This window comes from Anser cygnoides, chromosome 2, assembly GCF_040182565.1.
Source record: "Anser cygnoides isolate HZ-2024a breed goose chromosome 2, Taihu_goose_T2T_genome, whole genome shotgun sequence".
Taxonomy (NCBI): domain Eukaryota; kingdom Metazoa; phylum Chordata; class Aves; order Anseriformes; family Anatidae; genus Anser; species Anser cygnoides.
In genome coordinates, this window is record NC_089874.1 from 85,994,424 (window position 1) to 86,055,371 (window position 60,948).

Consider the following 60,948-nt stretch of genomic DNA (forward strand, 5'->3'; position numbering starts at 1 on the left):
TTGATAGCCTTCAGGCTTCTCTCATCAATATCATCACTGCCAGCCTGGACTATCAAAAGAGGGTAGTAGTCAGAGGGACGGACCAGGTTGGGAAGCTTCCTGGCAACATCCCTGACCCTGGCCCCAGGGAGGCACCAGACTTCCCTACGGGTAGGGTCAGGTCGACAAATAGGGCCCTCTGTTCCCCTGAGAAGGGAGTCTCCTACTACGATCACCCTTCTGTCTTTCTTGGTGGAGGCAGTCTTGAGGTGTGGAGTCGGCTTCCTCGTCCTAGGCACCCTCCTGGGTAGACTTTCTACCTCGTCCTCACCCACCGGTCTCTCAAGCTCCAGGGCCTCAAATCTGTTACGTAAGGGCACCTGGGAAGGTGGGGCCGGTAGGGGGGGGCGTTGCCTGAAAGGTCGAGCAGGGACCTGTCTCCATCCCTCCTCAACTTCTAGGTCGCCTCCCTCTGCCCGACAGCAACAGGGCAGGGGGTCCATCCCCATTAGGGGTGTCTCACCCCGGTACCTCTCCTATGTATAAAAATATGTACTCATATTTTTTACAAACCTCTATTTTTTTGCAGTTCATGCTTGAAAACTTTGGTCAACAACAACAAAAACAACAAAGATGGAAAAAAAAACATAAACAAACAAAACATAACAGATTTTGCTGATATGTTGCCCCTTATGTCATGATCAATCTGTTTTCTCTGTGGATATCTAAGAAGTTCCATGTCAGTATTGTATGTGTTAACTTAAACATTTTCAAGGCAGACCTTGAAAGAAGAGAAAACATTTGCTTTACAATAAGGTAATTAAGTGTTAATCTCATGAGTTTTAATGGATTGTCTGAATCCATAAACCATTCATTACTTCTACTATCATGCCACTAGTAACATTATGAACCCAAACCTTCTTATTTTGCTTTGTTTGCTAAATTGCTCAATAATGGCTGCTGATTCTTTTAATAATAATACAGCTTAACTATTAGGCCAAAGGAAATCAACAATGGCAGTGTATTTATACACATTTATACACATTTAATACCATCTATGTCAATGGGGATAATAGAGATCAAAGAACAGAATGGTACAGATATTCTCTCATTCTACGTGATCTTTCAGGACCAATTTGAAATTAGGATTGTGAATTGAAATAAATCTGCATAGCCCAAAATCAGATAAAGATCTCATAAGGGCAAGCAACAAAGCAATAAGAATTAAATATGACCTACAGAGACCTCATGATATCAGTGAAAATAAAATAACATAATCAGAGCAGGAATTATATCCTTGTGATCTATCCTAGCATTTATGTACTTCTAGTTGTTTACTGCCACAATCTTTGAACCAATAGAAACAGATAAAGGGGATCTTTGAAGACAAAACTAAAGAAAAAAATGAGTGACAAGTCCCAGACTCAACCATCTCTACCAGATCTTTGATTGTCTGAAAGCTATTAATGGGGGAGCATTCCATGCAAGTGGACAAATGTCTGGTTTTTTGAGTGTGTGTGTGTTTATTTCTGAACCTTATATGGTTACCCATAATTTAAGTCCCTGTATAATTCATTCAATCTGTGTTATTCTTATATAGCGTTATTAATAAGATTCTAACACCATTAAGTTTATTAAAAAACTATCTGTATGTCATTTGAACTGTTTACCCTCTATAATGAAAAACTACAACAACAACAACAACAAAAACATTTGAAATTATTTGGAGGGTGGGTTTCTTTTTGTTGTTGTTGTTGTTGCTTTCCTCTTTGAAAGTGTTGCACCATGCTAAGAATAATTAACTATGTATTAAGAAATGATTTGAAAAAATGCCTGCCATAACATTAGCAATGGATAATACCATGAAATGCTAGAACTAAATGTGTGTCTAGAGAAGCCCTTGGTGTCAATAAAATAGAGAACTAAGAAATACACTGATGGAATTATTGTTCATATATCGCTTTTTGTGTGAATCCAAAAAGTTGCAAAATGTATATATAAAGAAAAGCAATATCCTGTGAGGAATTTGTTGTTCTTACATCATTCACACAGGGGCAACAGTGCTAGGTACAGAATAAAGGAAAAAGAGACTTTATACCCTTTTTTAGCATCGGATTAACATTTGCATTTATTGCTTTGCACCAGAAAGTGCTGGTTCCTTTTGGTTTCCAACATGAAAGCCAGACATTAATATTCTAGCAAAGTTGACAGCAAGTTATATAATATTACATCCCTGATGATGGAAATCTGGGATGATGCAACATCACACAGATCTCTGGTCAGAACATGACAGTGCGCAAATTCATGATGAAGTTCACTACTATTGTGGTCTTTTCTTCAAGAGAATCTATTTATAGAAATATGTTCCTTCATATCAAGACATGCCAGTGATGTTTTCAGTTACGCCAGCTGGGAACTAGCTGTAGTCTCTTCTGGATCAATTTATCCTATACCAAAACATATGTATAGCACAACACAGTACACAAGGTCCTGATTTTGGCTGGGATAGAGTTAAGTTTCTTCTTAGTAGTTGGGATGGTGCTGTGTTTTGAATTTAGGATGAGAATAATGCTGATAGTTCACTGATGTTTTAGTTGTTGCAGAGCTAAGGACTTTTCAACATCTCGTGCTGTCCTTCCAACGAGGAGGCTGGGAATGCATCAGAAGCTGGGAGGGGACAGAACCAGGACAGCTGACCCAGACTGGCCAAATGGTTATTCCATACCATATGGCGTCATGCTGAACAATACAACTGGGTAGAGTTGGCTGGGGTGGGGCAGGCACCCTCTGCTTGAGGATGGGATGGACATCGGTCAACAGGTGATGAGTTATTACATTGTGCATCAGTTGTTTTGTGTATTTTTTTATGATGATGATGATGGTAAATATTTTCACTTTCTTCTCTGTCCTATTAATCTGTCTTTATATAAATCCATGAGTTTTGCTTTTTCTCTGATTCTCTCCCTCACCCCACTGGAGGGGAATGAGTCTGTGTGGTACTTCGCTGCCTGAGGGGTTAAACCACAACACAAGGCCAAGTAATATGAGCACAGCACAGGTTTGCACCTACTCAGGTCAATTGTTAGGTGTACCACTAACTTTCTGATGTGCAATAGTCATCTGATTAAGACTGCCACATTCATTACAAATGCTTAGGGAACACTTGGTAGCTGTTTTGCCTTTCCCTTACCTAACCTCAGGATAGGCAGTCATCTAACAGGCTGGGGACTCCAAAAGTACCACTGAAACTGTCAATTTCCTTTTGGAACTGAAATTTCCTTTTGGAAGATTTTTAAAGAAAATGTGTGTCAAAATTAGAATAATGAAACAGTTTATTCCTAAGTGTTGCAAGAAAGAGCTCTTAAGACATTCACTTGGATTAGCACTTTTTTATGAATTGAAATTTTAAGAAGATTGGCAGTTTCCAAAGCATTTTAATTTTGGTCTTGCTGTTTCAATGGAAAATTAGTTTCTTATGTTTTTGATATCCAAGCCCAACTTCCATCTTTGCTACATGCAACTAGCTTTTCACCTCTATAATTTCAATTCAGCCCTTAAAAACTCACTTAGGTTTAGTGACCTTTTCATTGTATTTTAGTACCTATGTCAACTATGTCAGGTCAAAGCTTTTTGTATGAATGAATTTTTTGATCCATTCACTAATATAACTGAGAAAAAAATATTCTTAAAATAAGGAAGGCAAGAGAAATGCAGAGATCAGGACTTTTTATTACTGTAAATTGTTACCAAAGTAGAAATTTCATTGCTTTAACTAATGAAAGTTAAAATATTTTCATTTGATTTACTGCTAGTGGTTTTGTTTCTTTGTTTTGTTCTGTTTTGTTTTATTTATAGCTTTAGTATATTAGCTCATTAAAAACATTCATCCACAGTAGCTAGTAGTAGTACGTTCATTAAAATGGGATACAGACAACACTTTTTACCTTTTCTTCTTTGCTTAAGTAGGATTTTGAAATGTTGATGGTGTTTACCTTCCTTTGAGGACTGTGGTGACCATTGGGTCTCCAAACTCTGAGAACTTTACAAAGCAGTAGTATTTTTAATTTCATTGAACTTCTGTCACAACCTGTTGAAGATTAAATGTAATTACTGTATTTCAGGGGAATTACACAAATGAGAATCTACTTCATTCATTCTACTATTTTCTTGCATCTGAGTGCTGAATTGAATCCAGCTGTATCAAAGCTAGAGTGAAGAAATTGGATTTCTGGAAGACAGAGCTGCGGAGACATAAATAAGTGGCAACTTTTTACTTTAAGAACATGAAACAAATGCGAAATATTTGATTGGGAACTTTAACAGTTCCAGATTACCAAAGGATATTTCCAATAAACATGAATAATTCAGTGACTGAAGTCAGGGCAAGAAGAAAAATACTGAATTGCTTCTGTAGTATTTATTTTAAGATTTTTTTTACATAGCCTTGCAACAGCTTCTTCCTTGTTTCATTGTGAGAATAACCGTGAAAAATACGTTTGAATCAACTGGAGCTGTACTGTCTTTAAACTTTAGACTCGATTACTCTGGTAATGTGACTCTACAGTGGAATGGCATGATAGGGAAGTTAGTGAAGTAAAACTCAGTTTATTTATTTATGTATTTATTTACGATGTCTTTAAGGAAGTGGATTTTATGTATTTATAAACATGCTCCCATTTCTATAAAACTTTGGCTAATTTTATGTCTATTGTATGTTTTTCCTCACTTTGTGGATTTATGATTGAATTATATTTCCATAGTCTGTTTTTCTGATAAGCAAACAGAAAAAAAAAAAATCCCATCTCTATTGTGTGAGTGTAGAGGTTTTCATCTGGGAAGATATCTGTGCCTAAGGAAAGTGTAGACCTTTTCATCTTGCTATAAGCAATACATTCCTCAGTGCTACCTTTAAGAACAGTTGAACAGTTCCTGGGGAAGGCTGCCCTTTCCTTCTCAGTACAGGCCACCTTTTTAAACCTTTTTCTGCTGTTCTTTCTGATTGCTTACACATGTACCTTTCATTCATTGTACATACATACAAACATCACTATTTCCGTTATAAATCTATGCAGCATGAATGTTCAAGTATTTACAGTATCTGAGAATTTGGTACTACAACATTTCAGAAGAAAATAGAAGTTTATGTCTGCAGTTTCCAACATTGTTACTGGATGGTATCTATTAGTCCATTAAGAGCTCATCAAAGTTTGAATAATGGCAAACAGGAAGAGCACTGCTATAAATCACCAATTTTGTGAACAAAAGGTTTCTTCAGCTTGAGGCTGCGTGGTAGAACTTTGAGTTTTTGCTATGAATTCGGCTGCTCTGTTCCAATGAATTGGATTATTACTACTCTAAGGAAAGGTTACCATGAGATTCCTAGTACGAAAAGTATAGTATCAAGTATAATGCTTGACAAAAACTAAGACCACAACACTCTGCATGGTGCCAAAGGTCAATCTGTATATGACTTTTGTCTAGACGTTTAGCTATAATTTTTTAGTTTGAAGGAACATAATACAGGTTCTGGATACTATTATGTAATATAAGCATTCTGATTATTCATTCTGATTGTCTTATTAATGTCTTATATGTATTTCACACTGATAAAATCATAATTATAATCTTTAGGACCTGGAAAATATGATCCTTCCCTTTAATCTGTCAAAACGTTCAATTTTTTTGATCATACACATTTTATTTCTTTCAGCAGCTCACAGGAGACTGGTCATAGCAAGCCACAGGGCATCTTAAAAGGAAGGTTTATTTTTAATTTCTTCTATATATTTACATATATGAATGTATTACAAATCTTGGCAATTCAACACCATTCAGCAAAGACAGCAACAGTTACCTTACAGAAAAATAATGTGATCTCTGTAATGCAATGTATTGCAACTTCATATATATATGAATGTGTGTATATATACATATACACATACATTGGATTAATTATAAGTATCACAGTAGAGATCAGTATTGCTGTACCAATCTTCTAATTGACAGCTAAAGTTAACTATTCAAATAGTACTGAAATCTAAGAGTCATAGTTATTGGCAGCCTATTGAAAAAATGTGTGGGATGGTCTATTAATGTTGTTTTTAGCTGTTTTTTACAGGGAAGATTCAACTACATAGTGGCTGCTAAGTATCTTTCTCACTGTCAATGAAACTATATAATCAGATTATCTGCATAGTCAAATAACACATCTGAAATGTGAAAAGAGGAAGAAAATTGTTACATGAAGATAAAGGCTTAGGGTTCCTTTAAGCCCATGTTTGGGCCGTGGATTAAGCTCTTTCACTGAATTTAACCAATTTAACTATTATATTTGGAGAATATCTGGGAATTGATAGGTATTAAAACTTCACTTTTCCCCCAAAGCAATATATCAAGCCCTCAGAAAACATCTTCAGGCAGCAACTTATGTGTGAATATCAGTATTGAAACCTGAATGTCACTTGGCTGCGGGGAAATTAAATGAAACAAAATGAAGTGTTTTACCAGGTACCACAGCAAAAAAACTTTTCTTTGTATTCTAGATTTAATAGAGTGTAGTAGAATGCATGACAAAAACAAAATTCATGGCTAACAAATTGTTCATGGTGTTCGAACTGACTCAGACAACCTAGAGTATTTACTTGAGATTTTACATAAAATGAAACAAGGCAGAGCTCCTTGTGTCTGTAAATTTTGAACAAAACCGTACTCTCTTCAATAAACCATGTTTACATAGGCCTCAAGAAGCCTTTCAAAACTCTGTGTTTGTGTGATCTAACACCTGGATGTGGCGATTCACTGCTTTATTCTATTGATGGAAATTTAGCATTTAAACTTTGCTGGCAGTATATTGCTACTATTATTGGTGTTTCTCTGCAGAGCAGGAAACTGATGTGCTGTTGGCTTCCAGATAGATTCTCAGTGATAACCAAGTCTCTGGCTTTGATATAGAAAACATTCTGTAATTTGGGTCTGATATATGTTAGAAATTGAACATGTTTGGCTGAGATCAGAAGAAATGTTTGAGACCATAATTAAAAGCACTGCAGTATGGAGAAAGGCTCTTGTAAGTAAAGAGACACTGTTCTGCAGCTAGCAATTAAGCACAGAGCTAGAATGATTTTAGTTAGACTCAGGACAGTAGCAAAGACTTTGGGCAGACTGTCAATGGGTATAACTTAGCAGGAAGTGTCTTGGCAAGGAGTTAGGAGCTAACAACACTGAATGTCAAACCCAGTATTGCAGGACAAATTTTTCAGGGGACCTAGCTTCAAGGAGGACATGAGAAGTATTAGAGTAAGCTGCCTTCTGAAAACTGAATTACCTGACAGTAAAATCATTAAGCTATGCTGGTCCAGGGAAGAATCAGCAGTAAATCAAGAGCTTACTAGACTTGTAATTAACACATCAGAGAGAAATAAGGTGAAGAACTTGGTACACGCATGCAATTTCTTTTTGCTATTACTTACCAGAAGGTTTAAATTAGGTGCCTTCAGTGTGGGAACTTGCTGAGGGAGGGTGAGATTGACAGATTTGTGATAGTGCCTGCATGACATACGGTTTCCCATCCCATCTTCTTCCAGCATTGTCATTCTTTGTACTCACATGCAATACTGCTCTATAGGGGTGGGATCTGAGTACCTTCCCTTCAATTGGCTCTCCCTTTCAAAGAGCAGATGAATAAACAGTAGCATCATTCTATCATTCTGGTAGAGTAGATGGAACAACAGATCTGACTGGATCATTTTGGAAAAATCTGCCTACAATACTACTACTAATAAACAGAGCATTTTTTTTTCTCTATCTTTTCATGGTGAATTTTTTGGTACTGTTATACATATGAAGTAAACATCAGTAAGTGGATTTCAACCCAACATTTTGATAAGCTAAATGGCAGCATTATCCAATTTGAAATGTGATTAAATCTGGAAATCTCTTTTTAAAATATCAACCAGGATGTTATGAGTGTGTGCTGAGCTACAAATAAATAGGATATAAATTTACCCTGAGGTGATTAATATTGTTCTCTCTAATAAAGCTACTACAGAACTACTCTAAGATTTGGAATGTGCAGCCTTTCATCAACCATCTTTCTGAAGCTTCTTTTTTTTTTTTTTTTTTTCTTCACCATGGGCACAATTCATTATTGACATAATCTTAAAATAAATAAATAAATACAGGCTGTATTTGCTTAGCCAGTTAAATCTGACTTGAAATTTGTCTTATCTAACGTATTTGGGTCATAAATACAAGAAAAAAATATTGAGTATTTACACCATTCAATCATTCATTTAAAAGATTTCAAATAATTTATACCAAAGACGTACCGTTGAATTCTACTACTCAGGAGTTCCTAAACTGGATACCCTTAAAGTCAAATGAGATGTGATTTGCTTATTTTCATGGTCTAATGCTAAAAGGCTTTTATTTTTTACCTTCATTGTCGTTTACAGTAGCTCCAAATCTTCCTTAAAACTGCTAAGCAGCACTTTACAAATACAACTCTTAACATTTTAAAATATTTAATCCTTTGTTACCATTACATAGAGTAGATTTCTGTGATCTGGAACTAACCTTGTTAGATATTATTTTCTATGCTTTGTAATCATACACTCATGTAGAATGATCATTCAAAACATTATCTTTTAAATTGCTAGACTGGAATGACTTGAACATGTTGTAGCATTTCTTTATGAATAGGTCCCTGTCAACTAGGTCATCTGTGTATAACTGAAGTCTGCCTCACTGACATAAAATGCATGATCTTTTTCCACTTTCATTAAATTTCATCATGATTTCATAACTTCCTGAGAAGGGTATGCTAATATAACAGACATGGACATTTACCAAGAGTACATCATGGGTGACATCCTCTACTTTGTAGCACTACCTTTTATTGAAATGTGAATAGCTGAAATTTGTGGCTGCTCAAAGTACATTTCTTTGGCTTCATCAGAAATAAGGGTAATGTAAATTATTTCTCAGTTGAGGCCAATTCAAAAATATTGAATCATAGAACGGTTTGGGTTGGAAGGGACCTTAAAGATCATCTAGTTCCAACCCCTTTCTATGGGCAGAGACAAATTCCACTAGACCAGGTTTCTCAAAACCCCACCAAACCTGGCCTTGAACAAGGATGAGTTATGCACAGCTCCTCTGGACAACCTGTTCCAGTGCTTCATCAGCCATATCCTAGCTTTGATTTCAAATGAGAACTTATTAAAAAAATATATATATATATAATTTTTCAGTAATATTAATACAGTTTTTTGTTACTTTGTTTGTTTGTTTGTTTGTTTTTGTAGGAAAGATCAAATTTGATGAAACAGGAAGACCAACTGGCACATTTTGAAAGATTAACAAAGACATGAATAATCATAAGTTCCTTAATGGCTAAAAAAATGAAAAGTCCATTATTAGCAGCCTGTATCTTTATGGATTTACTGAAAATTCAAATCCAAGATGATTTTGCATTATTTAAACACCTTATTTATATAAATGTATTTATACAAATTGTATATATTTAAAATTTATTTCATTTTTATATATTTTATATACAGTATATATAGTATGTATATGTTCACAAATTTGTGGTATGCTGACACTATTTCATTCCAATTTTGAGTGAGCAACTTCTAATATTTTCTCTATTTGGCAAATGACTGTTCTACTTTTGGTGGAGATAGAGTTAATTTTCTTCACAGCAGCTCATGTGGTGCTGTGTTTTGAATTTTTTGCCTAAACAATGTTGCTAACACATGGATGTTTAAACTATTATTCAACAAAGCTTACACAGAGTCAAGGACTTTTCTTCTCGTACTGCCCTGCCAGGGAGTAGGCTGAGTGCACAAGAAGCTAAGAGGGAACAGAACTAGTACAGATAACCCCAACTGACCAAAGGGATTTCCATACCATATGATGTCATGCTGAGCAATAAAAGTTGGGCTAAAGAAGGATGAAGGGGGACGTTTGGAGTTACAGTGTTTGTCATACATTCTTGTGTGTACTTCTCAAATAACCATTACACATACTGACTGAGGCACTGCTTTCTAGGAAATGGCTGAATATCTGCCTGCCCAATGAGAAAGAGTGAATGAATTCCTTATTTTGCTTTGCTTTCATGTGCAACTTTGCTTTACTTATTATACTGTCTTTTTCTCAACATACTTCTTTTTCTCATTTTTGCATTTCTGATCCTTTCCCCTAACCCATCACAGGAGAGTGAGTGAGTACCTATCTGGGGCTTAGCTGCATATTGAGGTTAAGCCACAACAGTAGCCCAGTTTTATTCCATAAAATAAAAGAAATGTATAGTACTTCAATTTGTTACAAAAGATTTTGGCAGACATAGTCACACTACAGTTCTAACTATTCCTGATTCTTGCAGAGTTGACCATCTCTCACTTTATTATCAGATATCCTTGAAATTGGAGATACATGGATTTGATGGATGGACTATTCAGTGGATGAGGAATTGGCAGCATCTAGAAAGTTGCTGTCAATGGCTCAAAGTCTAAATGGAGATCAGTGATGAGCAGTGTTCTGGGGGATCCGTATTGAGACTGTCCAACAAGTTTTCAGACCACACCAGACTCAGTGGTGCAGTTGATATGATAGATAGAAGGGATGGCATCCAGAGGGATCTGGACAGGCTTTAGAAGTGGCTGCACATGAACCTCATGAAGTTCAACAAAGACAAGTGCAAGGTGCTGCACAGGAGTAGGGACAATCACTCGTACCAGTACAGACTTTGGTAAGAATGGACAGAGAACAGCCATGAGAAGGACCTAGGTGAATGAAAATTTGGACAGCCTAGAAAGCCAATAATATCCTGGTCTGCTTAAAAAGAAGTGTGGCCAGCAGGTTAAAGGAAGTGATTTGCCACCTCTACTCTACTCTTGTGATACCCCACCTAGAACACTGCATTCAGGTCTGGGGTCCTCAACACAAGAAAGACATAAAGCTGTTGGAGCAGGTCCAGAAGAGGGCCACAAAAATGATCAGAGTCCTGGAACACCTCATCTGTAAAGAAAGGCTGAAGGACATGGGTTTGTTCAGCCTAGAGAAGGATCTGGGGAGACATTACTACAGCCTTTCAGTACTGAAACTGGACTTATAAGAAAAATGGGAAGAGACTTTTTACTAGGACCTGTAGTGATAGGACAAGGGGCAATGGATGTAAACAGTAAGAAGGTAGATTTAGACTGGATATAAGAAAAAAAATTTTCGTGATGAGGGTGATGAGACACTGGAACAGGTTACCCACAGAAGCTGTGGATGCCCCATCCCTGGAAGTGCTCAAGGATGGATGGGACTTTGAGCAACCCAATCTAGTGGAAAGTGTCCCTGCCCATGGCAGGGAGTTGGAACTGGATGCTCTATAAGGTCCCTTCAAAAGCAAACATTCTATAATTCTGTGATTCTACGATTCCTTTTTTTTTTTTTCATAACCTTCAGTGCTCAGAATGTAGCTAAAAAGTACTTGCTCTATGTGCATTATTTACTTCTTTCAGAAGTAATTCCAAATGGCTTTGTGATTTTTTTTGTAAATAAATAAATAAATAAATTGAAACACTGGTATAGCTATTGAAATTTCAAATAAGATTAAAAAAAAAAAAGAATAAAAGAATAGAGCATGACCTTATTAACTATCCCATGGCCATTTGCAAATCTAGAAGTTGAAAAAAAAAAATAATGCAGTGATTCAAATGTGTATATGGTTGCTCTAACTACTCAAGCTTAAACCAACCTTCATATTCTCATGAGTTGGTCTTCTCTGGGATTTATTCTAATTGCTTTTTATCAATACATTTTTCTTTCATCTCATTATTCCTGTTATAATTCACAAAGGATATCATACTCATTAATGAGAATTAGCAAGGCCTTATTAAGATCAAATGCCCTTTTCCCTTTTTGCCCTTTTGCTCAAGGGCAACTACTGTAGATCTTTCTGATATCCTGGGTAGAAGTTAAAGTAATTTATTTCATGGTAAATTATACTTCAGTGCCAGAATCCCAGTGTCACATGAGGCACTCAGTGACAATCCTATTCACAATATTACCAAGAGCATTTAACAATGCTGTTTTACTTTTTTTTTTCCTCTCCTGAAGGTTGAAACATGTCATTGCTAGAACAAGCACCACAGCTGGTGTATGAGATGCGAAAGATATCCCTACTCTCTGTCCTAAGGGCAATTAAATGCAGTCCTGAAGGACATAAGTAACTGAAAGAGGATTTTGATTTTTTATGTACAATTTCTGTCAAAACCAACAGGTATTAGTTCTGCATTACCAAGAGCAATATTTCAAAGGTAGCTTAGTGTGTTAATCTACTACTCTTTTCAAAGTACAAAAAAAAATGATTCTGCTGTTTTCACCCTTGCTAGAATTTACTGTTTTCACTTGTTCATACTATTAAAAAGTATTTACAAATAAAGTGTATAAAGAGATATTGACATAGATGTCAATTCAAATTAAAATAAATTCATTGGATTCACAAAATCAAGGATGATAGTTTATAGAACATCCAAAAAATTGTTTCAGTTGATACTAAGTATCAATACTGCTCAATCCAGTATGTTTTGTCATAGCAGCTTCCCAAAAAGCAGGAGGCTATGCAGCCTCCCTGCTTTAGGGTTTGTTTCTTTATATATATGTGTGTGTGATATATGTATAGTTAATAAAAATATATATTAGAATTATGTGCAATTTTATATATTAAATATATATATTAACATACATATATATCAATATAATATCTTTTATTATATATATCTTATATCTTATATAATAAGATATTTATTTTATTACTTATTAATTATTTATAAGCTTTTATTATATAATGTATATTATTTAATAAGCTATACTAAATTATATGCGATTAAATATTATATTCCATTATATATTGTACATCTTGTCATATTTTATTTATATATATATATGTATATACATATATATTTGGTCCTTCTATTCAAACTCTTAATAATTACATGGTACCAGTCTACAGTAGCCTTCCAAAGGTTTGAATTCTGCTTTGTGCATGAACATATGCGATATACATATAAGACCAGTAGATTTGTTTCAGACAAAATTAAATGTCACACTTTCAAGCATTTTGTCACTTTCAGTTCACTTTTTCTGTACATTGACCATGACAGTATCATACCGATTTGACACAATGAGAGACATTGTCCAAGCATCCAGGGATCATGTTAGGAAAACCAAAGTCCTTTTAGAATTGTGTTTGGCCAGGGACATCAAGGGCAATAAGAAATGGTTCTATAGGTACATCAGTAATAAAAGGATAACTAGAAAATTATGGGCCCTATCCAGAAGGAAATGGGAGGCCTGGTCACCCAGGATATGAAGAAGGCTGGCCGACTAAATGACTATTTTTCCTCAGTTTTCATTGACAAGATCTCCAGGCACATGTTTCAGGCCCCAGAAGGCAACAGCAGGGATTGGAAGAATGATGAATTTTCTAGTGTAGAAGATGAGGTTCAAGATCATCTAAGGATCCTGAAGGTGCACAAGTCCATGGGACCTGATGAGTTACATCTGCAGGTCCTGAGGGAACTGATGGAGGTAGTTGCTAAGCCACTATCCATCATATTTGAGAAGTCATAAGACTGGTGAAGTTTGCACTGACTTGAAGAGGGGAAACATTACCCTCATTTTTAAAAACGGGAAAAATAAAGACCTGGGAACTATAGGCCAGTCAGTCTCACCTCTGTGCCTGGCAAGATAATGGAGCAGATCCTCCTGGAAACTATGCTAAGGCACATGGAAAACAGAGAGGTGATTGATGACAGCCGACATGGCTTCACTAAGGGCAGATCATACCTGACAAATCTGGTGGCCTTCTACAATGGGGTTACAGCATCGGTGGATAGGGGAAGAGAAACTAACATCTTCTACCTGGACTTGTGCAAAGTGTTTGACACCATCCCACATGATATCTTTGTCTCTAAATTGGAGAAACATGGATTTGACAGATGGACCACTCAGTTGGTAAGGAATTGGCTGCATGGTCACACTCAAAGAGTTTCAGTCAACGGCTCAATGTCCAAGTGGAGATCAGTGGTGAGTGATGTTCCTCAGGGGTCAGTATTAGGACCACTGCTGTTTAATATCTTTGTCAGTGACATGGACAATGAAACTGAGTGCATCCTCAGCAAGTTGGCCAATGACACCAAGCTGTATAATGCGATCAACATGCTGGAAGGAAGGGATGCCATCCAGAGGAACCCAGACAGGCTTGAGAGGTGGGCCTTTACAAACCTCATGAGGTTCAATAAGGCTAAGTGCAAGGTCCTGCATCTGGGCCAGGGCAATCCCAAGCACGAATACAGGTTGGGCAGAAAATGGATTGAGAGCAGCCCTAGGACAAGTACCTAAAGGTGCTGGTTGATGAGAAGTTTGACATAAGCAGGCAATGTGCACTTGCAGCTCAGAAAGCCTGGGCTACATCAAAAGAAGCATGGCCAGCAGGTCGAGGGAAGTGATTCTCCCACTCTACTCTGTTCTTGTGAGACCCTACCTGGAGTACTGTGTTCAGCTCTGGGGCCACCAGCACAAGAAGAACAAAGAAGTATTAGAACAAGTCCAGGGAAGGATCACAAAGATGATCAAGGGGCTGGAGCACCTCTCCTGTAAAGACAGCCTGAGACAGTTGGGGTCTTCTCCCTGGAGAAGACTCTGGAGAGAACTTATAGCAGCCTTTCAATAAGTAAAGGGGGACCACAGAGAAGCTGGAGAGGGACTGTTTATCAGGGATCATAGTGGTAGGACAAGGAGTAATGGCTTTAAACTAAAAGAGGGTAGGTTTAGATTAGATATTAGGAAGAAACTCTTTACCATGAAGGTGGTGAGAGAGGTTGCCCAGCGAAGCTGTGGATACTCCACCCCTTGAAGTCAAGGCCAGGTTGGACTGGGCTTTGAGCAACCTGATATACTGGGAGGTGTCCCTGACAATGGCAGGGGGTCAGAATAAGATGATCTTTACGGTCCCTTCCAAACCAAACCATTCTATGATTATATGAAACATACTCTACAGATCTCTTTTATATGCTTGTATCGTCTTATGAAATTTAAAGTTGGCATCATGCTATTTATTGTTCAGTTTAACATCACCTCATGTAAAGTCATCTTTTTCTGGATTTGTAGGTACAGTGTTTTCTTCCATGGATCATTGAGCTCCATCTGCTATTAAGCTGTCAATGCCACGTATGTTACTATTTTGATTAAAAAGGATTTTCTAATATGACTGCATTTATAACATGCATTTATAATACGCATTTATAATATGCATACATTTTCCATTAATGTAGACTGTCTTTACTGATGAGGGCTCAGGTATGCAGGACTAATCTTGCCAAATTGGTCAGTCAGAAACTACAACATGGAAATTTGTGTTGAGGCTCTTGAGGTTCCCACTGAGGCTTTTTAATTATTCAAATTTGGTTTAAAAAAAAATTAAACCTGTGGCTTGTCTTAATTTTATTCATGTTTTAGACTGTTCAGATCAAATACAAATTGAGTAAGAAACATACATTACAGCAAAGACCTTCTTATCTGAAACTTGGAATTCTCTGAAAAGAGTGAAAAAGTTTTACTGTAAAAGAGAACTAGGCTCATCATAGTATATCTGAATACAGTGGTAGGCCTGTGGTTTCCAAGATGTACTTAAAGGAGTAAAGTGGTCATTTTTTGTAGAATTTTAGCATGTAAATTGGATGTCTGTGTGAAATAAGTGCCTGAGGTGACGTGGAAATTAAACTGATATTCACATTTAAAAAAAAAAAAAAAAGGTACAGCATTGCAGAAACTTCCAGGCTGGAGTGTAGCTGCACTACATAGAGGCCTAGTTCCCTAGGTCTCCAACCTTAGATGTTAATCACACTGGGGGAGCCTGGTGTGCTGACTCTAAGAGGAAATGTATGGACTGTGGAGAAGAGTGGAGACACTGCAGCTAGGCTCTGTGATAAGATGGGAACTTGATTGTTCTTGTGCACACCAGAACTGATAAGCTGAACATTTACTACCCTGAGCCAATGGCCTGTCATGTTTTTGACAAAATGATGTACTTTGGTGAACTTTTCTCATTACAATATCATTATAATAGTAAAACACACCTCCATCCCAAAAGCTACTCACGTCCAAAGTGTGACCACCCCTCATGAGCATGAGCTGTGAATTTCTTTGAACCTATACCTCTAAACAAAAGCAAGACAAATTTGCACCAATCATAACCAGGATATGCATGACTACAGTCACTCAGGCTCCACATAAAAGATAGAAAATAATATAATTTGGCTTAAGAGAGAGAGGATGTTAGGGAAGATACCATTGCGAAGGATACTTACTGACTTCTGGGATCAGTTGACAGGCTGGACCTCTCTTCCTCCGGCTCATTGGGACACCTTTGTTTAAGATTTGAACACTTGGTTATACCAAGTGCCTCCCAGGGAAACTTAGAAATCTCTATAGAGTCACTTTATACTTTTTAATGTGTTTATAGCCAGGCTGTGTTACTCACACTTTTGGTATTTGTATGTGTTTGCAGACAGTGAATTTATGACCAGCTATCTAAAGAACCTGTGTACCTGTTGTACTACTCGTTAAATCTAGCTATGACAATTCTCACTGAACGCGACCAAAATCTTTAAGTGTGGCTGTGGTAGTTCATGGAACACATGAACAGCTAATTGGGTATCACTCCCAATTAATCTAACCTTTAACTCAACAGTCTAAATCACTGAAGTACTTTTAAAATGAAAGTATTTCAAATAATTACCATAGGCATAAGGTATTGTATTTCTTTGTAACTGTGATCTTGAAGGTGCATTTATGAAGTCCCATGATAAATTAAAACATTGTCCTGGTTCCAGTTAGGACAGAGTTAATTTTCCCTCATAGTAGCTGGTAGGGTGCTATGTTTTGGATTAGGATGAGAAGAGCGCTGATAACATGCTGATGTTTTAATTGTTGCAGAGCAGTGTTTACACCAGGCCAAGGACTTTTCGGCTTCTCACTCTGTCCTGCCAGCGAGCAGGCTGGGGGTGCAGCAGGAGCTGGGAGGGGACAGACCCAGGACAGCTGACCCAAACTGGCCAAAGGGGTATTCCATACCATCTGACGTCATGCTAAACAATATATAGGGGTGGCTGGCCGGGGTGGGGCGCCGGCTGCTCGGGGATAGGTTGGGCATCGGTCAGCGGGTGGTGAGCAATTGCATTGTGCATCACTTGTTTTCTTACACATTATTATTATTAATACTATTATCATTATCACTATTATTATTATTATTATTGTTATTATTATATTCCTGTCTTAATAAACTGTCTTTATCTCAACTCACCGGCTTCACTTTCCCGTTTCTCTCCCCTATCCCAGAGAGGGAGGGGGGAGGGTGAGCGAACGGCTGTGTGGTGTTTAGCTGCCAGCCGGGTTAAACCACAACAAACATTTAATACAGAAGGCCCACAAGGAGTGAAAGAAAGTGTTATGGAGAAATCATCTGTAGGCTTTGAAACTGTGTTTTTTTTTTTTTTTGTTTTTTTTTTCTGATTGCACCGTGTCTCCCACTGCATCATACTTAGTTAAAACAACAAGAAAAAGATCAGAAAGGTAATACAGATGAGATAGTGCTCGCTTAGAGATTCAGGGATTTTTCAGTCCAGTTAATGTTAGGGTCTCTCAAAAAAGCAAGAAGCAAACAGTGCAGTGCTGTCATAGCAAAACAAGATGTTACTAGATTGTAATAAAGAACTGAATTTTGCTGGAAAAAAAAAAAAAAAAAAGAGAGAAAAAGGTTTTGCAGTGCATTAGGCATGAGGATATAAACTTTTAAATTATACAGCTGTCCTGGTCTTCTATCCTGTTTCTAAGGGGGATGAAAATATGACTATCAGCTAAAAAATGAATGTTATTAAAGCTACATATTGTCTTTTGTATCACTTATTTACAGGATTTTTTGTTGTTGTTGTACTCAGAAACTTGCTATTCATTAACTATATTTTCAGGCAACATTGCTTTAAGAGATGACTGAGAACTCTGTGCAATCCTACTCAGTTTCTGCTATTGTCCTCTAAGCTCTCATCTAATGTCATCAAACAATCTCCTTCCTCCTGCAAAAGGAGTGTCCTCTGAGGCTGTTGGGGAACATTAGAGGGGATCAGATATTTTCTCCTATCTCAGAATGATAATTCTGTTGGACTGGACAGGAGTTCCTTCTAGCACAGACTCCTAGTATCCAGGGATCTTGCTCTAAAAGCTGTTTCTCTAAGACATTACATGTTTGGGAGGAAACTCAAGTGATGTTCATGCTGAAATTGGGTAAAACACAAATGCAAAGTTACAATATCTAACAATATTTCTCAACATATTTTAGTGTAATAAGCTGTAACACTGAGCATGTCAGCTTCTGTATATCCCACCTTGTTCTCAGTGTTAACAGTTTATGTTTCAGTTATGTCCTACATTCCTGAAAAGTGTTGAGCTAATAGATAACACACTGCCCTAAGCAATCACCAAATCTGTTGCTTTTAAGCTTACTTCTGCCCTTTAATCTTCATACCCAAATATTTAAATTAAGGTTCTGTGTTTTTGTTTGTTTGTTTGTTTATAGCAGTGGGAGGGAGGGAGGAATTACTTGGTCGAAACTTTTGTCAGTGTATCCTACATTTTATTTGTTGTTAAAATCTGCCTGCTAGAATTCACCATCATTTCATTACTAAATATTCATTTTCTGTCACTGAAATACTACTAGTGTGTTAATTTCTTGCTTTACTATAGGCGATATTAATTTATCTGATTGTTATTTATAAGAGAAAAAGTAGATTTTTTTCCATCATAGGAAAATAGATGTAGTAATATATTATGTGTTGCAATGTTCAGGGTAATGTCAACTTTTTTTGATTTTTTTTTTTTTGAACTTTTGAGGTCAAACAATATTCGTCCGTTCTGTATACTATGAGATAATAAATAAGTAAATGAATAAATAAAATCTTCAATATCCTTGAGAAAAAGTATTTCACTGGACACAGGACTTTGGAAACTGCTCTTCTTACCACACATTGATTTTAAAGGTAGTGCATGGAGTAAAATAATTTAGTAAGATTACCTAATGTCTTCTGATCCAGTACACAGAAGGTACCAAATTAAAATTGCAAACTAAAAGGTTCAAAAGAAACAAAACATTGCACCCTAAAACAGGGTATTTAAACAGGAGAGTTGTGTCAGTGGGATGTTGCAGATACTGAAGTCAGCTGGACAGAATGATGAAGAGGAATACATCAGAACTGAATATAAAAACATCACCTTTGACTGATCAGTCACGAGCATTCTTAAATTCTTACTCTGCTTTCAAATAATTACTTCCATTAATATACATGTGCATTTTTTTAAAACTATTTTTTCTGTCTCAGACTTTTGGTGTGAGAGAGTGATTTCTAATAGCTGCCTTCCTGCTAACAGGGAATGCTGTGGGAGCTATGCATTAATTCCCATCTCACTGTTTTGGAGAGTGTCTGAGAATTTCAAAGAATCTGCAGTTGCAGTGACAATGGAAGTGTTACTAAAGCTGTGAGACACGCCTTTAAGATATTTTTAATCTTAACAGGAATTGCTCTACAATAGTTCTGAGTGTCAGCTCCTTAAGCTATTTCAATCACATATCAGACACAGCTAGATCATGAAGACAGCATACCAAGGTTACTAAGTTCCTCTCTCTAAAGTCTAATTCAAGGTTTTTAGCAGAGCTGTATTAAAAAAGAGGCTACACAGAAACTTCTGACTTTGTCAGCATGGGAGGAATGAGAAATCTGCAACATTTTCAGTATTTCCAATAAGAAGACACAATTCCAGTTCTCAGGATATTCTAGCAAGCATCTGTCAGGGTTTGAGAATACCAGTTGTCACAGAACAGTGAGGCATATGGTTCATAAGACAGTGTGTTGATGTGCTGTGAAGAGCATCCTCTTGAGCACAGGAAGTAATGTCTCCCACCCTCACTCAATGCTGTTGTTAATTGCAGTCATGGCTGGGAAGGAAGTGCACTGGCAGATGACCTCTGCTTAGGTGTTTTGTCTGAAGCTCACTGCAGTACCTTGGGACAATGTGTAAATGACAAAGGGTGGAACAATCTTGTAATAAAACCAAAGAAAAAACATGTTCTAACATAACAGATTGTGTTTGTATTGGTGATAGAAACAATGCAAATTTCACTTGATAACGATTTCGTTATACTGAGAACAAAGTTACGAGCTTTAGACATCAGTATAAAACACTGAAAAGAGAAAAGGACACAAGCAAAGGAAATTTTTAGAAAAAGTCAAACTTTGCTGTTATGGTGTCACTTAGTCTGTTGCTATAGCAAAGCTTAGCCAGTAATATGGATATCTAACATCCTTCTAAATGAGTATTAAGCTAACAAATACTAAATCTCTGATCTAAGCATGCTGTCTTTTAAGAGCTGCAAGCATTCTTTATATGTGTGTTAAACACATCTTTTCCCTTCAGGCAGTCCAACATTATCAGACATTTATAGAACAGCGAAAACAAAAAAACAAACAAACAAACAAAAAAATTTCTACCTAGAGTATTTTCCAAGGTGTGTCACAAACTGATATGGTAACATCTGCTCTAAAACTGTTAGAGGTTTTCTTGGTTCTTTCATCTAGGGGTACCAGTTACTAACTTTTAAAGTTGTTCAGAGCATAACAATGTCCAGTATTGTAATTAAATATATTAACAGAAAGCTTTGATTTTATAATAAACCACAGATATGGGAAAACGCAACTTAAAAGTAGGCATAGACACATCTTTTTTCACTGTCCACCCTCCAGAGAAACTGTGCAAATTAACAATAGGATTTATTCTATTGCTGGTTTTGGAAATTACTCCAGTTAGAAGATGCTGACTAAGCGTGATAGTGATATATGTATATCTACCTTAAAACAGAAAAGGAAAAGCAAAATATCCTTTGGGTTTCTCCTTTCAAGAAACCGTTGGTTGGATTTATTTATTTATTTATTATTTTTTCTTATAACCTTAGGTCACTTGAAATAACTTGGATTATTCACCCATATCAGAATTTATAATATCTACTGTTTTATCTCTAACTAATCAGAATAAAAATAGGTCCTTTATACACCCTATTGAGTGAGCAAATTAGAAAATTGAACTGATCTTGCTTTAAACACACATAAATCAAGCTTACTTATTCTTGCATCTGCCTGAGATTATCAGATCTATAAAAGCAATATCTGACCTGTCCAGTACAATATTCCACATTAAGAGAGAAAAAGGCAACAAAGCAGTTTGTGGTACTCAACAACACAAAAATATATATATAATAATAATAATAATGAATTTAGAAAATGGTGAGCTGCCAAGAATTTGTTACTCCATAGATAGCTCTGCTGTTTACCTTGTTTGGAGAAACTCTTCCAATAAAATGTTCAACTGTCTATATTTCTGTTGCACTGCCCTCTGTATACCACCTTAGCACAGGTGGATTCCAAATATTTGGCTAATAGATAGAGAAGGATTTAACTACCTGTGACTCTACTTTCCTGGTGGGGCTCTTAATGGTTTCTGCAGCAGAAGGAAGGAATGCCTACCAGAGGCCTCTCAGCTTCCCTTAACAGATACTTGCTCTAGGGAGTCAATTCCTCATTCTTCTGCTTCTATTATTAGTTTCCAATTTCCTGCTGGTCATTCTCTTGACAGCAGATATAAATTGCTTGTTTTCTAGACATGGACTTATTTCTTTTTCCTTTTGTAGCTTGACAGAGACATATAGCTTTTCCTTAGTTTCCTTAGCTTGTCTTGTTCTGTAATCTCTTCTGTGGTCTTGCATCTCCAGTACTGGTTGCTGCCCGATGTCTTATATCAGGTACTGTCAAAGTTACATACTCGATGGTCTGAATCATTATTTCAGGTCACAAATTAGTCAAAGGATTCTGCCTGACTAGGTAGTGTCTATTAAGCATGTATTTTATAAAAAAAACTTCATATGTCTGTTGAGGGTGTTATACTCTTTAACCTTACTAGCTACAATTTCAGAACTCTCTCACACTGACAAACCTAGTAGCATTTTTAGTTTTATTTAATTTAAAGTTACTATATGCTGAGATTCTCTTTCTCAAGGAGTTCTTTCTCTCCTATATAGGTGTCAGAGACCTGTTTGAATACTTAGAAGACTCTACTGCAACGTAGTTATTCCAGCTCCTCAGGACTCCTATTTCTTACCTCTGTCTCTCTGAGTTAAGGTAAGAACATTATTGCTTTTTCTGCCACCTCTCTCACTTGGAATACTAGTGAGTAGTATTTGGGTTCTCAAATAAAGAGCTTAACTGTATTCATAGTAAAAAACAAATGCTGGACTTCTTCTAAAACCTAAACTCTCATTGCTGACACACTGCTCCTAAGGGCTCAATGGATTTGTGTCCAGCAATCTTATGTGCACTATAAGGGAATATATATAATCTCCCCATTATTTTAGTAGTATACAATTTATGGCCATTGGTGCCCTCTTAAGACCTGGCCTTCACAATCAGTGGGAAGCTGGCTGAAAAATAGTTTCTTTATGCATAAACACCAAGTCAAAAAATAATGTTTGCTGCACTGAAGCAAGGCTTTTATTTGTGCTACATGTAACCTGACTGTGCCTAAATCTTCCAGAAATCTGAAGACAGATGGATGTCTGTAGCTGTGCCCCCAACTATGACAGCACATAGCCTACCCAGTGGAAGGTGGTTAAGACAAAGTTTGATTTTTTCTTTTTCCCATGGTAAATAGATCAGTACAATATAGTGCATAAATGCTGAACTGAAAAACACATTAATAATCTCATTTTATATGTCATGGAAAACAGTGTTGCTTGCATTTTGTACAGTTATTTAGCAGCAGAAGCATTCGATAATTTCTGTCTTCTCATAGCAGTCTGAAGCTCAGTTGTTTTGGAAACTGATCTAGTATGACCCCCATTCTGTGTATTTTCTGTTTCTCTGTGTTCATATCTTGGGCTTGTCTCAAGTGAGTTTAGGGTGCCTTTACAGTGAGTCTTACATCTCCTTGACAGAGTGGATTTGCTTTATGAGCACTTAAAAATATTTTGCTGCCCCTTTTTCACAGTTTGGTTGTTTTGTAGGACTGCTTATGCAGAGATGCTGCTTCTGTCAGATGAAATATACAATCACATTACCTCATCTAACAGAAACAGTAAGCATCACGGATTTCCTGAGAAGAAACATCAATATGCAGCATGTAAAGTTTCACATTTCCCAACACTACTAATTACATTATCACCTTAACATTGGCTTCTAATAATAGCTATTACTATGATGTGTTACTGCTGTTTATCTTCTTTAGAGAGAATTCATCTGACAGACTGCACAGCTCTTTTATCTCAGTCATTGCCTTGAACTGATTCAGAGCCTATTCCAGATGAACCAGTGCCAATAATCCAACCTACTTCAACTGTGGGAAGGTTAGAACCTCACTGAAAGAAAAAAATGTCTTCCTTGGTAAGGTTCCAAATGTCAGTTATTATATGTATATAGTACAATAGCAGTTGATATTCTTGTTTTTAAAGTGTTCATGGTTTTATTTATTTAATATTGAGTTCAAAATTAGATATGACATGTGACCTGACTAAAGAGATAGGTAGGGCAACTGTCAGGAAAAGTGATAGTTACTGCACCAAAAAGATTCTATGTTGTAGTTACTCTTAGTCATCTATTCGGATCCTTTTTCAAATTGTAGCTAATATATATCTTGTTTGCTTCTGAGAAGGAAAGGATACCTAAAGAGGAGGCAGCAATATATAGTAGATGAAAAACAGAAACCATTCTGTGGATGAATATGAAAGAAAGCAAATTCATTCTCCTCACAAAGGTACGTTATATATATGGATATGCAAAACATAGAAAGTATCAGAAGAAAAGACGCTGGATTTGGGAAATGACCAAGGAAGAAGCATACCCAGCAAGTGTACCACAATGTTCCTGGGAGTCTTTGAAGAGACTGAAAGTCCATGAACTATATACAAACAGTGATTCATAGCAAGTGACATGGGTGTTTAACAAACAGCCTGAACAGCCTATGTGGAAAAGTCTGTGTGAGATCCCAAAATATTATCAAGTAGGAATAAATAGAAAATGATAGGTGATGAACGCATTGAGGAAGGACATCAACTAAGACCAACCTGTGCAGTAACATTTGCAAAAATGTCAGTTTCAATGTTAAATTACCTGGAAAAGCAAAGAACTAAATCTGTAGCAAATAACTTTATCTGCGTATAGCCAGAAACAACTGCAAATTTATGAGGAGAAGACACTGGATATATCAAGGGCAGAGGTGTGGGGGGTGGGGCAGGGATTTCACTGGAATCTGACCTAAAGCATCAAAAGTATGGCAGCAATTAAAGTTCTGCATGGGTGGAATGGAGAGAAGGAAAATGTAAATTAAATTTTGGGGTCTTGCTGAAGGAATATGGCAAGCACTACTTAAGTAGAACTGAAGCAGCAGGAAAATCACTGGAGCACAAAACCGTGAAAGCCCAAAGAAGCAATGGATAAGGAGTAAATCATTTAGTGTTTGAAAACACTTCAGTGATCAAAGTGGAAGGAGAGCAGAGAGAACATCTTTGGGTATAGCTAGCCCCAGCTTTTTAATGAACTCTTATTAGTGAACAGACTACTTATTTTCCCTGACATTACAGAGAACAAGAGTGAAGAATATGAACTGAGAGCTTGGATGACAACTGTCAAGTGTACACAAACCAGGACTGTAATAAAGATGCTGAATCCAGTTAGCAGTCAATCATGTTTGGAAAGCCCTTAAACTTTGAAGTTCTGCACTAGATGCAGAACAAAATAATATAGTTTCTCATGCAGCTGTTCACTCACTGTTTCTTTCCTTGAGTACCAACAGAGCTGACACCAAACTGCTGAATGTCTCTGAATGATCACTTCATATCACAGTTTGTTCTTCTTCACTCAATACAGATCTTGTTAAATTACCAGTTGTCTCCTGGTAACCTCTTTGTGTTTAGCAAAAAATAGTTATTATGTTATAATTCATTACCGTTTGCAAAATATGTAATGCTATTATGTACAAATTTACAAAACGTAAAAGTCTGCAGTATGAATGTTTCATAAATCTTCCAAAATAGGTATCTGTCATGATAAAAAGATCATTGTCTTTCAGTGTAACAATAATTCTGAAGCTCAGCTGCCATCAGTTTCTCCTATTTGCCATCACTGCATAATGACAGTTTCACATCCTGCGGTACATCATGTGAATTGTCTTTACAAAATTTATATAGACTGTATTGATTTAGACATGGCCATCTATAAGCATAATGCATAAAAAGATTAGAAATGTAATAACATTTCAGCTGCACTCTTGAAAAGGAGAGACGGAAGCTAACACTTTGCAATACATAAGCCTATTGCCTTAGCAATTCCAGTAGCTTCTCCATACAAAAAGAACTCATCCATTAGTTATGCCATAGATTAAGCTGTATGTCAACTTTGTCTACAGCATGTAATACTGCTCTATCTACAATACATATAGATACGTATGTATCTTATAATACTTACTACAAATATTTAGGCTACAGAAAGATTTCTGAGAGGTTATTAGAATTTGTTAGTCTTGTTGGAAAACAAACAAGCTGAAACAATATCTTGAAATCAATTAAATATGAGTGTTATCTTTTTTTCCTACAACCAGTTTGTTAATACTGTAGTTTAAATGTCCTTAACTAATAGTTAAGGGTAGCATAACTCTACAAAAAATACTATGTTTCAAATGAGTGAATCAGTAGGATGGAATATATATGCCCTCTTTTCTACCCAACTTTCAGCAAAGTTATAAATTAAATACAGATGGAGGGACTAACATTTAGGGTAAACAAGGTTCAATTTATCAAAACAGCCAATAGGATCATCATATTTAAGATTATCAACCCATTTGGGAAATAAGCAGGAGTTTCTTTGTTTAAGTGTTTTTGTTTTTAGAATCTTGTCTTTTTTTTTTCTTTCATCTTTTTTTTTTTTCTTTTTCTAGAACTAAATCTTGCAGTCAATGGTTTTTGGTTTAGAAAGAAATAAAAGATGTTAGACACACTTGGAGTTTTATAATAAGATAATTTTAGGTGCATAAACAAAATGATGAAGGTAAAACCCTTGAAATAATTTATTTTAAAAAATTGCACCATTACAATAAAAATTTCTTGTGGAGGAGGAGGGATTTAGATGATGGGTTTTCATAGGACTGGAAAGGAAGAGTTATGTCATTTGACCTGGCAGAACATGAAGCTGCTTAAATTACCAAAAGAGATAAACCGAGTATTTGAAGATTTTTATATGACCCTTAGTACTTATTTCTATGTAAATGTTCTTTGTAATGAGTATTTTCTTTTATTCAAGTTTACTCTATTCCAGCCATAGACCATAGTCTACTGTATTCCAACCATTTGCATGAAGACTACCTAAATTTTCTAAGGCTTGCAGTTAGAGCTCTAAAGATTCAGTATTGTTCCAGGTAGTATAATAAGGGTAGAAATAGATTCTGGAGATAGTAACTTCAGTTTTCTCTTACACTACATTTTTATTAATTTGTTTATTTTTAATGTATCATAAATCAGTACTGTCTGCTCTAAGGGGAGAGGATACAGGAAGGAGCAAACAGGGCAGAGTGTAAAGGAAACCCTGTTTTAGGAGAGCTCCCATATATTTCATGAAGGCATAGCCAAATGCAGGCTTACAGACTCACATTCTGTCTTGTACTCTCTGTAACTTCTCTTCTTCCTTGGTTATTAGCAAGTTTGAAACGTGGGATGGAGGAGCAGCTTCCTGCAGAATAGGTCAGGGGTATGTCAAAGACTCTTTTATTGCTAAGAAGTTGCAGGATGTGATTTCTGTGGAACAATTGCTGGAGGTGACTTACTGAGACTAAAAGTATGTCCACACCATAAAAGAAGGTATGGTGTTGAGGAAATTTCCAGGGTGAGATGCAGCAGATATGCATGGAATCTGTTCCACAATGGTCCCCTTGGCAACATAACCTGCAACCTTAGATATTGGCAACACCAGGGGAGCTTTGGTGTGCTGACTAAGAGAAATAACTGAGAGGGTGAAGCAGGATAGAGACACCATGGCCAGGCTCTGTGAAATCACTGCAGGGAATGGGAATGTGATGATACTGTGGAACTGACAAACTGCGTAGCCAGTCCTGAAGTGAACTGATAAACTGCATAGCTAACCCTGAGACAGCAGTTTTCCACTTTTTTGTCAAAATTATGTCCTCTGGGTGAACTTTTCTCCTTATAATCTCATTATAATGCCAAAACACACATCCATTCCAGACTACCTACCTTCAAGGTGCAACCACCCCTCACTGAGCATGTGCTCTGAATTTCTCTAAGCCTATACCTTTAAGTCAAAGGGAGAAAATTTTATACCAATAATAACAAAGGTATATATGACTAGAGTTACTCAATTGCCACCTAAAAGTAAGAAACTAGTATTAAAATGGCCCAAGAGAGGAAAAATGTTAGGGAATATATCATTGCAGACATGTCAGGAAGACATTGCTGACTTTTGGGATCAGTCAACGAGATGAACCTCTCTTAATTCCGCTATGGACACCTATTGGGTGAGATTTGAACCTTTGGTTATAATAAGTGCTTCCCAGGGAAACCTAACAATCTCTATAGAGTTTTTTCAATTCAAAAGTTAACTTATTTGCAGTTGGTTGTGTTAGTCATATTCTTGGTATTTGCTCTTGGTGTGTGCTTTGCAGACAGTGTATTTATCACCAGCAATCCAAAAGAATCTGTACTCCTGTTGCTTCAATAAACTGCACCAGTTATTAATATACGAGACTGAGGTGCATTGCACTATTCATGCATCCGTGATTGTGGTAATTCAAGATATTGAGTGCAACCAGACTTACACTGATGAATTGGGCATCACTCATTATCTGAGCCCAGCCACACCAGCTTATCTGATATCTGAGGACAAACTGGAACTCATGGAGGTTTAGCACCTGCCAAACTTCTTTACCCTTTAATACAACAATTGCCTGTGTTGAAAAGCCTGATCAGATTCAGCCCATTTCATCTCTGAAGTGGTGAAGTGCTTGAAAGTACCCTTATGTTTCTTACCCTAAATGTACAGTTTACAATCTGTGTGACCAAATGGCATATCACTGAGTAGTAATGATATACTTGTTGAGCCATAGTCAATGCAACTACCACTAAACTGCACAACAGCAACTGAAATCTGTATATAGGATATACTCTGTTCACAAGTCGTACTACATCATTGCAACAGAACTCTCTTGGCTAATGGTCACCTCAGTGAAATGACTGGGAAGATCTCACAATAACTCCCATTTGACAAATGTCTTAACCACAAAATGCAATAAAAATTGTCACTTACTTCTGAGCTGCCTATTTTTGGAGACTAGTGGCCTTGTCACATCAAGGTTAAATTACATAGATAAGAAGCAATATAATTAATGGTGACTAACAGGCATCCACTATAATTATCATACCACTTGTGGTCCCACAGTTTCTGATTATAGCAGTGCAGTGTTTTTTTCATAGCATTAAAATTAAATTGTATTGTGTATAAACTTATGTCAAATGCATCAGTGTTGTCTGATATATGGGGATACTTCTCAGAGTATTCTCTCCCATTTACTCTAGATATTAATTTTAAATTTGTTAAATGTCTGAGAAACCACTTGAAAAACTGATGTAAAAAAAAGAGGAAAAAATGAAAGTAAAGTAAAACATTCACCATAAATTCCAGTGAAAGATAGTTTTGCAAGCTGTCTTGAAATTAGTGTAGGACTTAACAGTTGTGAATAATCTGGATTTTCATTTATATGATATAATTTCATAGGATTTTAAGTTTCTTGTTGATGAACCTGAATGATTTCAATCTTTGTATTTGTTTATGTAAATACACTTAGAAACACTGAAGTCATAAAGTTGCTGCTTCTCTAGTAGCCATATATTATTGCTAGCTATCAGTCTCTGGAGATTGATAATGTATGTCGCCTTATGCCTAAGATTGTTACATGTTCATGATAGGAACAAATACACATCTAACATATGGTATGCATATCAATGCAATTTTTTAGTTGTAAAGACAAGGCAAACTGTGGCAGTTTTAAAAGCAAAAGTGAGCTTTATATTTTTCAATAGCTCGGTATTGCATACTTTGAATCTACCTTGTACATCATCAATATGACTAACAAACCAAAATCACTAGAAATTATTCTGTTTCTGATAAAACCGTTAAATAATTCTCGGCCTAACAAAAGGCCCTACACAGTTTCAGGTGATGTGACTCCACCAACATAATACACATGTATCTAACAGAAATAGATATTCCAGTTAAGGTTAAGGTAGAATACATTTTAAGTAACTGCAGATGCTCTTTGCTCTTTCTTTTAAGATGCTGTTTGATCTTTCTTTTTAACAGATAGCTATTAAAAAAACAAACAAACAAACACACTTCTTTTCACTTAAACAGTCTTTTATACATGGACTCACAATTTGAAAAATAAGTATTTAGGCCTGCAAGTACTCCTGTAATTTGTATACATTTGGAAAAAGAGGGCTTTATTTATGGTTACTCACAATTCAGTAAATTTCTATCACAGTTTCAGTAAATTTAAAGAGATTTTGGAGAAATTTTTGAATATGAACTATGAACTGAGACAAATGAGAAAAAAAAGTCAACAACAACAAAAAAAGAGAAAAAAACAGAAAACACCACCACCAAGAAGGAAACAGCTCTATGTGGAGCAGAGCTCCTTCACAAAGGGAAGGAAATCACAGAACATCTCTATTAACAATGGGAATACATTGATTGTGATATAAAATTCAAACGTACAATTAGGAAAACAGTCAGCTTTTTAGACGCAGGTGCAAATGTTGCCTTATTCCTTCCTTCCTTCCTTCTTATTTTTGCTATCCCTTTCTGAAAGAAATTCCAGAGGACAGATTTATGAGAGCAGGAATATGGCAATAAAAATCATTTCTAATATGACTTACTTTTTTTTTTTCCTTTTCCTTTTTCTTTCTCCTTTTTTCTTTCTCCACTTTTTTCTTTTTTTCTTTTTTCTTTCTTTTTTTTCTTTTTTCTTTTTTTCTTTTTTCTTTTTTTTTCTTTTTTCTTTTTTTTTTATTCTTTCTTTTTTCTTTTTTACTTTTTCCTTTTTTTTTTTTTCCCTTAAAAAAAGATCATCCTTCCATTGAGCAATAGTAAACTGCTGGATCTTAACAGGACAGCTTCCTCATGAGAAAAATTTCTCTTTTAAAGTATCAGATTATTTTCTTTCACTTGCAATTGTTCTGAGAGTGTTAGTCAAGCAAATAAAAATTAATTCCCTCCTTCTTTTTTTTCCTTACTTAAACATTGGTGCAGATGTCCCCAAATGAAGAAACAAAGTTAAATATGCAGTTAAATATAGTTAATGGTCAGTCACAAGTCATGTTCCTCAGGGATCAGTACTGGGGCCAGTTTTATTTAACGTTTTTATCAGTTATCTTGATGAGGGAACTGAGTGCACCCTAAGATTTCAGAAAACACTAGGTTGGGCTGGAATATTGATCTGCTTGAGGGTAGGAAAGCTCTACAGAAGGATCTGGATAGGTTAGATTGTTGGCCATGTCCAATTGTATGGCATTCAACAAGGCTAAATGCCAGGTGCTATACATGGGTAACAACAACCCAATGCAGTGATATGGACTTGGGGAAGAGTGGCTGGAAATTTGCCCAGCAGAAAAGGACTTGGGGGTGCTGGTTGACAGCTAGTTGAACATGAACCAGCAGTGTGCCCAGGTGGCCAATATTGTGGTTTAACCTGGCAGGCAATTAAACACAAAACAGCCATTTTTTCATTCTCCCTCTCCCACAGTGATTTGGGAGAGAGAATAAGAAAAAAAAAAGGTAAAAATTGTGGGTTGAGATAAAGACAGTTTAATAGGACACAAAAGGAAGGGATAATAATTAATAATAATAATAATAATAATAATAATAATAATAAAAGATTATACAGAGTGAGTGACAAACAATGTAATTGCTCACAGACTGATGCCTAGCCAGACCATGAGCAGCAGCTGCCTGCCCCATCCCAGCCAACTCCCCCTATTTTTATTGTTCAGCATGACACCATATGTTGTGGAACAACCCTTTGGCCAGTCTCGGTCAGCTGTTCTGGTTTTGTCCCCTCCCAGCTCCTTTTGCACCCCAAGCACCTCAATGGCAGGGTAGCACAAGAAGTTGAAAAGTCCTTGGTGCTGAGTAAGCACTGCTCTGCAACAGCTAAAATACCAGTGTGTTATCAGCCTTGTTCTCATCCTAAATCCAAAACACAGCACCATACCAGCTACTAGGAAGGCAATTAACTCTATCCCAGCTGAAACAAGTACAGCCAGGAAGATCAATGTCATCCTGGCCTGCATCAGAAATTGTGTGGCCAGCAGGACTAGGGAAGTGATTGTCCCCTTGTACACAATACTGGTGAGACTCCATCTTGAATATTGTGTACAGTTTTGGGCCCCTCATTACAAGAAAGATATTGGGTTGCTGGAACATGTTCAGAGAAGAGCAATGAGGCTGGTGAGGGATCTAGAAAACAGCATTTATCGGGAACAGCTGAGGGAACTGGGGTGCTTAATCTGGAGAAAAAGAGGTTGTGGGAAACCTCATTGTTCTCTACTACAACTGGAAAGGAGGAGAGCAGGTTTATTTTAGTTGTCAGGAAGAATAACTTCACAGGAATAGTGGTTAGGCATTGGAACAGGCTGCACAGGGAAGTGGTAGAGTCACCATCCCTAGAGGTATTTAAGAGATTTGTGGATTCACTTAGGGACAAGGTTTAGTGGTGAACTTGGTAGTGTTAGTTGACATTCTTGAAGGTGTTTTCCAGCTTATCAAATTATTCGATTCTATGATGCTATGAAAAGTCGTCTCAGAAAAGGAACCTAGTTAAAGGAGAAAAACAAATGCTTCTGAACATTTTTCTTTTCCTTTTTAAAAACTTTCTTTCTCTCTAGGGAATTCTCAGTCCTTCTGCACTTAAGTTATATATTTCCTAATTATATGAGTCTCCGTGTATAATAAAAATTACCCTAACAAAAGTGATCCACAGTTACATAACTTTTGGTGCTATGTGGAGAAATAAAGTCTTTGGGAAACTGACTATACAGGTTTTAAATAATGCAGTTCAGGAATTTTGTGGGTGGGGGGTTGTTTGTTTTGCTTGTTTGTTAATTTGTTTTGATCCTAAATACTGGAGACATTAAACCACATCTGCATAAGATTCTAAAATGCTTGTAGGCCAAGTCCAGAATAACTGTTGAAACAGACTACTCACAGAGAAAGATGAGCACATGGTCACATGGTATTACAATCTGAAAAAAAATTAAAATCTTCTGCTTCTATTTGAAATTTACTTCAGCAAGTTTATGCATTCTCTTTCATTCAAAAACAATCTTGTAGCTATCTTCACTGTGCAACAAAAGGCTGTTTAACAGAGCAACACAAAAAAATGCAACATGCAACACTGATAAATTCTTATTTATTTTAAGTGATTCGAGTGAATGTGGTAAACCAAATATTCCAAATATATGACAACAAAGAATGAATGCTCTGAAAACCTATACACTTCCAGAACAGTCTTGATATCTTGTAAGAACCAGATAATTAATAATAGATCTTCTTGACACTATTTTGTCTGTTACATTTATGTAGATTCAAGATACAGCTACATTCATTTTTGGAGTTTTCCTAATATTGATTTTCCTTCCAAAGGGCCTGGATATTTATTATTTTTTTAGGTAAAACATACTTTCAAATTTATTCTCTTTTCTATCAAATTGGTTTTTTTTCTTTTTTTTTTTCTGCTCTAGATTTGATGTGTGTTGTTTGCTTTTTTGTTTGTTTGTTTTTAATATATGTATATTTTACTTAAAACATATCTTCATTTTTATTACTAAATGCAATCTGCTAAGTAGTGGAAGAGGATGTTCTTTTTCTGAATCAGAGACTGGATGCAGTCTGTATGCAGTAACTGATTGTATACAAACTTGCAAAATTACTTCTACATACTTAATAGAAGTTCCCATGAGAATAATTAGATGTGATTTGGTCATTTGTATTATCACAGACTTAAAGAATTAGAATGCAAATGTTTTCCTTTGTACAGTTGGAATTTGTATTCTGGAAGTGTGAATTTAGGAATTTGACCAACCATTGCATTTTCTGATCCTTCAGAATGATACACTAACAGACTTCATTTGGTCCATGAAGGATCATGGTCAATCCCTAAAAAGGCAGGCAAAGCCTGAGGATATTCTTGTTTGAAGACTGAGCAGTATATAAGGAGATAAAAGACAAAATGTTGTAACCTTCTCTTTTCCAGACCTGTAGACACTCTTGCCATGAATCTCCAGCCATACAATTCTCTTCCTACCAATAGTCAGACTGACCTTTGGTTGCTCAAAGGCTGTGTTTGTGATGGCACTGTTGGGAATGTAGTGCTTTAGCTAAATAAATGTGTAGACTTTTGAGTTGACTTTTTTTTTTTTTCCTACTTGGTACTTCTACTTCTTTCTACTAAAATACGGTGTGTAGATTAGGGTAAGTCTGAAGAAACTTGAAGAATGACTGGACCTTAATAGAATCTTGACTGAAACACTCCTGATCTCATGAACTTTTTCTTTAAAGTTATTGTTCAGAGGAGTTGTGTGAATCTTGAATTTTGAACTCGGTGGTAGAAAGGGCTGTTTTAGGTTTTCTGTGAATGTCTGATGCTCTAAACAGACAACATAAATCCTGTTAGTTCTTGATAGTGTTTCTGTTACAGAACATTTTGTAATATTCAGTTTAACAATGGTTCTTTGCCCTAGACCTTTAATAGGAGTTTTTGGCATGAGTGACTTTTCTGTATTCCACCTGTGTTACACTGGTGTGAGATGTCGGGGGAGCTAGACCACAATGCTCAGAAAAATGATATGTACTTAAGAAGTCACAGCTCATGACTTTTTTGTTTGTTGTCTACATGCAGAAGAAGAGACTTTAAAACATCCAGATTTTATGTTCAATTTTAATTTCAAGACCTCTTTTTACTTTTTTAGTGACTTCAAGTAATGGTAGAAATAACATTAATGTAAAGAACAATAGGGTGGACTTGTTTTGCTGCATAATAATGAAGAAGGAATGTTTATTACAGAAATCCTATGAATACCTGACTGGTTGTTATGTTGGTCTATAGTCTGTGACCATACCTATCAAATACAAGATTTTGTTTACTGTATGTATTATTAAAAGCCTAAATTAGCAAGGAGTTTAATAACTATTTCTTTATGAAGTATGCACATATAAAAATTAGTTATGTGCCACACTCAAAGATTGGCTTCACATGAAAGCACAAGGAAATAAGTTTCTGATTCTGATATTGTTTTTATTTTTTAAAGTTCTTAGTGGAAGTCAGACTTTTAAAAGACTTTTGCCTGTTTAAATGATTGTGTTTGACTTGCTAGCCACCAGAATTTTTGAAAGAAAAATATTTACTCTGTTTCAGGTGTAGTGCTCTGTTAACAACAATTTCTCATAATACCTTGAATTTGCTTTGAAGACTCCTATGCTTTTATTCATTCCCTAACTTCCAGAAATTTATGTTTCCTATGTTAGTGAGTGTCCACTGTATATCTATAAAAGGTATTTTTTCATTTAAAAAGAATTTCTAAATTATTTTCACTTATTTTGTAATTTATTTAATATTTTCAAGAGTCAAAATGATGATGCATAGTGTTTTTATTCCACTTAAATTATTATTATTATTATTATTATTATGCTTCACTCACATGACGTTTTGGTGCTAGTTAGTGTCCTAGAGAAGGGTCCTCAAGCCTTGTCATTTCATCTCAGTACTTACAGCTTCATCTGAGTTTCTGTTATGTTTTTCCAATCCCAGATTAAAGTCTTTGAGACACCTTTGCTTTGCTATACAGTTTAACAGGAGTCAACTCAGTACAATGTTGAAAGATTTTTAAATAACTTTCTGTAGTCAGCAGTTGTTCTTGTTTTGTAGAGGGTGTGATTTGGTCCAACAGACGGACATTTGTGGTATCTTGCACTTGTGTCTTTTGAGGTCCTGATTTATCACAATAACTCACTGGAAACCCTACAGTTAAACAGGCGTAACACCATAGTGACATAGTGATTAATTAGGTTTTTATTGTAGTTGTGCAGTGCAGTCCAGACAACTCCAGAGATTATAGGGTATATTGTTCTCAGAACTTAGAAATCAATTTAAAGTCTTGTCATGTGTGCTTTGTAGTTCTTAATTTGACCAATTGGTTAGGAGTATTGATGTTTTGCTGAGGTCACAAAATAATTCAGTCACAATTAACAGTTTAATCAACTTTTGTTGTTGTTGTTGTTTAATTGGTTTGGGTAACTAAATACAGATTTCTCTAGGATGCTGCCACAACAGTGGTGATAAGCAGCTGTGTGAAGCCAGTACATCCAGAATGCTCATGCAGAATAAAGAGGGGGGAAGAGAGAGAGAGAGAATGAGCTATGTTACTGCTGCTTACTTGTCAGTTTTTAATTCTAACAAAGACAGAGGAGTACAGACTTCCTATAAGCACTGAAAGACAAATATGTTAATCCTGCACAAAGTATTTAGTGCCAGCTTGAATCTACACTTAGTGGCTTGCATTTACATCTATACAGCAGGCTGTAATTACAAAGTCTCTCAGTGCTATGCTGCTGCTGTAATTCATCTGTTTTCTTGGCAAAGGATAAACAGTACAGATTGCTTTAGAATGCCAGGCAGCATCACTGATGATCTGATAACAGTATTAAGAAACTATGGTTAGCGTAATTCATGTCAGTAATTGTGAAATTAATATTAAAAATGGAAATATTTATGATGGACTTATTATGGATTTACAATAAATATGCCTTGTTTTATCAAGAAGGAAGTGCATATGAAAACTTAGTTTACAAATTTAAAGAGAACACAAGCTTTCTTTTAGCACCAGACATTTGATTTTAAAAATTACATTTTCTTCTTCTCCTCCTTTGTCCATCATTTTCTACATGAATGGGTGGGAAGAGATTAATAACAACATTTTATCAAGATGTTGGAAAATGCAGAGCTACGTTCATAAGACTTTTTTTCCCCCAAAATCAATAAGAAAAATATAATATATACGTATATGGAATGTGTCTGCCAAGAAAATAATGGTGTTGTAGAAGAATTTGACATACCTGTGCTGTCTAATAGAGATGGCATAGATAATAGCACTGCTTAGTGTGTATCATACTCCAGCAGTGCAGATTTACTAAGACTGAAAGAGTGTTATCCATAAGTCTAAGCCTCTTTCTTCTTTGCCCTGTCACATGATCTGACACCAGAAAAGAACTCAAGTCATATGCCAATATTCCCATCAGAACTGCACCCATCCTTGTATTACAAGATTACTTTTCCAAAACTCTGCGTGAACTAGGAGTCTGGATACAAGAAAAGGTCTTAGGAACATTTCTGAAGTGAGTGGGAGGAAAGAGCCCATTCTGATAGTCCACTAGCATACCTACTTTTCAGTTTCCATAACCTGGGGTATAGTACCTTGTTATGCCTCTTGGGCTATCAGAGAAATTGCTGTATTTACAGACTTGAAGAAAGCTAATCTTTCAAGTTTTGTTGTGTTGCAAATGAAGAGAGAAAAAGGCACCAGTCTTTCTTCAACCACAGGAAAGCTGAAGGCTTTCAACTTTGTCTCATCATAGGGATATCTCTCATCATAGTGCTAACCACAGGACAAAATGAATTGAGTCAACAGTCATTGGGCTTCAAAGAGTGCTTCATACAGCTGGAAAAAGGATGTGGAGGTATAGGTCTGTGGTTCTGCTGCATCTGTCAGCTGAGATCGTCTTTAAAGTAGCCAATGATACACACAAGAAGTGCAGACTATCCTTTATGCTTGTGAGAACATATACAAGGTGCAAAGAGATATACATACTGGAGATTTTTCTGTATCTGGAATCTGTATCTGTATCTTGAACAATTATTGTTCTATATGAACAAGATGAAAAATGAATAAGCTGCTATTTATGATTCACCTAAAAACAAAACAAAACAAAAGAAAAAAAAAATAGCAGGAAGTTAATCTGCTTTGCGTTGTCAACCTGTAAACCAACTCAGAAGTGACAGTCATAAAGGGAAAATACTCTATTTCCTTAGGATGCTGAACTTCTATTGATTTCTGTTTGGGGTTGTGTCCTGGTTCCAGTTAGGACAGAGTTCATTTTCCTCCTAGTAGCTGGTAGGGTGCTATGTTTTGGATTAGGATGAGAAGAGCGCTGATAACATGCTGATGTTTTACTTGTAGCAGAGCAGTGCTTACACCAAGCCAAGGACTTTTCAGCTTCTCGCTCTGTCCTGCCAGCGAGCAGGCTGGGGGTGCAGCAGGAGCTGGGAGGGGACAGACCCAGGACAGCTGACCCAAACTGGCCAAAGGGGTATTCCATACCATCTGACGTCATGCTAAACAATATATAGGGGTGGCTGGCCGGGGTGGGGGGGGCGGCTGCTCGGGGATAGGCTGGGCATCGGTCAATGGGTGGTGAGCAATTGCATTGTGCATCACTTGTTTCATACACATTATTATTATTAATACTATTATTATTATTATTATTATTGTTATTTTTATTTTCCTGTCTTAATAAACTGTCTTTATCTCAACTCACAGGCTTCACTTTCCCGTTTCTCTCCCCCATCCCAGAGAGGGAGGGGGGAGGGTGAGCGAACGGCTGTGTGGTGTTTAGCTGCCAGCTGGGTTAAACCACAACAGGTTGTGAGGATTCAACACTTCAGACAGGTAGTTAATGTCACCAGCTCCAAAAAGCATTTGCAGCAAGTTGTGCAAGTATGTGATTTGTTCTTAGTTCTGACTTCTAACCTAACATAAATTTACTGTCTGGGGATATGACCACTCAGTATGAGGGAGGCATAAGACATATAAGACATATGAAGATCAAAGGAGGATGTTTCTAGCAGTCCAAAGCTGAATTAAAGAGTTGTTCTGAGCTGCTCTAAGAAGACAAGGATCTTCTTCTTCAGTCATGTTTGTATTTCCTCAAAGTACCAGGATAGTTTTTTGTTTGTTTGTTTGTTTGTTTATAAAAAAAGGCTACCGTGTTTATGCTCTGCTCTCCTACTCCTTCTTTATTCTTTACATATCAGGAGTCTTGATTCCATCTGGACATGGAATAGGATAGATGTTTGCAGAGTTTGGTACATGGCTCTTGTCTGGATCTTTTTACAGATCTCTTCTATAGTAAAAACCTCATAAAAGATACTGTTGATCTGGAGCTCTGTTTCCACCCACAATTTTCCAAGTCTTATCTTTCCACCCATTTTGCTGCCATTCCTGGTTTTATTTTGAATTTTGCCTAGTTTTCTTCTGAAAACAAAAGCTTATAAATCATGTGTCTGCTTGCATGTGTTGTAATAAAAGACTGCTGACTCGTGCCTAGTGGTTTTCTCTTTTTAGAGCACACAAAATAATCAGCTCACAAATCTCCAGATCTGTGACTGCAATTTCCCTGGCAGTGCCAACCTCTTTCATGTCACATATTTTTTGGGATAATGCAGGAGTTTGTACATGTACACAGTTGCTGATATAAATAAGAGTGATTAATACTCTTGATACTTTAAATAGAAAACCAAACAAACTTTTTCCTCCATGAGAAAAATATTGTTACTGTACTATTATTTTAACTCTACCATAAATAACAGGAATTATAAACCACAGTGTTGACTAATTGTACAATTACATTAAATATCAATGTGAAAGTTCAGCTCATAATAAAACATATTGCTGCCTATATAATGTTAGTATCATTTTTCCCCTCTATTTACAGAAAAAAAAATGCAAATAAGAAGCCATACTTCAGTGATGAACGATTTTCAGTTTGGTTGCTGGATGATTTTACTGATTCACAATTCAGTAAAAATCCTGAGTCCTACATGATTTTTATTGTTTCAGTCCCCTGCATATCCCATTTCCCACTAGTCCCTTTGGGATGATATGAATGATATATAAGCATACAGTTTGAAAATATTTTCCTTTGATATTGAAGAAGGGACTCAGTTCAGGACCTGTAAATGCTTTTTTTTTTTTCCTTTTTTTTTTTTTTTTCCTACCCTCTGAACTCACAGTTCAAGCAACTCCCCTTTGTCTTCAGCATGAGGTCAGACTTCTATTTCTGCTTTGGAACTTGCAATACAGAACTCCTAAAACATCAGTGAAATTCATTTTCTAAACTGAAGTAGTATTGCCAAGCAGCCTGATTTTAGCCAAACAGGTTATCCAGGGCACAGCTGGACGTTCAAATTGGTGATTCTCTAATGAGACAATGGAAATAAATGACTGGCATGCCATTTTACTTGTGGAAGTAAAAGGTGAGAAGTAACTAAGTCTAGGTGTAATCGTGGACTTGTAAGATATTGCTAGACTTCCTCTTCTTGGAGAAAACAAACAAACAAAAAAACCATTATTTTCTGTTATTTTCGTATTTTATTGAGAAGCTAACTCATCTGGATGTAACCAAAATAGAACTGATTCAGCATTTTTTTAAATGAAACCTGATTTTCATATGCCAAAAAAATACACAAACTACTATAAGTGCGTACATGTCCCCAATATCTGCTATTAGCTATATCCCTGAAAAGAATGCTGTATTCTCCCTGTTTCATAATTCATTGTTCTCACATTTTCTGAGCCTGTGCATTTAGTTATCTTGAAATAAATGTAGTATTCTTGAGCAGGACATAGGAAATTTGTGTGAAAAATTAGTACAACATTACTCTTGCTCAGATACCTCTATCTTTACCCTATTTGTTACATGGTGTTAGCTTTCTGTGGAGCATGTATTTGCTTTGAAACTTGCAGAAAGATCCACTCACATAGGACATTTCTTTACCAAATGCTATTCAGTCTAGTCATTTCTTATGTCGTTTTTCATAGATAGTGATATTGACTTGTCCATAATTTCTTTTTTTTTCTTTTTTTTTCTTTTTCCCCCCCTTCTCTATTTATTTATTTATTTCATCAGCAGTCTTAAATGCAATGACTGGAAGGAACAATTGAACTGATGCATATGGGAAAACACAAGGATAACTATATATGTATAGTTATAAGTATATATATATATTTATTTATATATAACATATATATATAAATATTTTCCCCAGAAATGTGCTGTTTTGCATTTTGTTTTCATGAGGTAAAATTCAGATGTATGAGATTAACATAATAGTCTTAGTAAAAGTTTTTTTTATCAACCAAAAATTATTGAAAAGTATGCATTACAACAACTACGTGGAAAAAAAAAAAAAGTAGGTCAAATATTGAGGAGAAAAGAAAAAGTAAAAATTCATATCATTTTCACTAGTTTTAGATTTTTTTAGATTCTTATCTACACAATATATTAAATATAATATATAAATGTACACATAGTTTTTTGCCACTAGATGAGAATTCTTTTAAAGTGTAAATTGTTATTAAATTCATGTAATCAGTGAAAAAACAAATAGTTAATAGCAATCTAAAATAGCAAACATTCTTTAGCTGAAAAATGAGCCATGATACTAAACTTGCTGCAAAATGCACTGAAAATTGCAAAGATGAGAAAGAAAGTCTATTTGTAAATAATTTATAAGCAGATGAAAAATTCAACTTTGGAAATATTCGCATCTGAGTATTTGAATAGGTATTCTTGTGTTTGATTCCTGAATGTCTCTAAGTTATAAGAATTCCAAATTTACTATGGTAATGTGCATACCACACTGGGACTTCCACAGATGGCAGATAACATCCCCTGGCTTAAACTCTTCTTAACAATCTTTATTTTATTTTCTTCAAATAAATGAATGTCTAGTGCCATAAATGTACCTTACTTGTTTCAGAATAATGGTATAACCTGTGTTAATGATAAAAAAAAAAATAAATCCCTATTTTATATTGAAGTTGATAGAAAGGCATAATTATTTAGAAATTTGTAAAAAGTAAAAGAGCCTTCAGATTACTTTTAATGCTTTAAATCAGTTTACATTTTTATATATATATTTTCTATTTAAAGAATATAGGAACATAAAATATTTATTGTTATGTGATTTTATGCAAAAATGTTGCTCTGTAAGAAACAGTCTTAATAGACTTGGTAATCTTGACATGTGGTATCTACATCTCTATATAAAATTCATTCAAAATTCAGTAAACACACTGAAGGCACAAGATAAGAGTTCAAACTTTCAGAAGAAATGGGAATTATACAGGCTACTGAACAAAATAAATCAACAACATGGAAATTCTAAAGTATAAAAATAAACTATTTATTCAAGAATCCTGAATACAGGTAAGCTGTATAATATATAACATAAAGATAATTGGATTGCATTGCAATCCAGATTGAAAAATAAATCTTGTAAATTCTTAAGAGTGATGTTATCCATTTCTCATTGGTCTTGGAAACGACACACCTAAATTTCAAAGCATCAGCTGAAAGAAACAGCAGCAGATTCAACAACATGGTGCAAAAAGAAAACTCCCTTTTATTCTTTTTTTAACTGTTTTTATTCCTGAATGAAAAGTAAGGAGAAATTCATAGCCCACAGAGGAGGTAGAAAGGACAGACATATCGTACGAAAGCTGAAAATATGCCTAATCCATTTTTATGTGGCCAAAACCAGAAGCCTAAAGATGATGAAACATTTTAAACATATATAGATATATTCTCAGGATTTTCCAGCCTGCGAAGATTAAAGTCTTGAAGATTCCATGCATCAAAAATGATATCTTTGTCTTTACTCATATAAATATTACTGCTTTTTTTACAGAACACTCTCGTTCCATGAACGATGAACTCAAAACATCTTGCAGCAGAATATTCCTCAGCTTAATTACAATGTGCCAGGGAACTCACCTCAATCTGGTTGTTTTGAACCTGTCACCTCCTGTCTTTAACTGATGTTGCCATTACCTGTACTTAAGGTGAGTGAACGCTTTTCCTAATTACCTTTTCATCCTGCTCATGATTTTAAAAATCTCTTTCCTCTCCTTCTTTCTGCTCTTAAAACAAAACATAAAAAAAAAAAAAAAAAAAAAAAAACACAATAAAAACCCTCGATACAGAAGACTTATTTGATATGGAACTTATCCCACACACTTGATCATCCTTTGACTTCATCTGTGTGATTTCTGAGGAAGGAAGACAAGGATTTCATGTAGTCTTCAAGATGGGACAGCCATGGATATGCACAATGCCAAAATAATGATCTGATTTTCTCCTAATAAAGTGGTTGGATTTATGTAAAAAACAAGCAGGAAGCATAAATTGTTCTGAAGCTCATTATATCTTCCAAGTAACTTCGTGTGCCTGTTGCTAAATTAGCCTATCATATTGAGTTGGTAATTATAAATTTATTGTCAAAGTGGAATCTTGTTCACTTTCTCCGTATCACATTAGCCTTATTGAAAACTTGGCTCCTATTCATATCAAGTCCAAATTGGCTTGCTTAAACTGTACCTCTGCAAATTTCTCAGTCTATGAGTTTATTCTCAGGTCACTTTTTTCTATGATCTCAAGTGATACACATATTTCACAGTCTCAAAATGCAGCTTGTGGTAATAGGGCCAGTCACACATGGATGTAGTTGGTACAAAATGATTTCAACAATGACATGCTAAACACCAGATGAATGTTCATGGGTGCAGGAATACTTGAATATGCCACAGTAATTTCTTTGTTAATTCCCCTTGATCACACTCAGAATGGCAGTCCATCACCCCTGAGAGTTAGGAAAGGACAAGTTTTGCATTAACAGCTGTGCTTTCAGAAAGCAGCAAACTTTGAGACTGAACTGCTGTTTGCTCAGTTGCACTACAAATGCACTATACATCCTTACCCATGGAGAAGGTGCACAGTCATCCTGAAGTTGTGCAGCAGGGTAAAGTAACCTGACTGCTATCTGTGATTATAGCAATATTTCATAAGGAGGGCTAAATCTCTTTGAAAAATACTTTATACAGTATTAGATAAAAAGGAGTTGGTCATGTAATTTAAGTATATAACACATTCACAAGGGGCATAGCACTTATGGCAAACTTTTCCCTGTGTTACCGAAGTGGCACAGTTCTTAGCTTTACCATATTTGGCATATTTTTGCCATCCATTCAAATGTACACAAACAAGTAGCACACCACAGTAATGATGTTTCCTGTTACTAGACACACTCAGGATAGGAAAACATTTTGTCTAGAAACACAGGATTGCTACCGCTCTACTATTATTATTATTTTTATTATTACTATTATTATTTATTTTATCCTGGGGACATAAAATATACTGCCTTTTCATTTATCAGGTATCAAATTATGTATTCTTTTAGTTGGTACGTGATTTATTTTAACTTTTATATTGCCAGATTTATTCACATTTAATCATGTTTTAATCCTGTAAACCTGTTTCATCAATTAATATTAATCTCCTTGCTCTGTTGTATAAAATCACATCCAAAGATGAACTGTTCTTAGGAGAATCTGTGACAGAGTGGTTCAAGGGACAATTATTTACTATATCCATCATTTGGATGCAGTCTGACTCACTGTAGGTATCTCAAGGGGCACTGACTGATGCACTGAAGAGTGAAGTCACCTGCTTCATGGTTTTACTGTCTGTACATGTCTTTAAATCATAACTAAATATTTCATTACTTTTTTTGCTCATGACTTACAGGTCTATAGCACACTCCTGTCTATAGCACAGTCCTGTCTTGTTCTTGTTCACATCTCGATAAGGTTATTTTCTGATTGTATTTTAAGTTTTAAAAATGATTTTTCTTCTATTTACAGAGTCTTTCTATAGGCCTCATAACCTAATAAACTGAATGCAGCCATACTTTCTGTGCCAATGCATTATTTATAATCTAATAATGCTGTTTGTACATAGCAACAGATGGTGTGGCCTTTCTTGCCTAAAATTTAACATTTGTTTAGGTCTGTTTTCAACACAGTTTTATCACATAGTTTCTGCAAGGGAGAGGATATTTTTGAATTTTTCTTCTAGAGCTGAAAGGGGAAAACTTTTAAGCAAGAACACTTTCTATAGCACTCTTTTCACATCAACCATCATGCCTCCTCCAAATTCTTTCTTTCCTTTCTCTCCTTCATTGCTTCAGAAGTGGGGTCCTCTCCCAAAGTCCCAGTTCTCAGTCCCACACATGTCCCATACTGTTCAACAGATCAGACAATTAGAAGGCAGCAGAAAACCCTAAACCTTTGCAGTTGGTTCTACTGCAACTGATGCTGATTCCTTGCTGCTACATCAAGCCCATGGAAATCTACCTATCAGATTAGCCTATCTTTGAGTTTTGCTTTTGTTGCTGCTGGATGTGTTTTTTACTGGCCTAGAAAGTCATGGATTTTTTTTTATTTATTCCCCCCCCCCCCCCCCCCGCCCGGAGCCTCCTATTGACTACTGCTTTAGGTCATAATGAACCAACTTGTTCCATTTGACACAGATTAAGGGAACATTTCAAGTTCTTGTGGCACTGCACCTTTGGTAGCTTATTGACTGTTGCTTAGGGAAAATGATCTGCTATATAATTGCTGGAGGATATTTCAGTTCTGTTACATTGCAATATCTTCAGTTTCAACAATGCAGTGGTACTTGACATTTACAAAAATGTATTGTTTTTATCCTTTTTGAGTACCTTTGGTATTTTTGCTCATCATATAAAGATATCAGTTAAGAATTCACTTGATTAAGAATGTGGCAGCTTTTTGTTTGTTAGTTTGTTACTCTTCTAGTCTGTACCTTTACACCAGTTCTGATTACTATATTACAATGTGTTAGAGAAACTATTGATTTGATGGTGTTTGGTAACTGCTATGCTCCTGCTTCAGGCATATATGAAGGTATCTATATTTATAATGATTAATCATTGTATACCAATGATTAATGTAGGTTAAGTTGTGCTTGTGAATTTATAGCATATGCAACATAAATAGCTGTAGTCTTCGGTTATTAACTACTCAGAAGACAGGGTTTTGAAAAATAGTTTTGTAGTTACTGCATATTAAGTGTACAGTCATTATGTTAATTAATTCCTGTAGCAAATAAAAGTTTAGGGATTTATGTAATTGAGATATATCTGCAGTTATGGATCAGCAACTGCATAGTACCCTCTCAGCGTGACTAGATGAGACTAATATATTTAAGTATAACCTGGAAGAAATTTGGGTCTATTCACCTCATCACTGTCCTTTTCAATTTTATAGTCAAAATTATTAATAAAAAATTTTGAGGAGGAGACAGAGAAAAAAAGGAAAATTCTTTTTGCTGTTGATCCAAGATATATCTTAGCTGTACTGTTCGATGTAACTAGCCTTTTTGATGGGCTTTGGGCAGTCAGTTGACCTTTATCTCCTAATACCTCCCAGCATTTATGTACTTTAGAAATGATGGCTCTGTGCTTGCTTTAGCTATACTTATTCTTATGAACACACTGTTTATTATCCTTCTCACAGTAATGTCAAATTGAAAGGCAAACATTCAGACTGTTATTGCCTTCTCCTTTCAATATTTCAAAGGCTTAAACTATGAACTCTGTATAAGCTTAAGGCTCCTAAGCACATGAAGTGAAGTTGGGTATCCCTGTCCTTTGTCAAGGTATACCAGAAGGCAGACAATAAGGTCACTTCAGGTAAGATCAGTATAATCAGTCTTTCTTTATTGCTTTGGGTGACCTCGGTGAGGTCACTGAGGGAAAGAAACTGGGCTGGCCAGTGGCTGCTGTAACCTATGAGACAGGAAAAGTATTGTGGATCATGAGTGAAGTGATAACTGTTTTGTCTAGAAATGGAAATTCAATTCTCAACTTACAGTTAATGAGACCATTAACGTGTTCTCCATAGTTCTGAGCATTTAGAGGCTGTTGTGCTGAATTCTAACTGATTTGTATCATTATGTTCTGTAAATGATGGAAATTAGCATAAATCGCCTGAAATGTGCCATTTGAAATGCAGTGCACAATGATGCTGAGGATATTGTCTTTCCACTTTGCAAAACATTAGTATATAATTACTTTGTATCCCTTGTGCTAATATTCCATGTATGTAAATGTTAAATGCTGCCAACAAAAATTATAAAGTAGAAAATTTTGTTTGCTTTATGTTATATTCATCCTGGTAATGAGGGATAAATTATGGTGGGCAACAAAAACAATGTTGGTTAAAAAGGCTCAAAATGTATCAATAGAAAGTACTATTAATATAATTCTATATGATGGCTAAAGTGGCTCTAGTGAATTTAACAGTAAGACATTTTTCTAAGTGACGTACATGATGAAAAGGAATATAACCAAAATTTTTCACTTGGACTTTTAGTATAAGGCAGAGAATAAACTAACATACAGCTTATGAACAACTGCTTGATACCAAAGTTTCTCTTTGAGGTAATTTGAAAAAATCCTCGGGGGAAAAAAATAAGTGTCATCCATACACAGTGTGACAAGTGGTCCACCTGCTTATTTGCTTTAACCAGATCAAACACAAAAAAAAAGTTTAGACTATTTTCACATATGTTTAGGCAATTGTAATGCTTAAAAAAACAGCTGAAGTGGATTGCATGCCCTGAAGAACAGTGATACTGAAGTTACTGTTGCTTCATAGGGTTGATTTAGTTTTGGTGCTGGATTAAGCACAGAATGGTCAGTTAATCTTTTCATGTAAAAGTAAAGAAATTTGAATGCTCCTTTGAAATTTTAGATTTTCATTCATCAGCCTGCTAAGATCCCTTTCAAAATATTTTGTTCATCATAAAGACTCCTTTATTTTAAACTCCTTTACCTTACCCTCCCAACCATCTCTTGTTTTCTCAAAATATTATCTAACAAAAATTCTTGCCTTCAAACTGCACATATAAGCTGACTGTTTATAGCTGAAACCTCAAGAAGAAAAATGATATCACTTTCTGGATCAAAACATGGATAAAAAATATTTTCCCTTTCCCCTGGTGTTAACTTCCCTACTAACATTAAACCAATGCACCCAATACCATATAAGACACTGAATTTACTAACATTGTGGAAAAAAAAATATATATATATGATTAGCACTAATGAAGAATCCCATATTTTCATAGATTTCCATATTTCCTCTTTCCTTTCTTTATATTTGTTGTAGTATAAAATACTTCAATACAAATCTGATTTACTTGATATGTGTTACTTTGACTGTCTAAAACTACAGTTTTCTTTTACTAAAAAGTTAGTATAATTTTTAATGCACCACTACATATTCAAAAGAAACAGGAATGAATTTATCTACGGAACATCTACTGAAATTTTAGTGTCCTCATATCCATTTGCAAGGCACAATATACCTAAAACTCTGTTTATGAAATCATTTAATTTGTTACTCTCAATGATAGGATGTGTTCTTGCTCTTTGTATTCTTTATTACATAGATAGTACCTGTTCTTTGTACTCTTTACTACATGGATAGCACATCTGAAGTTTTGAGGTGATTGTTCAGGATGTAAAATCAAAAATATGCAGAAGTATTGCATATAAGACTACATATTCCAGCCTCACAAAAATGTTGGGTAAATGTCTTGGGTACGTGGTTCATTTCAGAGATTCCTCTTTGGATTTTAATTTTTTATTCAATAGCTCTTCAGTTTCTTGCTATCTATTTAATCATAGTCTGGTAGACTCAAGAAGGTCTGAAACCTTTAGAAACAGACAAACAAACAACAACAAACTTCAGCCACTTAAAAATCAAAAAATCAAGTGAAACAAAGTTTCTTTACCTTTTATCAGGCCATAACTTACCTTTCAGCAGCTACAGGAAAAATATAGTTTTGAAAATACTTTATAACTCAGTATAAATCATAGCTTAATATAAAAGTGATACTCTGCATAGCCTCCCTAAACATTATATCTTTTTTCAAACTTAATTTATAAGAAATTACTTTGGAGAAATAAACAGGCATGTGAATAAGAACAATCTCTTTAGTATAGCCTACCTGAATTTACCAAATGTTTTTTTAACAGTGATTCTCACCAAAGGTTTTCAAGGACCTTTGATAGCTGTGGCATGGGAGGGAATGATTGAAAAATAGAATAGAAAAAAAAATAAATGGTTAAGTGATTAAGTCTAAGAATTAAAAGGAAGCAAACGTCAGTTCCTATAATGAAGGAAGTCCCCAGGACACAGGTGTAGACACCTGTGCTATTAAACAAGAAAGCTCATTAAAAAAAAAAAAAAAAGAGAGAGAGAGAGAGAGAAAGAAAAAAAAGATGGAATAGTGAGATTATAAGTGTGGTTTTGTTTGTTTGTTTTGTTTGTTTGTTTGCTTGCTTTTTGGAAATACCAAGTTCTTCAAGATGGTAAAGAAAGACAGACTGTCAAGAACTACAGTAAGACTTTACAAGAATGAGCATTAAAATGAGAGGTGAATTTTACTGCATATAAATACAAAACGAGTCCTAATTTCACATATAAAACAATGGGTTCTAACTTAATGGTTATTACTGTAGTGGTCAGGCTGTGACAGATGGTTTCTTGAAAAGCCAGCTAAGTACTGGAACTTGTGGTCTGTTGATCAAAATTAGATTATGGTCATAAAAGAAAATCAAATTCTAAAAGTTAATAGGAAAGAAATAGAGAAGAATACTACAAGTAATATTATGTTATTGTATAAATCCATGGTCTACCTGCATTTCTGGGTGCCATGTGCAATTTTCTCAACTGATTCCTTCATCTCAAAAAGTAATATAACAATATAAGAACTGGAGAAGGCTCAGAGCAAATAAACAGGTAGGACTAAAAGGATGCATGTAAAGAAGAATTAAATAAGATTATTCTGCTTAATTGAGGGCAGTCTACACATTCACTGATAAAGGGGACTAGAAAGTCACGGGTGAAGTAGAGAGCATGGATTGAGTGTTTGGTGTTACAGGGAAAGCTCTGAACAGATATCAAATACTTTAAAGTAGGAAAGTATAAAATGATTGCACTCCTACTCCATTCATTATTAGAATTAATAAGAAGATACGTTATATAATCAACATTAAGTCTTGTCATTTCTAAGAGTCCTAGTACAGTGTATGTATAAGTGTATGAACACAGGATAATAACTTCCTCATTTTGTAAGATTGTAATTTTCTCTCTGTATTTCAAGATGGCTCCATGTCACCACTATGCTAAAGGTTACAAGTAAATAGTAACCTTTATACTGTTTTTAACTTTTTATTTTATTTTATTCAATATTTAAAAATAGTTTCCACAGCTTTGATTTCCTTTAATGTCTCAACTGATTCAAATGATATGTTTTAAAATCGTGAAATGAATGAAAATCATTGCTGAAATAGCAAGAATGATTGATTTCAATTGAAACTGTAGACATACTAATCCAGTAACTCTATGATAAGTTTTCAGTATTATACTGAATTCAGAACAATTATTAATTTGAAGGTAGACAATTTATTCATTTGAAAGCTAGCTGTCTACACGGTAGTTACACTGATACAATACCTGTTAGTGAGACAGTGATAATATTTTATTTTTTTTTTGCTATATTACAGTGATAATACCTAGTGTTCTGGAATCTCCTTTGTCTTCATCCATGCTGTTGTAGGTTAGCAAGTTTCAAGATACGCTTTAACACACATGCATGTGTGTCCTGTTTGGCCTTTGAGGAGTAATGTATGATAATAGACAAGCTACTGGCATCTGGTAGTGGTTTACAAGGTCTGAGCTAGTTGCACTATAGTCTCCTTTTATAATATCACTAGAGCATACTAGAATCTGTTTCCTTCTTCAGCATTCTATATTAAGCAGAAATTAAACCAAAAGTGCAGTTTAAGTGCTTTTCAAAATCAAAACTCATGGCATTTAAGTCAGCTCAGCCTTAGATATCCATTTATATACATCTAAGTGAATAATAAGCATGCAGACATCTTTTCAGTCTCTTGCATGAAAAGACGCTTTTCCTGCTTCAGATTAAAAAGTACTTTTCAAAGTCAGGAAATGTAATTAATACTTCCAAAATCATAAATCTGAAAGGTCAGTTGTCAGAACATCTGTTTTCACACATTTTACTATCATACAGAACAAATCTACTAAAAGCATTTGTTGTGGATCCCTTTAGATAACTGGAATATCAGCTTTAATTATTCCTTGCATTTCTGTTTTCTTCAATAAGTGATACAGAGGGTTAAAAAGAGCATGGAAAATATTTTTTTTTGTTGTTTCAGAAAGAGAGAAAAAAACAAGAAAAAGAAAAAAAAATGCCTAATCATAGCATTTGGCTTGTTTACATCAAATATATCTGAAATGTATCACCCCTAGAATACTGGGATGATTTTGGAAGTTCAACTTGAAGGGTTGCATCAGAGCATTTGGGATGTGAGATAGAACAAAGTACCAGCATTTCCACTATGCATTTGTGTGTATATGTTTTTATGCTTCTATTTAAATCTGCTGACATGAAAGCTAACTGTATTAAAAAATAAGATAAAATAAAATAAAATAAAATAATTTCAGTTAGAAAGAAACAGTCAAATGTAGTCACTTTGGATAATACAATGATGCTCAAGTGCATTTTTGTAAGAGACTGAGGTCTTACCAATAACAACAGTGTATCCTATGAGTGGTACAAAATGCCAGCCTGGTGACCGTAGTCAGGCTCATTAGAAGTTAGCCTGTGTCACCATTCCTGTCTATAATCAGTCTCATTTTCCTTAATACAAAAAGTCTTGAACTTATTTACTTACAGGGAAGAAAAAAATAAATAAATTAAAAAGACAGCTATGAAAAATTATCATATGTCTTTTTAAGAAACAAAGTGATGACATAATCAGGAAAAGTGTAGTTTGTCATAGAACATGAAGCTTCTGTTCAGCCTTCTGCCATTGAAAAAGACTGGTTTATAGTGGCACCTCTCCAACAGAGTTGTTATGGGAATGGGACTCTCCTGTGCACAAAATGTATGAGTCCACTTCCCTTCTGTAAGGGATTTGGCACAAGAAGAAGAAAGTGTTTCAGAGACAGAATGGCTAAGCCATTGCCTACATGTTTGGGAATGCAGGTACACCTTCAACAAGGTACAGTGTTCTGCAACTGGAGACCAATATGCAATCCCTTGATCCGCTGTCACCATCTTTGCTTTTTGTGACCTGAATACTTTGGAGACAGTGAAGAATTTGTCCCTGTTTCTTTTGTGATCAAAGGTAAACATATGCTTAAAAGAGAGATTGCACATTTGGACAATCAAATCTATATTTTTACTACAACTGAGTTTTATAAGTTTCCATCAGCCTGTGTCCAAATTCATAGAATCATAGAATGGTTTGGTTTGGAAGGGACCTTAAATATAATCTAGTTCCAATGCTCCTGCCATGGGCAGGGACACCTCCCACTACACCAGGTTGCACAAAGTCCCATCCAGCCTGGCCTTGAACACCTTCAGGGATGGGGCATTCACAGCTTCTGTGGGTAACCCATCCTCATCATGAAAATTTTCTTCCTTATATCCAGTCTAAATCTACCCTCTTACATCCATTGGCTCTTCTCTTATCACTACAGGTCCTTCTAAAAAGGCTCTTCCCATCTTCGTTTTACGCTCTCCTTAAGTACGGAAAGGCTGCAATAAGGTCTCCCCGGAGCCTTCTCTTCTCCAGGCTGAACAACCCCAACTCTCTCAGCTTCTCTTCATGGATGAGGTGTTCCAGCCCTCCGATCAGTTTGTGGCCCTCCTCTGGACCCATTCTAACAGCTCCATGTTTTTATTGTGCTGGGAACACCAGAGCTGAATGCAGTACTGCAGTCTCATGAGAGCTGAGTAGAGGACAAGAATCACCTCCATCAACCTGCTAGTCATGCTAAATTTAGATAGAGTGTGTTTTTTTATTTTAAATATTATTCAGAAATTCTGTTATGTAATAAGCCAGTTCTGTAGTTTCTTATTTCTCACATAGCTGTGTACTTTTACAGGCACATGTTTAGAAAGCAAAGTCAAAATAACAACAGCAATGCCTAAAGAAAAAGTCCACTGAACCATAGATCAACTTCTTGTCAAGAGTATTTATTAATTTACTTTCTGTAAGCAAAAGTTGTTTTATTATGGAGACTGAGAAATAAATTATATTCTTGCTCTGTATTCCCCTTCTAGTATTTTCATTTCAAAAACAATGTTATAAACAAAGACATTGTCGCTTAGCAACTGTAAATATTTCCTTTTTAAACAGAATGCCTGTAGGTTGAAATGTGATGTAAATTCAGTACATACTGTGTGTTAAGTTATTGGAAAATAATTGGTTTCCCCTTTCTTGTACTTTTTCTCAGATATATATTTTATGGGTTATTGTATATACCATTTGTATAGGGAACAGGAATTTGTCTAAACTGTATTCACATGTAAAGATCTTGTTAAATAGACTGTTCGTTATCCTACATACTAAACAATTAATTTTTCACTAATTAACATTTTAGTAAAATTTATTTTCCTCGAGGTATATAGAACAATCTTAAATCAATAGATATCTGCAGTTTAAATGTACTCCTTGTGGAGTGATTCTAGCTTTTATCTTATCTAATGATAAGATCTATACTTATCTATACTCAATGATATAACCTGTCTGTACAGTGTAGTTACATTTTGAACTTTTTTATATTTGTGTGTCTAAAATAATAGGCTAGACTATTAGTCATTTATCAGTACATTGATAATGAAGTCAGGGAAGACATTCACTTCTAGCAGGAGAAGTTGTATCAACAGTTTTTGCCAGCTAATGAAATTATTCTGTTACTAGAGGCTAGTAGGAATATATAAGGATTAAAACAAGTAGAGATATATGATTATTAATTTGAATATCTTTCTTAATTACAAGTTTCCTAAGCATATTCTGAAGTTTCTTGCAAAAGAAAAACAACTGTTAAATGAGTATATATGTCAATTTTCAGCAATTAGAGGCTTGTTTGATTAATATCTTGTACATGGGGTAAAACTTGCTTACAACTTATTTTTAAATCCTCTTTGGAAATATATTTAGGTAGCAAGATTCTAAGAGACAAACTAGCTGAAATGGACTCTTCCTCCCCACTAATAAGTCATACTTATAGCAGTGCTTTTTTGAAAGTTCTTTGGAATTTTTTCTTAAGGGAGAAGGGTGACTGTGCATTGTGATGGGTTTGTAAGAAATTATTGTAATTTTTTTTTTTTTTTTTTTAAAGTAGACCTTCATTTAACTACCTGGTAGCAAGGCAGAATTTAGTATATTATTCTTACTCAACACATGGTTAAGCCATGCACCATGAGACACTGATAACCACAGAATTCTGTATTCCCCAGTTTAGAATGACTGATCATGTTTTCCTGAAATGATTTAATTTATTTATTTATTTTAAGTGAAGAGAGAGATAACTTTATTAATTTTTAATTAGATTTGGTAATTTTAACCAATATGGTTTTGCTTTCATTTCCTTCTGATTTTAAAGGCTAAAAGAATCTGTAAATAAAATAAGATAGAAGCACAAAGGTTGTTAGTCCTTTCTTTGATCAGGCATAAAATAAATATGGATTGGATGAAGGAGGAAACACTTTCTGTTTTAGTCATAATTTTCCCCTAAAAATTTGGTAACACTTGCTGCCTGACAGATGCACAATTCTGTGTGCATCCATCCATTTCTTACTGATGTTAGAATCTATAAAAGGGAATCAAATTTTGGAACCTAGCATTCTTGATTTAGAATGTAGACTATCAGTCTGCAGAAAACTGAGCTGTGATATCCTCCATACCTAGTTAACATCAAAATGTTTTATTGGGCATGAGCCAATAAAATAGAATTTATTTATTTTAATTTCAGTATGTACAATGAAAAGTATCAAGTACATGCCTATTTCAAATCACAGTGTTTTCTGAGTTGATTAACATCTAGACTCAATCAAATTAAAATAATTTAACAAAATATTATTGTCAGTGGTAAAAACTTGAATCATTGCTAATGAGAAATTGTACAAATATTTTGAAACTTAGGATATTTTAACTTGTCATGTCTTTCAGAAACTTTCATAGAAACAGTAGTTTCTCTCTCTTCCATTTTTCCTGAGAAGGCAGTAGAAAATGAATAGTTATTGTGCAATACATTTGATTAATACCAAACTCTCCAATGTCTGATCCCTGTGTGCAATATAATTTAGATATTTTTATATAATTTCAGATATTTTACATAGGTCAAGAAGAGATGCTTGCCTTGGAAATAAAGATGGCATGTGTTTTAGAAAATTTCAACAAGCTTTAATGAGAATTAATCTTGCATTCACAATCTATCACACACATCATAGCCCAGAATTCCTAGCTGCCTCTGTCATCCTTGTGGTTCTGCTTCAGAATTTCACACAAACCTGAACTGGACACTGGTTGCATCCATGCATCTTGCCGAGTCCATGCATTCTTCCTAGAGAATATTTGCCAACAAAACAGACAAACAAAAAGGTACATTCATTCCTATTCTTTAGCTTGCTGCATTTTTTTTTCCCCTTCACTCTAGAAAGAAAAACAGAGGACACAAAGATATATCACTGGAAAGGTTATTCTCACAATGCAAGCAAACCTAAACTAGTATGCAGGTCACTTCACGTAATTTTTAATTTTTTTTTTTTTCCCTCCAAGATGTTTTAAAGAAATGGCACTTTTAAAGTTCTTATTTTTCTCTTTTTGTTGTTTTAAATGTAAAACTGGTTAGAGCACTTTCCAGAGAAATATGTTGAAATCCAAAGCTCATGTATGACAAAAACAGGTTTTAGGAAAGAGTTTAAAAGATGTGCTTTTTCCTGGTTGCTTTGGGTCTTTCTCCCCTCTCCACCCCTAACCTGTTTAAATTCTCCTTTAAAAATGTTAACATGTATTTCGAAGGCTAAAATTACATTTTTCTTTATGTTAAACATTTATTTTCAAATTATCTGTTCACAAAATCTTTGTGATATTTTTAAATCACAATTTAGTTCAGGAATGTTTTCAAAATCTGAAGTCTGTGATGTGACCAAAAAACACTGCCTAAATAATAATACGATGACTATTTCATAACAATTAAGATAAAATGCTAGGGCAGAAAGCAGAAAAGCAGAAAGAAGGGAGCATTTAATACACTATGAAAATAAGATGTGATTGAAAATAATAGTGAGTTTGAGGAAAAAATTGTTCACTACAAATCATAGAAATTAAAAATTTGGAATCTTATGTATCTCTTTCCTTCAGTGTATTTATATGTATGTATATTGTGTGTATTTATATATATGTGTATATATATGTATGTATGTAGTCACTGGAAACAAAAAATATAAACTAAATGAATATATATATATAAAACTATATATATATATATAGTTTTTGTTTCCAGTGACAATATCTTAATATTGCAAAAACAGAGCAATTGTCACAGAAGAAAAGGTTTAGAGGACATGTGAAACAAATAATATATGCTGCAGATGAGTGATCATTTGTGCTTACTCAGGTTGATCAAATGTTCAATAGATATTTACAGCCATATTAGAAGGGATTGCATACTTAACATGAGGTTCAGATTTCAAAATATTCGCAGATAAAGAAGATGTAAATACATTTAACGACTTCTGATGAGCATGACAATCAAAAGAAAAAATGAACTTTTGCACATTAGCAATTTGTGAAAAAGAAAAAAAAGGAATTTCTGAGAAAATGATTTCTACTGTTTTAAAACCAAACTTTATTTTTTCTTTGAATGATTAAGTATTTTCTTAAAATATAGTTCTTTTCCCACAGCCATATTTTCTGCTCAAACAAAAGGAAAAACCTATCCTGAAGTAAATTTTTTGTTCTATCTATTGCAGTTTATTCTTATTTTTATGTATGCTTTTAGATCTCTAGCTATTGAAAATCCTGGAAAATTGTTTTATGACTTCTGTAGTCTTGTGACTTTCCACTAATTCTGTGGTCTTCTGACTTTCTGACTTATTATTAATATTGGATATAAAGTTGCTTGTCTTTAAAAAGGTGATCATTAAATACAGAATGGTTTATCCAGTTCTATTCTGGTTTTCTTTTATTGAAGTCAACAGTTGTTGTATTAAATTATCTATATCATTAAAAAAAATATATATTTACTGTGCTTATTTTATATGGTAAATTTCACATTCTTCATTCTTTGTCCCCCTCATCTCCAGACACCTTTTTTTTTTTTTTTCCCATTTTTGGCTCTCATTCACTTACAGTACCAAAAATTAGTTTCAGTCATGTGATGATTAAGAAGGTTTTAATAAAATATGTTGTAGAAAGAAACACTTTTCTCAATCAGGTCCATAGCATGAGACTTGTCATTTGAACTGTGCTTCATCATTTATTATTGAGCTTTAAAAGCAGGAGTTACAGAGAAAAATTATGCCTTTAAATAAGTAGATCTTTGGTCTTTCTACTGTAACTTCTTACCTGCCCTTAATAGTTACATTACCTGCTCTACATAGTTAAAAAAGTACTTTCTTTTCTGTTATCATTCTGTCTTTCTTTCTAAGTAGTTCTTAACCTTTACTTTGTGGTCCTTAACTGACCAACTTTAGGGATTTTCCTTGTTCTGCACTCACAAAATCTCTGTCTTGTAATCCCCAAACTATCACCCATACAATATCTACATTGGTGGGGCTACCTCTCTCAAGATTTTAGTAAGTAAACAAAAGAAGGAAACAGTTATATGAATATCCATAGAAAGATTTGGTGTAGATTGTCTGCCATGACATGGTCCATATGTATGTGGGATTTCTGTCTGGGATGGAGTCTTTAATGGATTGCAAAATGAGATTTGTAAAATTCAAAACCAAAAACAAACAAAACAAAACAAAACAAAAAAAAGTAACAATCAAAGCATACCAATAACTTTTTTCCTTTTAACCAAAACATCAACGACAATTTCTCCTATATGTCTTTCCTTGAGTTGACTAGGTGTAAAACTCAACCAGAAACAGTATAGCATGCAAAGTGTTTCTCACCACATGGATAGCCTGGTCTTGAAAAACTGCAGAGCTCTGAAGACAGAAGAGCTTTTGAAATTCATGTGTACTTACAAAATCTTCTGGTTATTGAAATTTTCTCTTGAAAATTATCTGATGAAAGCCATTATTACTTATTCTTTGGCCCATACTTATGTTTGCTGGTTGCTTCTTTGGCAAAGTGATGGAAAATATTCCTTGGAGAAATCTTCTGTAGGTCCCATAGAGTTCCAGGAACATTCTACAAGATTCTCATTTTTCACTTCAATTATTAGATGAAATAGAGTCCATCTGTATTTAACAATTCTGAGAAATAAAATTCCTAAAGATATATAGTCTTTTCCATGTTTGTCACCTTCCCTAAAAGTTTCAAATGATTTTTTTTTTTTGGATAGGAAAAGCTTTAGAAATGGAGAAAGAGATAATTGGTAATGCTGCAGACATTTTGTAGTCTCTGTTCTCATCTTTGTTTAATGTCATGCTCTAAATAAAAAAAAAAAAAAGAAAAAAAGAAAAAAATGGAAATTTTGAATGCAAAATAAAATAATCTTTCACTTAAAAATGAAACATTTTCTTATCAAAATTGCTAACAATATTCTGCAGAAATTTGATATTTTTTTCAAAACTAAAGACTGGTCTTGCAAGCTGTTTCATTTTATGACTAAAAATATCATTTAGAATAACAAAAAATATATATTTCTTAACATATCAATCTTCATTTTATCCATTTTATCTTCCTTCACTGTCTCCACTTGTGAGATACGTTCTGCCCTTCCTCCTGCAAGCTTCTTCCTGCATATATATGTTAGAGTTCATAGGTGTTTTTTTTTCCTTCCCTCTCCTACTTCTATCATAATTTCATCAATATGTCTATGAAACACTTTATATTCTTTTGAATTCTCAAAGGATAAATCCATAACTATTCTGCTTTCACTTTAGATTTCATTTTGTCAGGTGGTACTATAATCTATGGAGTGTTAAGTGTCACAGCAGATAAGCTAAGATGTAAATTAAATTTTTTTTTTGTCTTATCCATATATTTATCTTTGAGCCTTTTTTTCTTTCTTTTTCTTTCTTTTTTTTTTTTTTTTCATGAAAAAACATACAGTTATTTCTTCCTGTTCATTCGTCAATGTTAGCTCATCATTCAGAGTAATCACAGTTCCTAGAGAGGAAAAATACGTCATATGTTTTATGTAAAAGTAACCTTTTTGAGTTTAGATCCTTTTTGTTACAGCTGAAGGGAAAGATGTTTACTGTGAACAAAAAGGAAGAAAAATGATGAAGTCTTTATGAGAAAATGAAACACCTACTGGGAATGAAATGACAGTCAGTAAAAAGGCTTCTTCTGTGAAGCTCTTATATCTGCTCCCAAGAGTCTGAAATTGTCTTATTTGGCTTCTAAGAGGTACCAGACAAAATTATTTCTACCATAAGAGAAAAATTCCCATTAATCTAAAATTATTTAATGTTGGATTTTACATATCCTCAATGGCAAAAGCCAGAGCAATTCTCCCTGCAGGCAAACATAGTGTGCAATTATCATTTCTACATTGTTTTAAAAATGTGTATGTGTGTGTCTGTGTGTTTGTGTGTCTTTGTGGGACTGTGTGCGGTATATAAAGAAAAGAAGCTACAATAAGCTATAGGCTCAGATTTTTAAGTTCTGTTACCTGTCATCATTCTATTGGTTTTATTTACTGGAAGATCTGATATTTTAGTATAATGTCGTCTCTTCAAAGACAGAACAGGAAACTCTCTAGTTAAAAAAATAATAATGAAAGTGAAAGCAATTTCAGTAGCTGAATTACATGTTTTTCTAAGGCAATACAGTGAAAAAAAATAATAATGATAAATCTGAATGCGAGAATGCTTTCTTAATATGTAACCTAGCAATTATGTGTTTCTGTCCTTCCATCAGGTTTAAAGAAACCAGTTTGCTTTAAAACATAAAACATAAGGATTTGATATTCTACAATCCCTTCCTTTGACTGTATCCTTGATGATGCTTTAAATAGTAGGGTCCTGGCTACAGACCAGTCATCTGATGCTACTTGTCCTTCCATATCATCTGTCCAGTGAAAGACTGGACATGAGAGAGTGAAGTGGGGATCAAACTCTTCTCTCAAGCACCAAGTGACAAAATGAGGGGAACTGGTCTCAAGTTGTGGCAGGGGATGTTTATGTTGGATATTAGGAGAAATTTCTTTACTGAAATTTCTTTACTCTCATGTTCTTAACATGAGTTAGAAACAAACACCCACAAGACAATACCTAATGTTTCTAAAGATATGAGGAGATAACGTTATGTAAAGGTATGAGGAGACAAGATATTCCCTTTTTCTTTCTATTAGTAGAACTTCTTCAAGAAAGGGTACAAGCCAGCTGGCTCTCTTAGTAAGCTTGCAAACTCTTTGGCTAGTTTGATGTTTCCCCCAAATTTGTCACCACTGCTCTTTGTACTGTTCACTCCAATATCAATGAGGCTTACTAAAAACATAATTTTTCAGCAATTGTCAATTCACTTTCCTTAAACTGAAAATTCATACATTTTCCTAATAATCAAAAAACAAGTGAATGGTGGTTGCAATAAACTGCATCTTGTCCCATCTAGGATTCATCAAAATCAGGGAAGGTTAAAAGCACTTTTCTTTTTTTTTTCCCATCTCAGATATATTTGCCATTTCAGACAGTTTCCATAATACATGGTATTATCATGTGCAGGTCTGCACAGCATTCAAAAGCACTTAAATAAACTTGTACACAGGAGAATTTGACTCCTACAGTGCCACCATAAATCACATGGTATTTCTTCTGTTGCCTGATTGCATGAAAATAACTTCTGTCTTCATATATACAATCACTTCCTTTTAAAATCTGCTACTTTTTGAACATTTTTCTTAGTGAGAAGTAATGAACACAACAAAGCTATTTGTAATTTACATCTAAATTAACATGAAAGTAAAATATTATAGACAAAATCTCCCAAGGTTACTGGTGAAATACATAGTGCATATTAAAGAATTAGGAAAAAATGAAAAAAAAATAAAAATCAGTCATCCAAAATATGTGTGTGGGTATCTTGGAAATATTTGGAAAATGGATTGCCAAGGAATAAGTAATAACTACCCTGTTTGTATCATTACAATAGTCTGTGTGATAAATTATTTTATTTCTGGTGTTTTTCTTGATGGAGAGCAAATATATCCATAAAACATAAGGCAACGTCAGATTTAGGAATGATTTCTTAAATTTGAATTGTCAAAAAAAAAAAAAGAGAAAAGAAAAAGCATTTTTTTTTTTATTTCATATTACAGTCAGATTTCTGATTTATTCTGGATTTCTTTCCTGTTTTTGGTAGTTTGATCATAACAGCATAAAACGTCAATTCACTGTCACTAAAGATTTGAAAGATTTTGACTCCTTAGTCATAATAATAAAATTATTTAAGTTGTAAGGGACCTTGAGTGGTCATCCACTCCATCCTCCTGTTGACAGGCAATTTTAAAATGGAAATTTTATAGAACATTCAACTGAAAGAACAAAATATTATCTTAAATTTGTATTTAAATTGTCAAAATCTTAAGAAGAGATGCAAAATATGAAGAAGTAAAGCAAAAGGTGCTGCATTTAGCCTAAAATATTAATGTTTTGTAAGTATGAGAATCCTACTCATGAATCAGTACTTTAGTGAGATACATACTTTATAATTACACTCCACAAAATTATCTCTGTCCTAAAGACTTTTTAAGCTGTACGCTTTACATACAAAAAAGTCACACAATATTACATAAAACTCTAATAACCAACATGACTGATCCTTTCACACATCATC

The 60,948-nt window shown here is 34.9% G+C and overlaps 1 long non-coding RNA gene across 2 annotated transcripts; it reads left to right on the forward strand.

The window, feature by feature from the left end:
• Window positions 1-17,162: 17,162 nt before the first annotated feature.
• Window positions 17,163-51,953, forward strand: LOC106036535 (uncharacterized). 2 transcript variants are annotated; one of them, XR_010829525.1, is made up of 6 exons: window positions 17,163-17,201; window positions 22,154-22,253; window positions 22,666-22,736; window positions 23,356-23,510; window positions 41,929-42,082; window positions 51,683-51,953. It is a non-coding gene; the product is annotated as an uncharacterized lncRNA (long non-coding RNA). The 2 variants fall into 2 exon arrangements; XR_010829526.1 differs by lacking the exon at window positions 22,666-22,736.
• Window positions 51,954-60,948: the final 8,995 nt, after the last annotated feature.